At 37.3% G+C, this 72089-nt stretch overlaps 1 pseudogene; it reads left to right on the top strand.

The window, feature by feature from the left end:
- Nucleotides 1-18215: 18215 nt before the first annotated feature.
- Nucleotides 18216-64279, top strand: LOC149235788 (GDSL esterase/lipase At5g33370-like; annotated as a pseudogene).
- Nucleotides 64280-72089: the final 7810 nt, after the last annotated feature.

Below are 72089 nucleotides of genomic sequence, written 5' to 3'. Positions count from 1 at the left end.
GGTCTAACAACTTGAACCTTTTTATCTATTATGTTGCATGGGGACCTGTTCCAGCCTTTAAAACACACATTCTGGCTTGATCCATGTTCAGGGGACTTTGATACTCCAGAAACGTACCAAAACACTTGGGGATGCCATCAAGCACTTGGGGACCTTTAGGGGGACTGTTCCCACATTGTGGGCAAATTTTAGGGAACTGTCCCCACACTCTGGGCAAATTTTAGGGGACTTTTGGGGTACCATCCCCACTTCCCTCCTTGTTTTGGGGACTGCTAGACATGCCTTTGAGACTTTGGGTTAAAATTGGCAAAAAAATCGAAAAAATGCTGCTTACAATGTGGGCAACATTAACCTAAGTTGTAAACCTTAAATAATAAACCCTAACCTGAATTGTCTCTCTTGTTTCAATACTTCATTTGACTATCACTGAGCATATCACATCTATGCCTGTGTGTCAATTCCTTTGAAGCTGCCATTCCTTCTCAAGGTCTCACAGAGCTGTCTCACATTCGAGATCTGCTTGTGACTTGTGTGTATTGATTTGAATTGCCCTTCATGGAGCATGCTAATGTCATTCTAGGGCTCAACCATTTAGTTGCAGCTACTAGCAGACAGCATTTTGGTGTATTAAACACTGAAGTGCATATTCCAGTTTCCATACCTTGACTGTCTAACCTCCAGGTTATTCTTCTTTATGAATTCAAAATTTTAAATCCTAGTTTTCTCCTTACACCTGAATGCACCTTAGAAGAGTTAGTTTGACAGCTTACTGTTTATATCAGTAATTTTCTAGCATGATCGAAATCCTTGAAATCATGTTAGTTTCTACTATTGACTGTCTTGATGAACTTTTCCCTTAGCGTATTTGGTTGATGGTGATGTTATCTCATTGTTGAGGGTGACGAGGCATGCAACTATTCAAGTGAACAGAAATCTGAAATCACCTAGGTCTATGAAGTTCTTGCCTTTAGAATTTAATCAGTAATTTTTATGAATTTAGAGTTGGGACTAGCAGCATAGTGCAAATCCTCACTTGTCACTCTAGGTCTTAGGGCAACAAAAAGATCAGCCATCCCTGTTGCCTTAGGGGCTTCTGCCTTGCTGTTATGTGGGCGGATATTATCCCCACAAGGGAGGCTCTCCCAGCAAGACTTAGAGGTTGTAATATCCCTTATGGAAAAATTACCCATAGGGTTGAAAAGAGCACATGACAAGATTTGTATTCTATCTAGTATCACAGTATTCTTTCAAAACAGAGATGATATTGAATTGCAATAAACAGTGGAACCAATATTTAATTCCACCAACAATGCATACACAGGAAGCCAATCCAACAGTATGCAATGGTTTACAAACCCACGGCCCTTCCAATTTCACACAATTGCTATCAAACTCTACGGTCCTAATACTCTTGGTCTGATCTTACAACCAGTCTGAGTGATCAGCCAGTTTTGCTGCCTCTTTCCTAGCACTGTCCAATCAGCCAGATTTCATTTGTGCAGATTATGCCACAGATTGCCTTAGAGAATGTTGTAAAGGTGAGCCGCTGCTCCAGCAAACCTTGAACCAGCCAATGCTGTCCCAAACAGGCCTTCGCTGCTACAATTGTTACCCAGACTGACCTGCTTCCCTCAACAGAACTCCGATTTGACCCTACGTGTGAGCCGCTTCCATCGAGACCCTTCAGAGATAGCCGCTGCCACAACAGAGTTTATTCAAGCCTTTGCTAACCTTAGGAAACTTAACTGCCAAGGGTTTAATCTTATAAACAATTGCACTGCCACAAGAAAAACTCCCTCAAGGTGGGCCGCTGCCTCAGGTAAGGTTTCAGGGCTATTTTGCTGCCTAGACTTCACTTGCTGTTCCTCGACATTGATTTGCTGCCTCATATCTAGCCCAGACTTTGCTACCTCAGGATTGAAGCTACCAATCTTAGCTTTGCCCTAGGAGGAGATCCACTGCCCCAGATTAGTCTCAGAAACTAATGCACTGCCGCAGATAGGCCCTTGAAGAGGGCCATTGCCTCAGATAATGGCTGCCCAGAATTGCCTTAGAAAGCCTTGCTGCCAAAGATTTAATCGCCTAAAGCCTTGCTTGTGACAGAACCCTTATTGCCACAGATAGATGGATGACACCTCAGAAATTATGCTGAGTAAAGCGAGAGAGGGATTGGCTAGGGTGGAATCTATCACCACCGAAACCAACCAGAGAAAAGGGGTCTTAAACCCTCAAGAGCCTTAGCTCAAAAAGGGGTCTTAAAATCCTCAAGAGCCTTAGCTCACAAATCAGAAATATCAACAATCCACGATGATAAAAACGAATCTCCTTTGTCCTTTTTATATATTTCCTTTGGGATTTTTCCCTCCTAATTTAAATTTTGAGTGGCTCACAAATTTCCCTCCATTTGCCCCAAAGTTGACTTCTATTGCAAATTTCTCTCCATTTACCCCAAATTATCTAATGTTACCCAAATAACATTAAATAATGGGTTCCCCCCTTTACAAATGACTATAGCCTACAGGGTTGAATAGGTAACTATGCCCCCCACCTTGGGTAATTTAATTTGAAGAAGACGTTACAGTCCCCCTTTTCCGACATTTCTTGCCCTCAAGCAATTGCAGAGTCTGCACATCAATGTCATGATCTCTGCTCCTTGCACTATTGAGCAAATCATTATCACTTATAGAACCATGATCATGTTCACCATTCCAGGCATTGAAGGGTTTGCCATCCTAACTGGATTCTTCAACTTCTGTTCTAAATACTTGGATTGCTGAAAATCACTCATAGCATCTGTCCGATAATCCTTCCAAGCTTGCTTGGCATTCTGCATATGGTTATCCTTTGGATGCTTATAATCACACTTCTGGCATGTTATATTTCTCTTACAATTTATGAAATTGCACACTGGACGATCCCACTCTCCGGGATTTAGTGGCCTTTTTGGACGCTTCTCGGAACATTGTATGCACGTTGTATTCCTGGCAAAGATTATTATATTGCACCTTGGACAAAGCCAATCCCCTTTTTCCATTTCAATATCAGTAATACCCGGTCTCTTCATCGGCAAAAGTGGCGACTGCTTCATTCTTCGAAGAGACTGCTTGGGCGTAGGATTTGGAAGGTTTGGATCGAGTGGAGTTGCACTGAACTCAACTATCTTTTTGAACAACTTATGAACATATACCTTAACTGTTTTTCTCTTATGTGACTTGTTCTCAGCAGAACCCATCAGATGATCAAGCCCACAAGTAAGAAGAAATCATATTACATCAACAATGCGGGCACCTTCCTCTTGGCAGGCCTTTACATATGCCCTATCACAGGAGCCTTTTAGATTGCATGCGCTACATACGTCCCCTTCATCCAGGTTCACATATGCCCTGAAATGCTTCCCTGAATTAACCACTTTTCCATACTCCATGATAGCTTTATTCTTTGGTTGAAAGATCTGTTTTAGGTGAAAGCTGACATCTGTTTGACCAAACAAGCTAATTCCTGTAGCATATTCATAGGCTGTTTTTGTATCAGGGCTGTGTTCAAACACAACTTGAACAGAGCCTGAATTAAGTTAATTTCTTGCTCCCGAAACATCCAATGGTCCAAAGCATGCAAGCTTTACTTTCAACTGCACTACAGAAAGTAATGCAAATCCCTCAGGATCTTTCATGCAAAGGGTCATTGGTCCTTCAATTGCTATAGATGAATCAGATGACCTTTCAAAGGAGGATTCCCTAGGCTTCATCTGCTCTTGCACTGAATCTTTTAAATCTGTTCTTGAAAGGACTGATAAGTTGTGGCCATTAGGCTTTAAACTATACCTCTTTGGTATGGATTTTAAATCTTTTAGCTTCCTTAACTATTTCAAACAACCAGAACCATCAGATTGCACATCCAACTTCCGTTTCCTATTCCCCTTTTTCTCGAGACCTTGACTTCTGACATGGGGCACAGAATTTCGCATCTTGGAATTTATTAGGGGAGCAGCTTCATTTAGTTCTGAATTGCCATTTTCATCAGCTAAGGCATCCTTGACATTAGGATCCTTCAACTCTAACAAGGATAACACGAGCTCAGACTCCCTTCTAGCACTTCTGTGCTTACTTTCTTGATCATCTCTGACCTCATGTAATGATTGAACATTTTAAATGCCTCCGAAGATGACAATGAAGTCAGACTTTCCTGATAAACCAGAAATCTGGACTTTAGGAAGAAATGAGATACATAGTGGAGAAGTAGTTTTTGGAAAGAACTGTGTGAAAAGATTTTTTTTAAAATGAAACGTCTGACAGATTTTTTTTTAAAATGAAACGTCTGACGTTTCAGGGTAACACTTCACCCATCATGATTTTTGCTACTTGTCCCTGATGATGGGTGAAGTGTTCAACCGAAGCATTGGACGTTTCAAATTATTTTCACACAGTTCTCTCCAGAAACTACTTCTTCACTATGACTAAAAACTGTGGAAATCTGCACTCAAAGAAATGAGATATTTTTAATGGGCAGCCCCTTTCAATCCCATAAGAGGGATCCAATGCAAGGGATAGAAAATCATTCATAAGTAGACAAAGAAGAGATCCAGGATTTTCAGAATGCACTTCTCTACATAGGAATTCATTACCTCTAGATTGATCAGACAACATGGGGGCATATCCTTTATCGTCTTCTGTTATTGCTGCCCTCCTGTAATTATGAGAAGCAGAATTGACCACAGCTGTACCTGTTATTTCATCCTTAGTTTCTTTAGCAATCCTTTCCACAACCTCAGAAACTTTACATCGTTTCTTAGTTGGCATAGGGGAATATGCAGGAAATGTAAGGAGTACTGACACCAAAGAACTACATTGATGACCATTCAAACTTGAAATTACTATGTTATTTTCTGTATTTGTTGATTGATTTGGCAAAGCCTCAGTTGCTCCTGACGATGATGTCATGGATATATTTCCTAATTCTAATTCAAACAGCCTGTTCATGTTAGGAATTGTTGAAACCTGATATCCCATACTACCCAATGAATAATTGATTGGATTATTATGATGCTGCTCTAGAGCAACAGCCCTGGAAACTCCTTTCTCTGTGCCTGGGAACTCTGTTTCAACACTGCCATTGAATATAATGTGTTTTTTTAGAAGAATCTATATTGACAGAATCATGATTAGGAGAGTTACTATGCTCAGCTTCTTGCCTTTTTTGAGAGAATCTTTCTTGATGAGAATTCTAACTTCTTTCTTGAAAGTCAAACTTCCTGCTGAAACTGCTTCTTGTTTTGTGTAGCTTAATGATTTTCGTTTCTTACCTGATATTGAATAATCATTGCAATCTAGGTATAGGTTGCCTTCATTGCTCACAAGCTGACGTCCTTCACCTTTTGGCATAAATGGGGTTTGAAGAATAGGTATACTGTTAAGGCTCTCCTTTGGTATGTTAAAAGTTGTAGGCCGCTGGCTTGTTCTGCAGGCTGGAGTTGACATTGCCAATTCAGGAACATTATTCTGTAATGTAAAAGTACTTTCCTGCAATCTACTTCCAGAAAGCAAAGCACGGAATGTACTGTTGATTTTTGTAACTATGGTCGGTCTCCATAATGTATGTTACAGTCATTATGAATTTGTAAAGCACATTTAAATGCTGAGAGTCAAGAAAATGATTTTGAGTCAAAGTCCCATTGTGACTTTCAAAAAGAAAGAAATTCAAATTTTTGTTCTGGCTCCAAAATTTAAGATCAGCCTCTTCCTAGTCAAATCAGCCCTTCAAAATGTCAAGTCGGTCCTCTAAAATTGTTCATGTCGGCTTCATCCAAAAGACATGTCTGTTTGGCATTCAAGAAAACTATATAAAGGCCCATTCGCTCCTCCTTCAAGCACAAGACAGGCTCATATGGTTTGAGGTAGTTCGAATGGTCTGAAGCAAATTCTTGAAGGTCTGTGACAAGCAATTCAGGTATCTTCTCTTTGTGGTTCGGCCTATTCTAAGGGCTAATTTCTGAGGCATGTGAGGGCTAATCTCTGAGACAAGACAAAGGCATTCCTGAGGCACGCAAAGGCTGTTCTTGTGGCATGCGAAGGCTATTTCTGAGGCAGAGAAGCTCGCAGTTCTGAGGCAATGAAGAGACATGGCAGAGTATGTTTGTTGGCCTGATTGACTTGACCATGAGGATGGACCATGGACCCAAGTTTTACCTAGTTAGACATAGATGTGCCTCTGTTGAGTTGAAGAATTCTCTATTGAAAAAGGTTGCTGGGTTTTTCCCCATGAGGGTTTTCCTAAGGTAAATTTATTCTTGTATGGCTGTCTTTTCATGATCTTACTGTCCTAATATGTTATATGGTTGATATCTTTCTATGCAATTATTGAATGATGGAATGTTAATAAGAATTGAAAAGATAAAAAATAATTATTAGTATGAAAGACCATGTAAAATCAACATGGTATCAGAGATAAGGTGAGAAAGGAAGCCCTAAAGGAGAATGTCTTTTGTGTTCCGTCTCAAGCCCTAAAAAGAAGAATGAAACCCTGTGGTTCAAGATCGTACCTCTGTGGCTTTACTTTGAGGAATGGCAGCTAACCTCTAAGCATTCTCCTGCGTTTTTCTCTGTGGTACTGATCCAAATGGCATGATCCCGTATCTTGGTCTGTAAACCAAGACTTTTGTGTAAGATTTCTTGTAAGGAGAAGCCTCCTTTATATATGTCTATCCAGGAGGGACTGAAACACTCAATTCAAGATCAAAGTTTCATTTCTTACTTCAGTTAAGGGTCCAAAACATATCAGTTAAGTCACTTGTATCAGAAGGGCAAGTGATCCCTCATGAAAATATGTTGTCTTGATTTCAAGGGAGTGCATTATTCTAGGTCGCACATCTAGTTCTTGGGTCAGCTTAATAAGTATACACCAAAAGACAAGTTGATCTGAAATCCTCAGACTTTTCTACAGTAAGATGATCTAGGGACTCTGGGCCGAATCTATGAAGACCAAAGAAGTCTCATACCTCGGAAAATCCGTCTACTTCAGATAAAGAGCAAGAATGCCTACCCCTTTGATTCGTCTATATGATACATACTGATCTCATCCTCAAGGTGGCATAATGTTTTGCATCGACTCACTAAGCCGACACGGTCACTGTTCTCATAAGGTTTGCAAAACATGTTACAGTTGCTCAAACGACATTAAGGCAGGAAAATGAAGTCTCATATTCAGATCAGCAAGGGTACAAAGCCAAAGTTTGTCGCTTGAAATATAAGGTCTGTTGTAAGTTTTGCATCAGATAAAGGAGTCACATAATGATGAAATTGAAGTCTTATCTGTGTAATAATTCCTCAGTGCTGAATTGCTTGAAAGGAAGAAATCTATCCTTCATACTCGTCTCAGATGAAGGCATGAAAGAAATCCCTTTGAAGAATGTATGGACTGATGACTGAGTATGACCTCAAGGATGATATCCCAGTATCCGAGTTTTGTTGTCACACTGATAAAATACCAAATTAAAGAGGAGCTCGAATTATCGCAAGGATTAAAATATTGATCTCAGAGTTTGTGATTGAAGAACAAGTCTTCTAAAGGAGTCAAATTGATTCTCTATACATAAAAGAAGGACAAGATGCTTTGTCAGAAGCTGACCTGATAATGAGGACCAAAAGGGCACTGGTCTATGTCAAATTTGAAGTTTGTCATATAATCACACAAGTTTGATATGGAACTTGTTATAAAGTATGTACAAAAGAATCATATGAAATTACTTAGGGCCAAGTCCTCTTTCAAGTTTTTGAAGGCAAATGACATTCTCAAAATGATGAGCTTGTTAAGGCTTGAAGAAAACTTGTATGCAAGAAGATCTACAATGATGAGATCTTGACGGAATGCGTTGCAAGGAACCAATCTGATATCTCCTTGAAGAAGCCTCCTTTCTGAAGAAAGGTTTGATTGGGCCAGAATACAACTCAAAGTTTGAGGCATGTATTTTTGAAGCCATGTCTTGACATAATTCATATAAGGACTCAAACTCATTTTTATCAGTAAGAAATTTCTAAGGTTAGACAAGAAGGGGTCCGAATTGTATTTCTTGTGACTATAACTTTTCTGACGTTTGTTTCTTGCTCGAGTGTGAAGGTTAATGTCTCCTAGAACCTCTGAGATGCATTGATGACTGATATAATATGATCTGTAAAGTTCTGAAAAATGCAAAGTATGGATGTTGAAGATTGAAAGGCATTAACATATGTTACCATGGTCTTTGTTACACATCAAGAAAAGAGGATACCTTTGTCGAATGTATGTCTATAGTGAGAGGCCGAGCTCCTCTTTGGAATTAAAGTCTGAAGTCATCTCGAGGGAGATGCATGTACTTAGACCTCCTAGGTTGAAAGGTTCGAGTTATGAATTGGCAATGCTGAAGAACTAATGGGACAATGAGCATTAGATTATTGAATATGAGATTAAGCTCTAAATGATGAATCCTACTCCTTGCACATTGATGAAGCCTAACTACTTGGCTTGGAATGATCATTGAGTGATCAAATGACAACTATGCTAAATATAGGGTTTGGAAGACAAAAAGTCTTGGCCAGATTTTGTTGGAAAAGTAACTAGGTTCAATCTTCATAAATGTCTTTGTATTCATGTCATTATGTATATATGATGTAAAGAAGAAAATTATTTACTTGTTTATGAAGCATGGGTTTCATGCTTAGGTTATTAGTCAAAAAGTCAAGGCATCTATTGCATGCCTCTAGGATGTTGTTATGAGTAAAAAGAAATCATAGTCAATCTCTAGCTACAAGTCAATCAAAGGAAGGCCTATAGATGCACAACAAATCAACCTTTGAGATCACCACAAGTCGGCCTATGAGAAGTCGACCTCAAGATCTTGCTCAAGTTGGCTTGATTGGTAGTCCATTCATTGGAAGAGAAGCATATATATACAATGGGACTCATATCCCTTTTGGACAAGAAGATACCATTGCAGTTTCGAGAACAAGCATTGATTCATATAACAAGTTTGCTCCTAAATCGAAGTACAAAAAGTCTGATTTAGAAATTTGAAGTTGGGATTGTTGCAATTTGAAGTTACATGCATATTATAGTGACTTGAAGTTGTAGAGGTGCCATCCGAAGTTCTTAAGTTATAGGTGTACCATCCTAAGGCCTGTCATCTGAAAGCTAGTCATCACAATAATCCGAAGTTGCAATAGTATGTCAGAAATTCGAAAACTATAGTAAGAGACAAAGGCTCGGAAAGTTGCAAGTACAACAAAAGGTCTGAAATTTGTAGAGATAATCATTGCAGTGATCCAAAATTGTATTAGTCTATTCTATACAGTAAGGAGGTGGCATTCCTTTGTGGACTAAGAGGACTTCCTTTGAAGAGTTGACTTGTAGCTAGCAGGTTTGGTTATTGGGTCTTGAAGTTGTCTCGCTTTTGATCTAAATTCTATAAGGAGATTGTTTGGGTTTTCCCCAAGAAGTGGGGTTTTCCCCTGGCGTGGAGCCTACATTGGTTTCTTTTGTCTCTTGTATTTTCATGTTGGTAATTGCTTGATGAAAGATAACTAAAATAATTAATAAGAAGACACAAACTTCACAAGTAATTATCAAGCTAAGGAAAATCAATCATGACCTACAATGACTTTGATTTTCCAACAGATTCTAGGGGTTTTGACATTGGAACATGTAGGATTTGTATAGCCTAGCAAGGGCTTGGAAAAGAAAGCCTAGAATTCACGGGAAAAAACTCAAATGTTTCCGCTGAAAGAAGAAACCCTAGAAAGGGATGAAATTATAACGATGATGTGAATAAACCCGATTAATTTGTAGGTGGATGCGAGGTCAAGAGGGAGTTGACATGTTCAAAAAAATATAAGTACTTTATATATTTCTTATCTGATTATTACCATTGTTATTGTTGTTGGTTTTTTTGATCTCTTGTCCTTGAACTCGTTGATGTGACTATTCTTCCTTGGCCTCTTAGTGAGGATTGCGGTTGCATGATAAAGACTGCGAAGACAATGGCAACAAATGAAGAAGGATGGAAGAACAAAGCTTATGTTGAGAGAACTTGTATTAAGAGATATTGTCCTAGTTGGGATTTGGACTCAAAGGGAGCATAATGCCTTATGATTGGATGGCATTACCTCAACAAGATGGAAGAAGGCTATGGAGGGACATCTTGTCAAGTACACTTACGAAGATATCATATTTCTCGATGAAAGAAGGGAACTACCTCAAGCTGGTGAGGTGCATGAAGAAATCCTACACTAGTAGAAAGAAGGCATTGTACAGGCTCCTCAGAGTTGATACACTTGGACTGATGGATCAAGCTTGATCTTATATGAATTATTCTCTGACAAAAACAAAAGGGCTCATGTGTCAAAAGAAGTTGCATTGACCAAAACATTTGCTCTAGAGGGAGAAGTTGAGGAATCCTTACTTAGCTTTAGAGGGAGTTGACCTAAGAAGAAGGATCTTGACGAAATGTTTGATAGCACCAATAACAAAGGGAGCAAATTAGGATTGCTATGATAGGCCCTGTTTCAGGAAGAATATCTAGTTAGGCTGATGAAACAAGTATAGGAAGCAGATCAACTGATGGTTGAGCCAAAGAATATGGCTCAACATGTGTTGTACTGACATGGTACACCTTGTCATGGCATATACAGAGCAATACAGTGGCAGAAAATCAAATTGGGTAAGTAGTGTTGAAAACAGAGAGAGTTCATATATCACTTTTGATTTGGATTCGATCATGTGGATGAGTAGGAAGTAGACATCTGTTGCAATCAAAGGCCAATTATGTTGCAGCATGAAAGGCAAGCAATATGACTGTATCTTGCAGGATTAGTTGATCAAGTGTAGATGACAGTAGGATGGCAAGTTAGGGCACCTTGAGATCAAGTACCACTACATCCGTGACATGGTGCAGAGGAGAGTGATAAGGCTCAAGTACATCTCCAACGATGAGCAACCAGTGGATGATTTAACGAAGTTGTTGCACAGGGACAAGTTCGTATACTTCAGAGACAAGCTGGGGCTTGTGGAGATTACCCCTATCGTTGAGAGGGAGTGCTAATATGTCTGCAACACGGATGGACATCCTGTCAGTAGGGAGAATGAGTCTGAGAGGCCCAGAGTGCTCAACATGCAGGTTTGAGTGAGTGCCTCTCAGAGAAGTCTCTGTCACACACCAGGAAAGGGTGTAGTGAGGTTTGTTAGTATTTGGACCTTAATCACACACCAAGAAGGGTGGAGTGAGGTCTTGGACCTTAATCACACACCAAGAAGGGTGGAGTGAGGTCCTTCAACATTTGGATCCCATCACACACCAAGGAAGGGTGTAGTGGGATCTTGGACCCTGATCACACACTAGGTAGGGTGAAGTTAGGTCCTTTTAGCATCTAGACCCAATCACTAACCGTGGAGGGGTTGAGTGAGGTCTTGGCCCAAAGTGCTCACCAAGAAGGGTGAATGAGTGCTTGTTATTTGAGGGTCTCAGCGTTTTTCCCTAGGGAGAGGCCTTGGGATTTGAGGACCAATAACTTTGGTAGAGTGAGTCTTAGGATCGATCACTCTTGAGGAGCGAGTCTTGATATGCTGATGACATTGCCATGGGTTTGTTACCACCCTAGATATGGCCAGTAGCAAACGCTGATGGCGATGATGATGCTGATGATGTCAGAGATGTTGACGAGGCTAATGATGATTTGATATAACCTATTCATAGAGAAATTTTGTCAACATGAGAACATTTGGATAGTCGTTATGAATACCTCCCTAGTTAAGGAGTGTTGATTTTTGTAACGATGGTCGGTGTTCATAATGTATGTTAGAGTCATTATGAATTTGTAAAGTACATTTAAATGCTTAGAGTCCCAAAAGGAAATTGTTTTGAGTCATAGGCCCATTGTGACTTTCAAAAAGAATGAAATTTGAATATTTGTTTTGGCCCAAAAGTCTAAGGCCGAACTCAAGTCAGCTCTCCAAAATGTCAAGTTGGCCCTCTAAAATTGTTCATGTCATCGACATCCAAAAGACATGCCCATTCGACATTCAAGAAAACCATATAAAGGCCCATCCACTCCTTCAAAGGACAAGACACGCTCGTATGGTGTGAGGTAGCTCGCATGGTTTGACATAAATACTTGGAGGTCTGTGACACATTAGGGGAATTTTGAAGTCTAAAATGGGCCTCTTAAGGAAATTATAAAATAATAGTGGAAATAATAAAATAAGATTAGATGACATCATCAAATTTTAGAGGGAAAAAAGAAAGAAACTATTTTTTCAACTTATATCCCTATGGGTTTATGCAAATTTTGCGCGGCAACACTCGTTGAATGCAGAATTTGATTCTTCATCCAAGGAGTACCCATGTTGCATATTTTTGATGGACCCTACTACACGAAAAATGAAAAATACATGAAAAACATGCAATCACGTTTTTCATTATTTCTCATTTTTCATGTAGTAGGGTCCGTCGAAAGTATGTAACATGGGTACTCTTTGAATGATAAATTAAATTTTGCATCCAATGAGTACTACCACTCGAAATTTGAGTAAAACTTTAGGGAGATAAGTTGAAAATACGATTTGAGAAAGTAGTTTTAATATTTTAATATTTTTTAATCTTTTTACCTTTTTACTAAAAAATTGGTGAATCATCCCCCATGGTTGCCATCATCATCTTGAATCCTATTGGTTTGTGAGGGCTAATCTATGAGACAAGACAACGTTATCCTTGAGGCATGCAAAGACTATTTTTGAGGTAGAGAAGCTTGTAGTTTTGAGGCAGAAAATGACGCACTTCTGAGGCAGTGAAGAGACATGGCAGAGTATATTTGTTGGCTTGATTAACTTGACTAGGAGGATGGACCATGGACTAGATTTGACCTAGTTAGACTTAGATGTGTCTTTGTTGAGTTGAAGAATTCTTTATTGAATAAGGTTGTTGGGTTTTCCTAGAGTAAATTTCTTGTGTTATTGTGTGTTTGTCTATTCATGATTTTACTGTACTAATATGTTATATGGTTGATGTCTTTCTGTGTAATTATTGAATGATGGAATGTTAATAAGAATTGAAAAGATAAAAAATAATTATCAGTATGAAAGACCATGTAAAATCAACATGTGCATGTCAAAGAATGTCTTGGGACACATGTTTTGAGATGATTGCAGATCATCTGCCTTATGTGTGGAGCTATAATCTATAGAATTGATAGTCTGAGAATACATCTGTTCATGAAAATTTTGATGTTGCATATCAATCCCTTCTGAGATTGTGGTCTTTGTTGAGCCTCATGATTGCTTCATTTTGACATCCTCCCTTACCTATTTTTCTTTTCCTTAACTATCACCATCAACTCAATATGCATCAAACTACAAGGTTTTTGACATGGTAAGGTATTTAATTGTCTTATCTCTCATATTTAATAATGTTATTTATTATTGAGTTAATATTTGTATTAGCTACCGAATTTGCACGATTCTGCAGCTAATCTATGTTTCTATCGCCGATTCCAAGGTTTACCAGGATTGGAGGTGCCAACTAAGAGGAGAAAGATATGAATAGGTGGAGATTGATTCCTTTAACGATTTCCTCCTATTCATCCGAACCAGATCATTAAAGGATTGTTCGATTGCGTGGTCAAAGGGTAAAGTCAACTTGCTACTGAACAAACAAGCAAGAGTCTGAAATTCCTGTGTTTCATGATTTGCTTTGCTAAATAGCAAATTGTGAGCAAAAATATATTGATATTTGTTAGAAGCTTAATTTAGAACTCTGTTAGCTAAGGTAGGCGTAAAAGCCTCGAACAGTTATTGACACGGGCTTTTATTAATACCATGCAATAAACATGAACAAGAGGTTAATTTTTATATGCAATAGTGTTGTTTCAAACTCTGCTTTATCTGTTAATGAAGAATGAAGCTTTGATGTGTAGCTGACTGTTCGATTAAAGTTCTGTGACTGTCTGTTTGTGGAGGGCCCTTGAAAACAGTGAAGGTTTTGCATTTTCATATATTTTCTTTATCGTTTTGCTAGTTTCTCATATGTTTTAGAATCGTTCTGCAGTCTTGATTTCAATCAGATAGCGATAACAAGATTTCACTAATCATTCCCTTTTCAATTTGATTTATAATAATGCTTATGGTAGTGTAATAGCTTTCCATAGATTTCTTTATAATTTCCGAGTATTTCATTTCAAAGCTTGAGTGATTTCTTTTTAGTTTCATTTTACAATATTTCATTTCAAAGCGTGTGTGATTTCTTTATGGTTTTCATTTCAAAGCATGTGTGATTTCTTTATGGTTTTCATTTAAAAAACACGAGTGATTGATAATGAGTAAACATGTGGTTTTCGTTTTGAATAAAAGTAAATTTCTTTTTGGTTTTTATGTCAAGGATTGCTAGAATGTTAGAAGAATAATTATGATTTTAGAGATTAAATTTGTGTTGCAATAGTTCAGTTAAGATTTTTTAATGAGATAATGTGAGTTTGCTTTAAGTTTCATTTTGCAAGTGTGAAGAGCATTTTGTATTTCATTAGAAAGGAGTGAGGAAATTTTAGGAATATTTAATGTGTTAAATCCATTTTCTTTGAAGAGTAAGATATAAATGAAAAAAATCCTTAGAAGTAATTTTCAATAACTCAATCATACACGTTAATAATTTGATTTAATAAAAAGGACTTCTAGAATATATGATGCACTTTCACTTCATAAGTTTACTAACCCTGACGATAATTTATGTAACAATTTAAGACAATTAAATTGACAAACATTTTGGTGCTGTTGCCGGAGAAGTGTAAATAGAAGTCTGTTTTTTTCGTTTTGATAAATTAAAAAAAGAAGAAGAAAAAAACAAAAACATAATATGCATAGGGAAAGAGACTTTAGGGGTAGATTTGTAGGTAGAGGTAAGAGTTTAATTCCAACAACATCACTCACCCCACCACGACCTCCCAGTGTCACACCACTCACACAAACTTGAATTGCATCCATGGTAGGCAAACACAAACTCCCTGATGTATTAAGATCCGAAATCCAACCTAGAGATTCACCAACTTCATTAATAGAAGCCATAATAGAAGAAGAAGATCCCACATCTCCAACAATAGGTGTAATTTTCTATCTTCCACTGGGGAACAACTTCTAGCTCGAGAACTGAAAGTGCTTGTTGAAGAATAGGAAGAAGAATCCTATTTTAACAAACCATTGATAAAAGAATTAGAGGAACTAGATGAAGTTGAAAACCCAATATTGGAATCAAAACCCTATATTGGTTCTGAAGAATCTACAATTGCTGGAGAAGGGGAAGGAGAGGAACATAATGTGAATGGTGAACAACCTAGGATTGGAGGAGGAAGAGGAAGAAATAGGGGAGGTGGAAGAGGTGGAGGAAGAGGGAGAGGAGAAAATATAAATCCAGATCCTTTTGGATTTCCTATCCTTGATGAAGATACCATTGCGACAATGAAAAATATCTCACCCTCTATCCTTCCAAACTTTCATGGACTGAGGAGTGAAGTTCCTAAAACATTTTTCTTTAAATTTAGAGTCTTGTGTAGATCATATGATTATTTGCATGATGCTCAAAAGTTGAAATTATTCCATGCAACCCTTAAAGATGCAGCGTTAAAATGGTTTATGGGTTTAGGAATAAATTCCATAAGAACATGGGAACAAATGAAAACTACGTTCTTAGAGAAATATAAGGACTACTGTATGCCCCATAATATTAAGGATGAAGTTTTTAAAATGGTACAGAAAGAAGATAAAAATCTTGAAGATTTTGTTGAAAGATTTGCTTATAAAGTTAAAAGGACAAAAATGAATAATCTAGATGAAGAAACTTTGAAAGCTCTCTTATTGAAATCCATTAGAGATGAGTGGATTGATCTTCTCAATCTAATGGGTAAGGGAGACATTTCTCAGTTGTCACTTGGAGAAATTTGTGAGTTATGCATACACATTTCAAGAGGCAAAGCAAGAACTGGGAAAAATCCAAGAGATCCTCTTTTATCAAGGATTAATAAATTTGTCGCTGGGACAGTGACTAGAGTAGAATTAAGTAATTTGCTTGATAGTTTTAAAACATATATTTAGGGAGTCTTAGTGAACAAATTAACACCCTTAAAATACAAAACAAACAAAAAGCTGAAAATGCAACATTGTCTATTTTTTGCCTTAAGTGCAGAAAGAAACATGCCTTGAGAGAATGTCCTCTTGATTTAAAGAGTGTAGAAACTTGTGCTATATGTGCGGAAAATCATGACACAAAAGAATGTCCCTCAATACCAGGTCTTAAAGCTGTCTATAAAAAAGGAGTACCAAATTAGGTAGACCCTCTTTGTTTTATTGCTAAAAGATCTTGGTTGAATCTACAACCAAATACAGCTCAAGGTTTTAACACTAAACCATTTGCACAATCATCACAAAGTAATTGGACCACCTCAATGTCTTGGCAATCTTGGCCACAAATTTGATCACAAGGATGGCAAAATCCTTATGGAAAGTACCCTCAATATCCTCAATTTCCACAATCTCAATAATCATATCCTAATTTTCCTCCACAATATTTCCCTCAACCAGTTCAACAAACTCAACGCCACAATTTGAATCCACAACTTTCATTACCATTTCTTCAAAGACCAAACCAATTGCCTACCCAACCACTTCCAAATTCAAATAATAATAAAAATTCACAATCTGTTTACAATATGGAAGGACAAAATTTCAAAACTTACATGATAGCTCCATTGGATCTAAACAATGTTCAACTTAGATATGGTAGAATATTAGATAAAAATTCCCCATCAGTTGTTATTTAGGAAAGTGAAAAAAAGAAAACATCTATGAAGAAGAGAAGTCTCTTAATGAAAAAGAAAAAACTCAAAAAAAAGTTACTCCAACACATTCAAATAACTCAACTCCTATTATGGAACAACCTTCAGTGTCTGTTTCAAAACCACCTTTTCCTAAGAGATTAAAAATTGATGAAGGGGTAGAAAAACAGATTTTATTGCCTGATTATGACATGTTAGATGAACTGAAGAATGTTTGCATAAAAATCCCTTTGCTACAAGCCATTAAGGAAATACCAATTTTTGCAAAGACAATTAGGGAATTGAGCATAAAAAGACCAAGAAGAAAAAGAAAAGAAGTCAAAAGAATCCAACTAGTTGGAAAAATTGCAAATATCATGATGGGTAAGACAACAATTCAGACCCCGGATGCGGGTGTTTAAACATCTAACACTCTGGATGGGACAGAGGTGGTGCCAGGAGGCACGACACCTGCCCACACAGTACAACATAATCAACCGGCTAATAAATGAAGGGTCTGGGAATTTGGTATATGCAGAGTTCACTTGCTCGCTGTTCATCGGCTCTGATCCTCCATCCCTGTCCGGCACCATGGTTCATGTGCTCGCACGCGCTGGCTCGATTCAAACCTTGGCTCCATTTACTGTGGCAGTTATGTTGGATGATTCTCGAGACCTGAAGGAGATTGATGTTTTAAAGCTCAATTATGAGCCGGCGGGGGAGCAAATCCTGGTGACTCAGTCGCAGAATTCTCCAAAATCTGGTTGGAGCTCTGAGTTTGGCATTATTTATGCGAGTCTCATCCTCACTGATGAATATGGTGGCATAAACGGAGAGGCGACTCTGTATCCAAGCTCTGGTCTCACGGCAGAGCTGCCTCCGTCCTCCTTTTGGTTTCTATCTCGGGCACCAGGCCTGCGAATTGTAGTGTTCCTGTTATCCGCTAGCCTGGTCTTTGTGGTCACGCGCTCCGCTAGCTTTGTCTTCGTCGCTACACCGCCTCGCTCTCTTACCACTGCATTGGTCGTCCCGATGCCTCGCCGTCGCCATCGAATGAGGTCTCGTCGAGGTCAGCTTAGGCGGGTGCCTTCCAGCCCGTCCACTGAGTCGACCTCCCCTTCTAGCGACTTCTCTGTTGGGCACTACCCTCGCACTCGAAGTGGAAGAGGGCATCCCTCATATGGCTCTGCGCTCTTCACCTTCTGCAGCACGCTGAATCGACCAAGAATCATGGCGCATATTTCAGTGGTTTTCCAGGAGGAAGCCCAAGAGGGCGAACCGAGTGCTCATCAGGAGGGCCCGGGACCTGTTTCTGTTCCGACATCGAGTATCTAGTTGGAGATTGGCAGAGAGCCTTTGCAGGTTCCTGAGGCACCAGCCAGCAGCGCTCCGAACGTGGATATGGCGCCGGATGACCTTGGTCCATCCAACACAGCAGCAACTCCTGAAGGGAACATGTATGATACAGGTTGGTGCCGAATTATTGAAGAACCTCCTGATGTTTAGCTTGTTTTTTCATGTCATGATAGCTCGACAGGCGGCCCATACTATTGGGCATGTTTTTGTTCAGATGGTGAAATGGAATTTCAACTCTTTTTTGTATTTTGTAAACTTAGAAAAAGGTTCAAGACTGAGCTCCCTGTACTGGAGCAGTCTCATTCCATGTCTATCTTGATACCTTTGCCTCTCTTCAGGGCATTGTATCTGACTTCGGTCTAGCTGTAATTTTATCTCCTTTTTGTTAATAGACTAATCTTACTTCGAAGAAAAATGACAACAATTCAGAAATATCTTGATCTAGGAAGTCTCGTTGTGAAAACACACATCAATGGTGAAGAGATCCCAAATACATTGATTGATCTAAGAGCAACTATAAACATCATGAGTAAACAAAATATGGATCAATTAAAACTTTCTAATCTTCAATATACACCTACACTGTTACAATTGGCAGATAGATCTGTAATCAAACTTGATGGTGTATTAGAAAATATATATGTATCCTTAGATTCTTGAGAATACCCTGTCGATTTTATGATTTTAACGCCCAAGAATAACTTAGGAGGACATCCATTGATTCTAGAAAGACCATCGCTAACTACAACTGATGCTTTTATAAGTTGTAGATCTGGTGATATGTTTATTTTTTATGAGAGCTCAACAAATAAATTCACACTGTATCCACCTGCAAAAACAACAATAGAATTTGAAAATGAAGAATGGATAGATGATGATATTGATATAAGATGAATCTTTATTACATCACAAATAGATGAAGAAGATCAAAATTTGAATTTAATGGAAAATAATGTATCTTCATTATATTTTGAATTTAGTCAGAGTTTTCAAGAACAATGCAATATTGAATATTTATCATCTCGTCAACTATCCTTGCATTCTATGGAAAAATTTGGCAATTCTACTATTGAAATTTTTTAAGAAAAAACTTTGAATAACAATAATAATTTGGAAGAATTTCAAAAGAAAGAATTAATAAAGATGTTACAAGGGCATTCCTTTGCCTATGCATGGGAATATAATAACATGAAGGGAATTGATCTTGATCCTTGTATACATTATATATACATTCAAGAAGATGCCAAATCAATTCGACAACATCAAAGAAGAATGAATACAAATCTAAGGGAAATTGTTAAGGAGGAACTACAAAAACTGTTGAATGTAAATTTCATCTATTTAATATGAGACAGTGAGTGGGTTTCACCCTTAGTAATTGTTCTTAAAAAGAAATGAAAATGGAGAGTATGTATTGACTATAGGGAATTAAATAAAGCCACTTTAAAAAATCACTTTCCACTTCTTTTCATAGATAATGTTTTAGATACATTGGCAGGAAAAAAATAATTTTCATTCTTAGATGGTTTTAGCAGGTATAATCAAATTCAAGTAGCCCCAGAAGACCAAGATAAAACTACTTTTACTTTCCCATGGAGAACTTATGCTTACCGAGTATTTCCTTTTGGATTAAGTAGTGCACTTACAACATTTCAAAGAGTAGTATTAGGCATTTTTTTTGATCTAATTTATGATTGTTTGGAAGTGTATATGGACGATTTTATAGTTTATGGAAATTCTTTTGAAGAAACTCTTAAAAATTTGGAAAAATTTCTCATTGGATGTAAAGAAGCAAATCTCTCATTAAGCCATGAAAAATGTTTTATGATGTTTACTAAGGGAATTGTTTTAGGACACCATATTTCAAGAAATGAAATTAGAGTGGACACATCTAAAATAAAAGTTATTTTTCAATTATCAATTCCAACTTATCAACGAGATGTTAGAAGTTTTATTGGTTTCACTGGTTACTATAGAAAATTTATAGAAAACTTTACAAAAAATGCGTCCCCACTTTTCAAATTGCTTACAAAAGACTGTGAATTCAATTGGATTTATGATTGTCAAAAGGCATTTGAAACATTAAAGGAGAAAATATCTGAAGCACCCATTCTTAGACTAAACTGGAAACTACTTTTTCACATTTCAACTGATGCTTCAGACACAACTTTAGCAGCTGTACTAGGACAAAATGATTTAACTTTTTATGCCATTTATTACACTAGTGAAAATTTGACTCCTGCAACATTATATTACACTGTAACATAAAATGAGTTTTTAGCTGTTGTCCATGCCATCAATAAATTTAGACATTACATTACTGGCTACAAAACATTTGTACATACAGATCATTTTGCAATTAGGTACTTAATGAATAAACCTGTCACTAATGACAAAATTACAAGATGGTCGCTGATGTTGCAAGAGTTTAACATCACTATTTTGGATCGACCCGGGAAACAAAATACAGTCGCTGAATTTTTGTCTAGGATTCAAAATGATAATAATGATGTACCTGTAGAAGACAATTTCTCGGATGAATATTTATTTGCAGTGTTTATTAAATCACCTTGGTTTGCAAATATTGCTAATTATTTCACTTCAAGGAAGTTACCATCATATTTATCTCCTCGAGAAAAAAGGAAGGTAATTCAAATTAGTGCATCTTATTCATGGATAAATGAATAATTGTATAAAACAGAGCCATATCTGATCATTCGAAGGTGTGTTAGAGAAAATGAAGTACTAGAGATATTGAAAGCTTGTCATGATGAGCCACGTGGAGGACACTTCGCTGACAAAAGAACTTCCTACAAAGTCCTTCTCTTAGGATACTATTGGCCTTCCCTTTTTAAGAATTCCAAAGAGTATTTCAATAGATGTGATAGTTGTCAAAGGATGGGGAAACCCATTCCCTTTGATGAAATGCCTCTACAACCTCAGCTACTTATTGAGCCTTTTGAAAAATGGGCTGTGGATTTTGTTGGTGCAATAAATCCACCATTGAGATAGAAAATGTACATTCTTGTCTGCAGTGATTATGTTACAAAATGGGTGTAAGCTAAAACACTTCCTTTTGCTATTGAAAATGTTGGAGTTTCATTTATTTTCGAGGATATCTTTACTTGTTTTGGTGTCCCAAGGGAAATTGTAACAAATCAAGGTATTCAATTCACATCTAAGTTGGTATAGAAGATAATGGAGGAGTACAAAATCAAACATCGGAAGTCCACTCCATATCATCCATAAGCAAATGGACAAGTGGAGTCCACCAATAAAGTAATTGAAGCAATTATTACAAAAAATGTGCATCTGCACAGAGGAGACTAGGCATAAAAGTTTCCAGAAACTTTATGGGCATACCGTACCACATGGAGAAACACAACAGGGCATACTTCCTATGAACTTGTTTATTGGAAGAAAGTCCTTTTTCTTATTGAGTTTCAAGTAAAAATTTTCAAGACAACAATTAAATTGGGTCTTGATCTTTCGGATGCACAAAAACAAAGAATAGAGAAACTAAATGAACTTGATGGGATAAGACAAGATGCAATCCAAAGAACCAATTTAGTTCAACAATAGAGATCCAGATGGCATGACAAATATATCAAAGAAAGAAAGTTCCAGCCACGAGTTTGGACATTATTTTTTGATTCAAAGTTCAAATATTTCCAAAGGAAATTTCAAACTCATTGGCTTGGGCCCTATGAGATTGAAACAATCTTTGATAATGGTGTAGTTAGGATCAGAACTATTGATGAAGAAAGGATCAGCTTTTTTGTGAATGGTTATCAATTAAGAATCTATCATAAGTCATTGACAAAGGAGGAGTTCATCAAACATTTGCAATACAACACTCATTTCCAGTTGGTTAAGAAGGATTTTCTTTCTCCTCCAACTTGACTCGTAAGCCTTTTTATTTTCTAAAAATAAAATAATAATAATAATAATAAAATTTGTATAAACATGAAAACCAACACTATTGGCATGTTTATACAAAAAATTTAGGGTGAAAACCAAGTAATTTTGGCATCCTAAATTTCTTTCCCATTCCCGTTTTCTTTTTATCCATCTTTTTCTTTCTAGAATAAAATAGCTACATAATTGCTAAGAATGTGCATTTTTTACAAATTTTCGCAGCTGATGTTTGATAGGGACTACTAATTGGAACGATTGAAGAAATGATCAAATCCATCCTCGGAAGCACCTGAAGGCAATACAAAAAGGAGCAATCAAACGTTAGAATCATCAAATCAAAAGGTATGCAAATTTAATTTAATAATAAGGGTCAAAACATTAAGTGTATGAATTATATGGACATTATACCACTAGTTCAAAAACCATCATTGCTGAAAATGAGGTGAGTATATCTTGTCATATCAAAATAAAAGTTGTAAACCACCCAATCATTCCTCATCGTTACACAACACTCATCTCAAAATCCGAATTCATTGTTGAAAGCACCCAACTCACATCCATTCATACCCTCATGATCACTTCACTTGTTTTTCCCCTCGCTCTCGTTTATACTATCACCAAAGGAATTATCCCAAAACCTCGACTCATACCATGTCAAGAAGTGAATTTTGAGGTAAAAATTCTCAACCATGGGCATCATAGTAAGAACAAAACCAAATGGAAGAAAATTGATGGAAGGATATCTGCAGGTGAAGGAAATGTTGCAAAAAGCATAGTGGCTAGAATTCATGGAAAAATTTGATGGTTTTAACAAGGAAGTAACCAAATCATTTGCCAGAGCTTTTGATGGCGTAGAGGTTGAAATTGGAGATGTCAAGTTTGCAATGACGTAATCTCTTATTGCCGAAGCTACCAAACTGTCACGAGTCAAAGAGAAATGGTTTAAGAACAAGGGCATTGAAGGAGAAGAATGGAAGACTTTCTTGAAAACACAAGTATGGATATCATTATTTTTAAGAAAGGAATTCCTAGTAAAACACTTAAGGGTAAATGGAGACATTTGTTGTTATTAATTAAAAAATTTGTCACCTGTGAAGGAAGATTTGGTTGTATGTTATTTTATCACATTCGTTTGATGATGCATTTTCTCGAAGAGAATGAAATCAATCTTCTTTATTTTTTGTTAAATAGCTTAAGGAAAATGTCTGGGAATGTTCAGAAAATGATCCAATTCATAGAAAACGCCATGTATCACCACGGTCTTATAATAATACTCTTTGAATTTCATCTTGAAAGACTAGGAGGTAATTGGGATAGCTTTCTAGTTAGAAATCATTTTAAGGAGGAAGATCAAGAGCCACTTAGCATCAACAGTGCAAAAAGAGGAAGGAAGAGAATATATGAGAATCCTATTAAAAATTTACCTCAACAACTACAAGAACAGTTAGAAGATGAGACTCTTGTTGTAGAAATTTTATGAAGCATTAAAAGACAATCTGTTAGAAGAAAGGAATTCAGCAAAAAGGAAGAAAACACATCCAAGAAAACAGAGGAAGCTAAAACATAGAAGAAAAGAGTTAAAACTAAAAAACCTCTTCCATCAAATGTAAGAAGAAGCATCAGGCTTAATCAAAAACCATTTCAACAATCTACAAATGTTGTTAATTTGGAGGAAGAATAGAAAATGAAAGTTGCATCACCTATTGTCATCTCACCTATTCATAGCCCATGTCGAAAAACACTAGAAATAGATCCAATACAACAAGAAATCTATAACTACATTGAATCTCTGGAGAGGAGAGTTGCAAAAAAAGCATCTTGTTCTACAGTGCATGAAAAAGAAATCTAGTCTAACAGTCCACAAGAACCTCCACTCATGAAAACTCTGAAACAAGAAGTCTTTGAGTTGGAGACACTTGATAGACATCTGAAGAAGGAACATGAAACATTAAAAATGCAGAATGAGATACAAATGACTGAGAATGATTACATCCTTTTACATATGGGTTTATGGTATGAAAAGAACAAGAAGTTAAAGAAAAAGAATGAATCTCTAAAAAGGAAGGCCATGAGTCTAAAATGCAGGATTTTGATGAAGAAGCCCAAAATGACAATTGCAAGAAAGAAGATAAGAACGACAAACTTCGATGTTCTAGCCCAAGTTTTTGAGAGGGAGCAGTGATAGAAAAGACTTCTAGTTTTGTATTTTTTCATGAGGACATGCAATGGCCTCAGTGTTGGGAAATGTTGAGCCTCATGATTGCTTCATTTTGACACTCTCCCTTACCTATTATTTCCTTTCCTTGATCTTCATCATCAACTCAATTGGCATCAAACTACAAGGTTTTTGAAATAGTAAGGTATTTGATTGTCTTTTATTTCATATTTAATAATGTTCCTTATTATTGAGTTACTATTTGTATTAGCTATCGAATTCGCATGATTCTGCAGCTAATCTATGTTTCTGTAGCCGATTCCAAGGTTTACCAGGATCAGAGGTGCCAGCTAAGAGGAGAAAGGTATGGATAGGTGGAGATTGACCCCTTTAACGATTTTATCATATTCATCCAAACCAGATCATCAAAGGATTGTTCGATTGCGTGGTCAAAGGGTAAAGTCAACTTATCGCTGAACAAGCGAGCGAGAGTCTGAAATTCCTGCGCTTCACGATTTCCTTTGCCAAATAGAAAATCGTGAGCAACGATACCTTGATATTTGTTATAATTTTAATTTAGAACTCTGTTATCTAAGATAGGCGTAAAAGCCTTGAACAATTATTGACACGGGATTTTATAAATACCGTGCAACAAACATGAACATGAGGTTAATTTTTATATACAACAATATTGTTTCAAACTCTGTTTTATCTGTTAATGAAGAATGAAGCTTTGATGCATAGCTGGCTGTTCGATTAAAGTTCCGTGACTGCCTGTTTGTGGAGGGCCCCTGCAAATAGTGAAGGTTTTGCATTTTCATATCTTTTCTTTATCATTTTGCTAGTTGCTCATATGTTTTAGAATCGTTCTGCAGTCTTGATTTCAATCAAATAGCAATAACAATATTTCACTAATCATTCCTTTTTCAAGTTGATTTATAATGATGCTAATGGTCGTGTAATCACTTTCCATAGATTTCTTTATAATTTCTATGCTTCAATGTTCTTCATAGGTGTAGCTCAAAGCCTTTGATGTGCTTATCTGGTGACTCCATTGAAAGAAAAAAGGTCCTAGTTCTTCATTGATATTCAAATACTTTGTGCTTGTAGGGTGAAGCAAAAAGGGAATTTAAGATACACCTTGGCAACTCCACAATTTTGTGTTATGGAAATTGCATGGGATATAAAATAGAGGATTTGCATGAATTGTACCTTGTTTTTGATGTTAAGGATATTATAGGATACCCTAATTGTTATGGTACATATTGCATGAAAGATGTTCCAAAATTCGATGATGATTATTCTTTAGCTATCGATCATGTTGTAGGAGTGCTAAAATACACTTTAGAAATTAATATGGTCCATGAAAATGCATTTATGAGTCTTGACTCTTTTGAAGAAAAACAAAGGGAATGGATTAAGTGTTCTATGGATCCAAAAAACATTTCTATTGTAATATTTATTGAGAAATTTCTCAAGTGTGGGGGTCCAGGATTTCCAAGCCATGAAGATACCCTCTAAGAAGAAGATCTTATAGATCTTTCTCAAGACACAAAAGAAGAAGATGACTTAGAAAATTGTAAAGGAAAACAAGAAGAAGTATTTCTTGATCGAATTAAAGAGTAAGAAGAATATATTATGAATATCACGATCTTGGTGAATATTTTAATGAAGCATCTCATATTGAAGATTATGTCTATGAGGAATACCCCATTAAAGATGATACATTTTCCAGTGAAGATGAGAATGGGGTAACCTCTATTCCTCTCAATGCTTTCAAGTTCTATGATACATATTTTGAAAGGATGAAAAAGGAATATGAATCCTAATGAACCTTTCAATATTGAGAATAACATCAATTCTTTTCTACGTGTGGGGAGAGACAAATGGAAGTTGAGCTAGTATCACTTTGATGGAGGTCCAATTAATGATATTGATGGTGACACTGTAGTTGAGGGTATGGAATCATTACCTTTGGGGAAGCCATCCTTTATAACAACATGTTAGTAAGATTCTTATAATTATTTTCAAGCCTATATGGATATAGATAATCTTTGGAAACATGAAGAGAACATGTTCACATATTTTTTTGAGCCATCTTTACCTCCTTTTAATGTGATTTCAGTTGTCCCCATATTCAAGTTCAGATGATTGTTCATGTGAAATGTTAACTTTGGTGTACCCTTTAGAATTTGTTGTTTGTAAGGGGAAACAATTATTTCAAGATGAGGCCCTCCAACCATCTCTCCCTTCATGCCATCATAAACCTATCCCTAAGGAATTACTATGGGAAAAGAGTGTTTAAAATTCATAATTTGCTACACAAATTCCAAGCTAAAGAAAAAGGTACAACAAACTCTAAAATTTGAGAAAAAGTATCCTTTGAACTCTGTGTCCATCCTTGTTTTGGTTCAGAAATTTTGAAAATCCTCCCAAGATATTGATGACTCCCTCTCAAGCTATTAGGGATTATATTGTGGGAAGTCTAAGAGGTTATATTGATTACCTTTATGAGATTCTAGGTCCACATCCTGAGAACCTTTCTTATAGGAAAAGTGAGCCATTATTATTTTATTTTAACCCTAACGTAGATCATATTTATGGATTAGATCCTATCCTTGAGCATTGTGAGATGATGGTCTTAGAATGTGATCACCTTATCTTAGATTTTTCCTTTGCTTTATCTTATAACCAAGCATAAGAGTAGTTGTTTGATTTTGATATGATGTTATGATGGCTTCATTAGTTCTATGAATATGCTTAGCCCTGTAGGAATTTACAAGGTATGTTCCTTAGATAGAACACCAAAGGACATCGCTCACAGACATATCACAGATTGGTACACCAGTATTCTTGACATGGTTAAAACCATCAAAGAGGGAAATAGTCCACGGCTTGAGTCAACACGACCACTTCAGACAATTTATTAATGTAAAAGAAAGAAAATTTACATAAGTTGCTCTCATAAACGGTCACCCAACAAATGACCCTCCATGCTTTTTAAATAGAGATCATGGACCAATCGGGTGTTAAGCCACGGATCAAGTGTCGGTAATACCGAGGAGAGAATGAACATATCTAGAACATATCGTGACCGTTAGATTGTAAGTTACAAATGTACATAGTAAAGAAACACACTTTACGTAACTCTACACTAGACCAAGTTATACTTAACTATTTCCTATGTGTCAGAATATCCTAACAAGCCCTTGCTTGTAACATGCTAGAGTAGGTAGGTGTCATTGATTTTGTAGCCTAGGAAGGCATTTTATATTGGCGTGGTGTCTTATCATGTAGAATATATTTGATTGCCTATTTAGGTGCTTATTGGTGGAATAAGTGATTTTATTATTTATTTCCAAAGATTAACTTAGGAAAAGTACAATAATTAATTTAATTAATTATTTTGAACTATTAGGCCAAAGTATGGATAAATAATAAAATTATTTAAGCGACCTAGCTATAATCTCAATTTTCGATTTCAAGTTAGGCTTGGGATTTAATCGTAGCCATTGATCACTTAGGAGATTAGGGTTTGGGATTTTGGCTTAATGAAATTATAAAATAAGGCTAAGGGAGAGGTGAAGATGCACAATTATTGAGGAAATAATTTTCTCAAGAGCGAGAGGCTCAATTAGACTGAAGAGAAGAGAGAAGAATTGCAGTAAGGAATTTCTGGAGAAATTTTAGGGAACTGAGCTAGGAGAGAGATATGTTGAGTTACCTGAATAGAAGGGTCGAGATATCTAGAGGTGGAATTTATCAAGTGCATAAGGGCCATACAAGGGAAAAGAGGGGCCAATTTTATTTATTTATTTAAAAATTTCCAGAGAAAAAAACCCATAATTTGTATTATATTAATAAAAAATACATTATGTAAACACACAAAAGTGTGTATGCATATTGTTCAGAAACAAAACCATTATAATAATGCTGAAAATATATCATGTCCGAGGTTCATAAAGACAATGATCCCCAAATACAAAAGGCTACGATGTTCTCCCTCATAGTGTGCAATTTATAACATATTATGTACAAAAAATATCATGAACATTTTCCAAATAAAATTGTCGATATTAATACAAAAAACAAAAAATATGAGTCTGGGACCCACAACCTGTCAATGCGAACTAGGCGTAAAGATCTTCTTGAGATGAATATTAGAGTATTGGGTATATGTAAAAGAAGTACTAGTGCCCTCATGATACTTAGTGATCCTGCAACAATCCATGTCCAATTCTAAAACCTCTCTGGAGAGGCCATCTGTTGCTTGGTTACGTTCCCTGTATATATGATGGCAAGAGAAACATGAGAAAATTTTAACCACAAACAATCATCCAAAATAAGAGATAATAGAAAATTATTGCAAGACTGTGATCCATTCACCCAATTTACCACTAGTTTGGAATCACCATAAATCTCTAAGTGGCGAAAACCCAACTCAAATGAAAAAACTAGAAGGTTCCAACAGGAAAGAAGCTCGACATAATTAATTGATCCAGGACCTAGAACCATGGAAACATTGAAAGAAATTTCATTTGAAAGATGCAGAATGAAACCACCCCTACAATTTTTCACTCGAATCAGCTGATGCACCATCGAAGTAAGCCCATAGATTAGATTTATCAGGTTGTTCAAAAATTATTTCTCGAACCTTGTGCACTTCTTTCTCTTGTCGGAAATGAAAAATAATCACCATTAGCTCTGCATATGGTGAGGGTCCTCTCCTCTCCTCTCCCTAATGGTCGAGCCCCCTAAAGGGACGGAGTCACTCACTATTCATATGGTGAGGGTCCTTATCAGTCGAGCCCCCTCTCCTCTCCCTTGGGGTCGAGTACCTAAAGGTCCTCTCCTTGACAGTCGAGCCTGCTTACGCATCCTCTCCCTTGGGGTCGAGTACCTAAAGGTCCTCTCCTTAACAGTCAAGCCTGCTTAACAATGATCTAGAGAGGAGACAACATGCCCGAAGATAACTCGATTATGAGTGATCCAAATCCCCCAGTAGATGATTAACAAAAATATTTGAATGTGCAGGAGGTAGGGAGAGAGAGCCATGATTTCCAAGCGACTTCAACTGTTGAGCCATACCGAGGCCCAATATGAGTTTTGGCATATCTACAATATTCTCAGATTTGCTGACCAAAGGAGAAAGACATGAAAATATGAGTGACAATTTTATCTTCAGCTTAGCAAAGAGAAAACCAGCCATGACCAGTGGAGAAGCACCTTTGTGGAACATACCAAGTTGGGACTTTTCTATTTAATATGAATCACATGAGAATCGTGGCCTTTGGAAGGCATATGGATTTCCAAACAATCTTCCACCACCATTGTGAAACAACCGGTAGATGCTCATAAAAGATGAAGGAGTATCCATATTTTAGGGAGTAAAGCCCACAATTTGACCCGATCCAAACAAGTTCATCATCCTTATTAGATATACAGACATGACTTGACTATAAAGAACCAATATATATATATATTCCAAGACTTCATGAATTGTTCCAATATCTCCAGCTCAAACGTAAACTTCCAACATTGATGCCAAATAATTGTGGAAGTTAGATTGGCAATGAGGGCCAACTTCAAATAACCACAATCCCAAAGGAATTAAATTAATGGAGGAGGAAGAAAATTATCTTGAAGACAACCAGGCCAGGGATTTTGACCAACATGGACCTGTGAACCTGCACCAAATTTTTAAGAAAGACTACTACAAATGGTTTCAAAGGTATTTAAGATAGCCCTCCATATAACTGAGATGTTGTACCAAGATTTATCCAACCTACCAGGGAATATTTTAAGGATGGAAGTTTATCTTAAAGTTTAGAAACCTTGGTGAATCTTACTAGTCCCTAATATGCAATTTGTAATATTTTTGTAGAAATATTTAGATTTCCAATGATTTTGTATTAGTTCATATAATATTTTGGCAAATTTTAAGGTCAAATAATGATGTACTATAAAATTTGGGTGAATAATTTAAAAAAAATGGAAAGTGGTAGACATTTTTTTTGGAAAATCATGGAAAATTAGCCAACCTGCAAATATTAGCCACTAAAATTTTCCCTGTGACCTATGCACCCAATCTTCCACTGAAAGATGCGATATGTATTTATCATTTACAACCAATTTCCAAAGACTCTGAGTGGTAAGAAGTCACCATCCACATTTAGTAGCTAAAGCATGAGAGAATAAAAAGGTATTCTTGAGACCCCATCCTCCCAAAGCCTCTGGTATTGCAATTTTATCCCACCCAACCCAAGGAGGGTCACCTTTGAATTTGAACCAGACCATAAAAAACTTGTAACATAAACACCTAATGCACTCTAAGACACCTTTTGGATCCATGCTAGAGAGGACCAATACACGAGAATAGATTCAAGAACAAATTTTATTAAGACAAGACGTCCCGCCCAAGAAAGCCACCCATGACACCAAACTTTATTGTGTTTCTCAAACTTAGAGATCAATTAGTGGTAGTCCATCAATCTTCATGTATTAGCCTTCAGATGAAATCCCAAGTATTTGAGGCCTTCGTCTAGGTGAGAGATATCCATTGGAAGTATAACATTGATTTGATGAATCTCTTCACCCTACAAGTTTGAGATAAGGAGGGATGATTTCTGGAAATTTATAGTCATACCAGTGGTATTTCTGAATAACAATAGAATTGTATTCAGTACTTCTGCCTCATGACGATCTCCATTACAGAAAATGAGGATATCATCCACAAATTAAAGGTGTGAAATGTCCAAAGATTGAGCTACCAAATATCTATGGAAATCCCCATTTTGTTTGGCTTGCTCTAAGAGCCTATTGATTCCATCCGTAACCAACAAAAATAATAAATGAGAAAGAGGGAATATTTGTCGAAGGACCCTTCGAGTATGGAAGAAAGGAGAAGCAACAACATTGATTAATACAAAAAATGAGACCATTTGAATATAGATAATAACCCATGTGATAAAATCGATAATTAAACCCACATGAGTTAATAATAGTCAAAGATAGATCTAGCTAACCCAATCATATGCCCTTTGGTAAGTTGAGTTTGAAAATGGCCCCTTTGAGATTCATCGTCTTAACGCTATGCAAACCTTCCTAAGCTAACCCAATAACTTCATTTATCTTCCTACCTTCAAGGAAACCAAATTTCTCTTTAGAAATAGAGGTAAATAGAACCAGTTTAAGATGAAGAGTAATCACCTTTGTAATAACCTTGTAAATGGCATTGCATAAAGAAATGGGTCTGAATTCATTAAATGAAATAGGGGATTCCATTTAGGAATCAAGGCTATAAATGTAGACTTTAATGTAGGAAGCATTCTGGAGTTCCTCCAAGACTTCTCTACCACAACTAGGAGATCATTCCCCAGAATAACATATAGACCCATGAAGAATTCAATACCCCAATCGTCAGGCCCTGGACTCTTGACTTTTTGGAAGCTGTGGAGAACCGTTTTTAATTCATTCTCCGAAATTTTGACCATAGGCTCACTATTATCCTCCTCATTGATAAAATAAGGGAAATGGAGAGCAACACAAATGATTTCAACAATTGTGACCACCTCTTGAGCTTTAAAGATGCCTTTGAAGTGACATACGCCCATTTTGGCTAGATCTGAAAATGAAGAAACCTCCCTATCATATTGATATTTTAAGGAGCAGATCATGTTCCCCATATTACAACCTTTTTAAAATGTCTGGAAGAATTTCGTATTGTTATCCCCACACTCCAAAAAAATCACTCTACTCTTTAAATTCCATTCGACCTCTCGATTCTCAAAACTAGTTTTCTTCCCTTTTCTACCCAAAATAGGAGATGTCTAGAATCGATTGACTCAAATCCTTTAGCCTCTTGGGAGGCAATTTCCTAGAGTTTGTTATCCATCTCCCTGAGGTCCATGGTTTCTTCTTGTTTCCTATCCAAAACCCACTCTTTTGTTTTTTATTTTATATTCTTCAGGTTTTGAACAAAGTGCTTTCCAATTGATATCTCAGAGTGTGGTGAAAATGGAGACCACCTCTTTTTAACCATCTCCACAAAGGAGACATCCTTCAACCAATTGGAGTTCATCTTGAAGGGGCATGTAGGCTTACGAGTGGCTCCTTTGATTTCAAGAAATTGGGAAGTGATCAAATGCCCGTTTGATCCCGACCCATTGCTTAATGAAGATAAATTGTTCCATGATAGCTTCAGAAACAAGGAACCAATCCAACTTTTTGTCTATATGATCCAGACTCGACCACTTATTCCTCCAAGTGGGGTAGATTTTCACGGGATCCACATTAATAAGAGACCGATTGATAGGATAGTCATGTAAAAAATAAGCCAGAGGATCATTGTTTTCTTTGCCCCCCCAAGGAATTGGAAGAACCGATGGAGACGTTTAGATATCCTCTAATAATTAGTGAGAATCGATTTAAAAAAGAATTATTGAAAAGAGATTCTCAAATTGGTTTTATGTTTTTTGTAGGACCATATACATTAAGCAAGGAAAAATAACTAGTGAGTTCCTTAGAAAAAAAATTCTATACATAGCTTCGAAACAATGCTCCATGAATTAAGGAATTTAAAATAATGATTATTCCATCCCACCGCAAAAACCCCCAAATGACCAACATCACCAATTTCTAGAAAAATCCAACCACTCAAGAGTCTTTTAAGGCTATGCACAAAAAAGGCACCCCCACCTAGGTCTCTTGTAGGAAAATAACCACAAGGAATTCAGATTCAATAATGTGTTTTAGAGTGAGACATTTGGGGTTACTCATCAGGCCTGAAAATTAAATGATAATTTTTTTATAATGACACATTCAAGGGGGCTGAAATTGCTCTAAGATTTCCTTGAATAGAAGATTGTATTCCAACAACCGTATTAACCTTAGCATGCTCTTTGGTTTTGGTGATATTGGATTTCCTTCCTTGACCCTTGATATCTAGGAAAGAGATCTGAATTTTCCCTAACCTTAGAGGGTTTATGAAAATGAAAATTTTAATGGGGGAAAAGGCTATAGGAAGAATAATATTCACCCAAGAAACAAGAGAAGGAATTTGAGGGTGAGGTAAAAGGGGAAGATAAGTTACATTGGGTCAAAGAAGAGGAATAGTGTGCATGAGAGGGGGAGAGAAAAAAGGTAGGAAATGGTAGTAGAGGGATCAATAAAGAAGGGGGAGAAGAGAATTCAAGAATATCAGTAAAAGAAACACCCATACAATGATCGTTATCATGAGAAAGAAAAAAAGGAAGAGATCAGAAGAGTACCTGGAACAAGATGCTCCAGGGGATCCAAAGAACTTCCATCCACATGCATTAGGTCTAGTTGAGGAGAAACATCTATGGAAACTAGCTCCTTTGAACACCTAGGAGGTGCTCCCATTTTCTTACTATAAGATGACAACCCCTTCTAAATGCCTATATCCTCCCAAAATAAATCCTCCTCACCATCCATTACTGACTCAACCATTGGGAAATGTTTTACAATGTGTCCATACTGATGACATATGTGAAAATGAAAAGGAACACCTTCATAATCTAGATCCTGGATGAATCCCTTCTGTTCACCCAGGTCAATTTCAGTAGGAAGACTATCCCTGAGGTCCACTTTAACAAAAATTTTAGCCATTACTAGGATCCCCGATGATAGATAAGACGAGTCATGAGTTAGGTAAGCTCAAATTATGTTTCTAATAACTTAAAATATTTTATATACCCAATAGGATAATGACAAGCTAGGAAGGAAAACTCGAAGAGGAACTAGGTCCGACCGCTCCCTGCGAGCATCAAAAAGAGGCATCCAAAACTTAAAAATTACAGGAGAAGAGTCAATATGGAAAAAACTTTGTTCAATGATTTTTATGTCCTTTGGTTCAATGAATGGTGTATCCATCCCTTTGCCAAAAGCTCCAGCCCTGGCTGTGCACAACCAAAGGAACAATATCATGAGTCCCCCACTCTCTTAGGGTTAAAATAAAAAATGACACCCTTGAACCCTCCCAATGAGCAACAATTCTATCATAGCCGAAGCCCTCTCCATCTTAATATCACCCCCAACACGAGAGCCACCTTAGGACAATTTTTCTTATGAATGTAGTGGGGTTTCTTGTGACCAAACATGATATAGTTAGAGTTATTAATGAGTCGGATCAACGAAATGGGTTTTGAAAGGAAACCCCTCTTTAGTGTGTAGACCCAACTTGTGTAACTATACTCTAAGAGCACTCATGTTGATTGAGACCAACATAGATAGAGTTTGTGAACTAGAAATAGTTTAAGTCCAACAATGGAACATTGATATGATTAAATGCTTCTGCCATGTAACCCCTTGAAACATCCAAAACAAAACCAAAATTGACTCCCTGTTGAGATCTTGAGCCAACTTGTAGAGGGTTATTTAATAGGAAATCCGATAATGAGAATGTCCTAGATAGAGCCAGACCATAAACCAGACCAAGTGAACCTAAACTTCAACTTGCCGAAAGATTATGAGTGTCCTCTTTAAAGAAAGGAATATGTTGAACTAATGACACATTTACCCCCACAACATCGGGTATATTTTTACAAGCTGTTATATACGTAGGGGGGATAATATGGGGTACCAAGGGTGGTACCCAAGGTAATAATGTAATAATGAGATGGACCATAGTAATAAATAAGGTGGTTAACCCATGTCATGTAAGGGACCACAAGTAGTTAATAATAATGTAATGGGCCCATGGTATTAGTTGATGGTATGAGGGAACCATGGTAATGATGCATGGTATTGTATGTATGAGACCTATATAAAGGCTAGAGACTCCACATGGAGAGATATGAAGAGAAATATTATTGTATGAACAAGCATATGGCTTGTGGAGTGTTCTCCTTCCTTAAGGAGTGAATGTATGGTGTTGCCCTACCGTAAGGGTTTTGATAATAAAGAAGCATTTCTATCTATTTTGATCTTGTTATTTATCGGGTATATTTGTATTCTCTTATATTTTGGATCAGATCTACAACAAGTGGTATCAGAGCACTTTCTTGGGCACCAAAGTGGAGAATTTTTTATTTTATTTTTTGCAGGGATTTTTGGGCGGCGAATTTGCAGATTAGATATGTACGTTTTGGTGCTAGATCTGCAGAATCTAATTGCAGATCTGTATTTCTTGTCAAAAAATACCCAAATTAAAAAATAAATCAGTTGAATCGGAGTTCGGATGAAGGAGATATCGCTGATTTAAAAATCAGTGGGGTTGCAGACAATTTTCAGGACAGCGAGTTTGCGGCGCAGATCTAGAAGTCCTGGTGCCAGATCTGCAAGATCTAATGGTAGATCTGGAATCTTTGTGAAAAAACACATGATTTCAAAAAAACAATCAGTCGAATCGGAGTCCGGATGAGGGAGATATCGCTGATTTAAAATCAACTCTTTTTGCAGAAATTTTCGGTGACGGCGGGAGAGTAGCAGCGCAGATCTGAAATTCCAGTGTCTAAATCAGGATTTCTATCACATGGGCAGATGCAGAATGATTGTTCCATTTCCAAAAACAGGTTATAATAGAGATTCTGAGCAATATTGACGGATCTGTAACCATTTCAATTTTTCACCAATATTTTTGTGATGGCGGGCCTAGATCGGAGTTTGAGGGACTTGTATAAATTTGATGGCTCTCATCCAGTTAAATGGCTAGAACAAATGGAGAAATATTTCAAATCGGAATACATCTATGATTATCATACTCAGTTGAGCAGGGGAGAAATGTATTTGGACCTTGAAAGATGCAAATGGTGGCAAGAGCATCAACGTTCCAATGGAAGGTTTTTGACTTGGGATGCCTTCAAAAAAGCTCTTATAGAGCGCTTTGACCGTAAATCTAATCTTGTGGATAAGCTCACACAGACAGACACACAGCCTAGCAAAGCTTTTATTTTTACAGGAAAGAAGGAAACCAAGGAACCAAAAGGGTTATTTTTGGCGGGTATCTCTGTATTGCAGGTTCATGGATTGATTCAAAAGGAGAAAATCATTGTGTCTATCAATCCGAGTTGCAAACAAAATCTTATAAATGTCAACTTGGCAAAAAATTTGCAAGTCCCAGCAAAACAAATTGAACATACACAGGTTGATGATAAGGATGTTCAAATCTATAAGGATTTGAAGCTTTCTATGGACAAGTATGTGTTTCATGGTGATTTTTATGCTTCAGATATGGATAACATGGATGTTGTTTTGGGATATCCTTGGATGGAATCCTTGGGTACTATCAATATTAATGTGCAGAAGAAATTCCTGAAGCTATGGTATAAAAAGAAGAAAATTACATTACAGGATATTTCCATCCATAAACAGGTAGAGCACATGGAGGCTGAAGCAGAAGAGGTTCAAGGGACTGACATATCAGATGATGAGCCTTTGATGATCGAAAATCAAACACAAACAGAGGCTACAGAAGAAAATGTTACAGGTGATGATACATCAGAGGAGGGCTCAGTGGTTGAAGTCATATTGAAAAAGAAGACACCACAACAGGCACCACAGCAGGGTGAAGTCAAGCAAAAGCCATCGTGGGTTAAAACTTCACTATATCATCACCCACATCACCCTGCAAGACAACCATCATGGAAACCAAGTAGTCAAATGATGGATAGAAAGGAGAGACGATCCACCTACTACACATCAACACAGAAGAGCTGCCACGGTCAACTTCCATCTCAAGCGAGCGAGGCACCAGCGAGATCGAGGGTTCACCTTTCTCTTGGATGGCTAGATGCACGTGCATGGTATCAGTGGACTACTCTTTTGAGTAGATCTTATTGTTTGTGTTCTTCCCATGTTTCGGGGATGAAACATGCTTAGGGGGGTGGAATGTTATATACCTAGGGGGGATAATATGGGGTACCAAGGGTGGTACCCAACGTAATAATGTAATAATGGGATGGGCCATAGTAATAAATAAGGTGGTTAACCCATGTCATGTAAGGGACCACAAGTAGTTAATAATAATGTAATGGGCCCATGATATTAGTTGATGGTATGAGGGAACCATGGTAATGATGCATGGTATTGTATGTATGAGACCTATATAAAGGCTAGAGATTCCACATGGAGAGATATGAAGAGAAGTATTATTGTATGAACAAGCATATGGCTTGTGGAGTGTTCTCCTTCCTTAAGGAGTGAATGTATGGTGTTGCCCTACCGTAAGGGTTTTGATAATAAAGAAGCATTTCTATCTATTTTGATCTTGTTATTTATCGGGTATATTTGTATTCTCTTATATTTTGGATCAGATCTACAACACAAGCCATAGCCAAAACTGTGAAATGAAGAATGTGACCACCTGATGTAAACAACAACTAGGACCCTCAAGGGATAGAGGATGTTCCCAGATGGCCCAGAAAATTCATGAATATTCCAGAATAGGGGGAATCCTTGGGTTCATAATCCACGAGTTCCTTTTCTTCCATACAAATAAAAAAATACCACACAGAGATATGAGATAATACCATTTGTGTCCTAAGCCCTCAAAACATGGAAAAACTAGACAACTATCCACCAAATCCAACAATGGTTGTCGAACCAGAAAGTGACAACTAAGAGCTTGAAAACCCCCGAGATAGAAGCTGATGAAACTTTGAGAATACCTTAACAAACTCTCAATCAACATGTTAACATTTCGAATCCCTTCCAAACAATTCTGCCATACCTGGGGTTCCAAAACAATTTTTCTTTTCATTAACATTCCTTAGATGTCAAGATTTGTTGAATTGTTGGAGACAAAGGCTAAATTTTCTAGAGATCGAGTTGCTTCAATATTGTTGATTTCCATGAGATGATTATCTTGAGGCTAATTTTCCCATTGGAGCTGAGTTCTAGGCTCCTAATACTTGTATTTTTCAGTTTTATTGTTGGGTCCAACGATGCAATAATCAAGAATCCTCCATGCTGGGACAAATAATATTAGCTTCTTGGATTCTAGGGTACTATGGGATGTGCATCAACAGCTCAAGTAATCATATTTCCCAATGCTATGATGTAATTAGGAATCACACCATTTTCTAAGTCATCCAACTTTCTAAAATGCCTATGTACTTGTGGAGTGGGTGCCCTCAAGGTCTGGGCTAATGTGGACCACCTAACAAAACCAACTTAAAATCTAGTGAAATCAACCATTCATTGGAGATGAAGATCATATAAGCATATAGTTGGACCAAAATTTCAAGTTAAGAGCATATTAATACTTCAAACTTGGATCACCTTCCAATATATAACTAGACCAAGTCCCATAAAAGTGTTTCCTACCTTGATAGAGGTGGCTAATTCTCAACCCTATTACGTGCTTCCAACCCCTAAGGGGAAGTGGAAATTTAGGGTCAACCCCTCAATCAATAGGTGTTAGTGTAAATGAGATGAAATGGAGTGGAAAAGGCTTCATGGCCAAGTGCCATGGTTAAGGGGACCAACTAATGGGATTTTACATCTTGAGTGTATAGATGTAATGGAGGGGGAAATCGTGGAGGTATCAGTTACACTGCTTGACCTTCTTTTAACACCCCCTGTAGAAATTCTCACTATAGATTAAACTGATTATGTAATGTACTAAAGAAAAATAATCTTCTTCTACTATCAAACTTGCGGAAGCTTAGTCAATTTGAGAAAGATCAAGCATAACACATATAACATAGACGAAGAATCAATCACACATGAAACACAGAAGAATAATCTGGGGAAAGCCTTAGCTAAAAACCCCGCTATCTGTATTATCATACAAGGTGGAAATACATTAGAATTATACAAAGCCTTAGCTCTCACAGCTAGCTAGCTCTCAGTACAATCCTCCTGGATGCTCACAGGTGATCAAGGCTTCTTATAAACCTTCTCCTCTTCCCTCCAAACCTCATATTTCCTTGCGCAATTTCTCCTGGGTGATCCAGCTGTAACCTGTGTGATTCTCACCTCACACACTACTCTGACCTCTGTAGAAACAACACAATCCTCAAGGAACCTTGTTCCTTCTGCATGGATGAGTTTCCTTTATAGGAAAATTCCTCCAAATGATAGTACAATGTCCCTATCTTTAATCTCAATTGGGTCTTTGTTTGAACTGATATGCATGAGTTATTTATGAGAATATTCTATTATCTGGAGAACACTAGTTGCATGCATGCATGCATGCATTAACTGAATGAACTCACAATTAGTTCCTCCAACTGTTTGGAACTAATTTAACTGGACTTAACTCAGTTAACTGAGCTAACTAATTACAACTCACCCTTATCTCCTTAATTAAGGGATAACTTCCTCAATCAAAGGGATTATTGTTGCATGTCTTCACAAAGACTTCATGTTTGAATTTCACCAACTAATTAACTCAAGATGAATGAATTAATTATTTTTCAACAACTGGTGAGCCTAAATTCGAATTTTAATTCAAGGACAAATTAAAATTGGAATATATCCTGAAATGCTATCTATAGTAATGCTATTTTTAGAATTTCTATTTTTATCATTTCTTGTTGCTATTTTCAACACCCCCTCTCAACAAGAAAGGAATTCAACTCGATCTTGATCCTGAACCTTTGGAATGTTCTGCATGCAACACTTCTTTTAAGTGTTGTTGCTCCAGCAACTCCAAAAAACCATACAACCTGAATCAGAATGATGCCTCTATCATCAAAGTCTCTGACTGCTATTGCCTCTATCGGCTGAAAACTCTGCACCTTTGTGCTCTTCAATATCTGACTGCTCTAGCCTCTGTCACTTTGATATCTGACTGCATAAATCACATTGATTCCTCCTGCTACATCCGTGCTGCTACTGGTCTTATCTCCTAGCACTGCATCCGCACTGCACCTCCTCTCATCATGTTGCATCGTGTTGCCCAATGCTGCACTGCAACTTAGTTACTGAGAAGTAAGTAACTAATCTCCCAACTGACCTCCATGTTGGGCTAGAAACACCCTCTGATGCTAAATATCCCTTTGCCGCTCCATCTTCATCTGTCTCTACCCACTCAGCCAATCCTACTACTGCTCATCGGGGCTCCCGTAGCAAGGTCTAATCAAAGAGGCTGGGTACCTCAAGGATCCTACCCCTATTTCAGCCTTTATGGGACTATCACTTCACATCGCCCCACCTCACACTTGGAGGTATGGCTGCATGTGATCCCTCTGCTAAATTGGCTCAAAATTTTCCCCTACTGGAGGTCTCTGCATGAGTGGATGCCTCCATTCTGTCTCCTCTCAACATCTCCAACTGTGGCTCCTCTACAATTGTCTGAGACTTCTTTTGGGGCTGCATGTTGATAGGTAATGTACTCTCCCTCTCTGATCCAAAATGGATTTTGGATAGAATCCTAAGTCTAAGTGTTCCTCATAGTGGAAAATGAAAGTCCAAGGAAGTTCCTGGAAATAGCCCCATTGCAGAGACCTTTTCACTCTGAATCTATTGCAACTTGAATTGGAAAAAACAGACTTTAGATGCAAAAGTTATCATAAAAAGAAGTTTCCCTTTATCCTTTGGAAAAAGAGGCAAAATCTTCAAAAAAATAGCAAAAGCACCTTATAGAGGCAAATTGCATTGGAAGGGTGAGCAGAGGACTTAAAAGGAGGCGGAAGAGACCCCCCCGATCATCGATCTCCAATATATTGGGTTGGAGATAGGCCTGTGTTCAATGGCGGGACCTCGGGCCGAGCGATATTGCGATCGCTGATATCGGCGGATCGGCGTCGGCGATGCCACGAGGCAAAGGACGGACCCCCGGGCCAATGTGACTTGCGATTGCGATATATCGCATCACAATGTCGCCTAGCAGTGATGTAAAAAGGGGGATAACGCTGGAACCGATGGATTTTATACGCGCGGCAATATAAATTTTGAGATCTGATATATGTCGGGTTTCTGTGTATTGGCGCATTTCGGCATGAAAACTGAAATACAAAGGAAAATGCCCTGAAGCGATGCGATGCGATCTGGACCGTCAGATCGTAGGATTAGAGCGATGGCTAGGATTAAATCGGCAATCAGTGATCGGCGGTCCCCGATAACATGGCCAATATGATTTGCGATAGCGATCGACGATCCCTGATGCCGATAAGGGCCGAACCCGATAAGTTTATAGGGCCGATTTCATAATTTTTGAAGTCCGATATGGAGCAATTTTATGGGTTTTCCTGTGTATTTGGGATTTTTCATTATAAACCCAAATACGAAGGAAACCACGACTAGCGACTTGCGATAGCAACTTAAAGGCAGACCTGATGGAATTTAGGGTGGAATTAATAATATTTCAAGTCCGGAAAAAGGCGTTTTGGTGGATTTTTATAGTGTTGTTGTGTATTTCTCTGTGTAAACAAAGAACAACTATTTTGGGAATTCTAATGTGCCGAGGGTCCCTTCCGTTACAAAATAGGTGGCCGTGATACCCAGAGATGTTTAACAATGATTGTTTAACACTCATAGGGGATTTGAGCGGACAGAGGCCGGAAGCTTGAGAGCCTAAAAGGGAAAACGAACAGGCAAGCATTGATTGGCTTAAAAGCCATGAATGTCAGAGACAAAAGGGGGTTATTGCTGAAACCGAGTATAAGCAGGCAACACAGAGAGCTGAAAGAGCGAAAAAGACTGAGAGCACGATTGACAGGCAGCAACGCTGCAAAAAGGTTGCTGGAAGGTTGCCGAGGATCGCTTGGAGCTCAAGCGAATCATAGAGGCACGTAGAGGCCAAGAGAGAGCTCAAAGAAGCTAGAGCCATGAGCCAGAGCCAAGAGCCAGAGCGAGAGCGCAGAGCCAGAAAGCCTGAGAGCTTCAGGGCCAGGGATAAGATGGTGTCTGAGCCCATTGTTTCTGTGTAAAATAGTGGAGTTAAGTGTAGAGCTTGTAAAAGGACTTATACCATAATCCTAGAGAGCCTAGTCGAGTTGACTAGAGCTCTAGGAGACGTAGCCCAAGAGTTTTGGGTGAACTCCAAATTAAGATTGTTGTCCATGTGTTTGTTATTTACTGCATTGTTTCACTATCATATGTTTTATATATCATTTTAAGAAATCGATTTACAACACATAAACAATTTTAAAATAGACATCAACATACACCTATATTTTCAAGAATATTATGAATTCCGCATTGGTTAATTAATAAGACTTGGGAATATTTAAAGCTTTGGAATTGGGAGAGGTTCTTGTAAGTTAGACAAGAAGCCTAAGTGACCCATTTTCAGATTAGGTGGTATCAGAGATTGAGATTGATTAAACCCACCTTTAAAGAAGGTTATAACAGAATGCTTGATTAACAGGGCAAAGATTGCTTGTCTGAAAGGTGTTTGGGCAGTCAAGGATTGATTGTATGATTGACTGTATGCTGCAGACTGGCTATTTTATGAGTTTGAAGAGGTGAAGGGAAATCTATTGATAGCTCAGTCCAGGAAGGACAAGAAGGAAGAAGGGCTGAGGACATTCTTCTATCCCAAAGGACCTCAAGGAAATCCTTGAAGCACAAGAGGTTTGCTACAAAAGGTTGCTGAATAAGCTCTTTATTAACCTTGTTTGAAGTTATTTTGTTTATTTGCATAATGACAACTTCTACAAGTGTATCCTCAAATTCCTCCTTCATCACAAGATTCTTTGATGGAGACATGAAGCAAGACTTGTTCATCATGATGGACAAGGTGAGAGAAATGTATGAGGATGGATGGAAGAGCAGCATACTTAGAGAGCAGTTGAATTCTGTGGAGGAAGAGAAGCAGATGCTTTCTGACAAATTGCAAGAAATGGAGAGGCAACTTCATATTGCAAATATGAACCTGAAGTGGATGCATGAGTTGGAGTCCCAATTCTTTGTTTCCAAAGAAGCCTTGGTCAAGTATCAGCTTGAAGAAGAGGTAAATAGTCTCTGTTTGTCTTCAAATTCTTCTTAGAATGCTTATATTGGTTCTTTTGAAAAACATACTAGAGGCATAGGTTCCAAGCTAATGTCCAAGATGGGCTATGAAGGAAAAGGCTTGGGAAAGCATGCACAAGGTATTGTTGAGCCAATAATGGTTGAGGAAAGGCCTAAGTATTTGGGTCTTGGCTATGGACAAAGCTGTCATGAAGGCCATTGAAACAGTCCCAATAAGGAGCTTCATTTCATGTCCCCTACCTCAGAAGTGTGGAGATTATATTAAGGAGGAATGCAATAGCTTGAAACATCATTTGCATGATGTAGGTGTTCAGAAGCACACACTTGAACTAGAGAGTTGTGGAAACTCTGACAACCTTGAAGAGATTGATGGTGTTCCAAAAGGAGCCACTTCTTCTTTCAATTCACCTCCTCATGAAGGCAATAAAGGTGAAAGAGAAAGGTATAAATCTGGTTCTAATCATATTCCTTTTGATTTTGCAAAGCATGATATATTTCCACTTAGATATGGGAAAAGAATTGCATGTTCCTTTTGTGGTTTGGATAACCATCATGTTTCTAGATGTTGGAAGAGAATGACCACATATAGGAAATTTTTGAAGGAAAAGAAGCAAGAAACCAAAGGTCCATTGGACATGGAAAATCATGCTGTTAAGAAGAGCACATGTGTTGCACTTACTGCCATAAGCAAGGACATGTTGCTGCAAAATGTTGGACTCTGAATCCAACAATGCTTCCACAAAAGCTGAAGAAGGTGGAAAGAGAAAATGGAAGAAATGGAAAGGAAGATTCCATGAACGATGTGTCTCAGGATGATTCACATGTTGATGCTGATGTGCAGACAAAGGAGGGACCTTTGAAATGGATTGGTAAGAAATGGCTAGAGTTCTTATCCAATTAAGATTGCATGCCTATTGATGCATCTATTTGCATTTCTTTGTTGATGAGATGCAAGTTGCAGGATTTTACCAAGAAGGCAAGTGGAAAAGTTGAGTAGGAGGCTCACTTTGTTGCTGCAACATTATATTTCATTTCAGCTTCGAAAGTACAGTGTGCTTAAGTGAAAGTTGAAGGATGAAATGCATGCATGAGCATGAGATACATGAACACAGGGATGTTGATGTTTTCCTTGTATTTAAACATGTATATGTAATTGACTTGAAGGGTTGATTGATTTGTTTTTAAACATGCATGTAATACAATATTGACTTGGGAAAATTTGATTTGGTCTCCAAGATGGAGATAATGATGAAGTGTTTCATCTTTTGAAAAAGGGTTCTAATGGTCTTCTTTTTCTACATGCTTGACTTGAAGGGTCATTTGTTTTAAAGGCATGTTTTGTGGGCTTGTTGTCTAGTCCATCATTTGTATGCAGATGTAAGACATGGAGGTGTTCACAAGAAATGAAACATGTTTCTTTTGTTAGACCATCCAGTTGTTGTTTGTATTTCTGTTGTTGTTAACATTGGTTGCTGATAGCTTTCAAACAGGTACAAACGAGAATTTTGTGGAGCATATGTACTTAACATTTGTTTGAGCCACCTTGGATCAATGATCAAGGCAGAGAAGTTCAAACTACCTTCTATGACCATCTCAACAGGAGTTTTGTAGGAAGGCAAGGAGGAAGGCAATTCTTCCCATGAGGACCAAAATATCTAGGAAGGAAAGTGGTCAAAGACCTTGGTTCAGAGGCACTATTGTTATAGACATTTTTGGGCACTACAACCCCAAGCATGAAATATCCATAAACCAAGGGCTCCTAAGTCCCTAAAAGTGTTGTTCTAACCCCTAAAGGAACAAGGTCAGTTGATTACAGCTTCTCCCAGAAGTTCTCCATCAAAAACTGCTCAAAACTGGTCAGAACAGGATCATTTCAGCTGCTCCATAGGAAAAGTGCGTTGCATCTCACCTAAGTACACTGTGTGGGTGCGTTGAATTTCAAAAAGCCCTTCTATGGGGTGCGATGGGCGAGAAGTGATAAATGGCAGTGTCATTCCGCGAGGTCAAGAGGCATGGAACCTTCCAGAAACTTCTCTTGTGACAATTGCCTCTCTGGATTCGACCAAGGATGAGTAAGAGATCATAAATCTCCAAGTGGAAGCAAGAACTATCAGAGGGAAGACACTAATCAAATCACAAGCTGACTCATCTCTCTTACAGATATCTATATATGGATCCCTCATCCCAGAGATCCAGAGGCTAGAATTTTGCATATTGTAAGGAATTGCTGTTGGTTTCTTGAGACAACATCATAGTGTCGGGTGATCTAAGATTTGTATGAGGTTAAGAAGGGCTTACTTGCTGAGAGGATGATGCTGGGTCAGAACAACTGGTTGTAACTCCCTTGGCTCTTTCTTGTTTATCAATAAAAGTTATTCAAGTTTTCCTCCATACTCTTGTGTCATTTATGTTTTATGCATTTGTATGGTCAATTTACATCTGATCCTAGAATGTTTATGATTATAGATCCATGTTCTTGTATAGTGCTATGCTACTGTGATCTTACAGGTACTCTGTAAGCTGGGCGTACAAGGGAGCAAGTAGCGAAGACTATCAAGAGAGAGAGGAATTGAATTAGGAGATTAGCGCAAGACAGAGGTTGGTATTCTTTGTTTTTCTCTCATCTATATTGCATAAAGGAAAAACGAAAGTAGCTTTACTTTGTTTGTTTCTAAGGTAGCTACCACACCTTAGTGGGATAAGCAGTTCTGTGTAGACACTTTTCCCTGCAACAAAATGGCGACTCCGCTGGGGACGAATTAGTTTGTTTGTTTATCTTCCTTGTTGCTTATTTTATAAACTTACAGACGGAGCCTGAAGTTGAGCCAGGTAGCTTTCGAACTGCATTTGCTATGCAAATGCAAAGTAGATAAATGCCGCTTCAGTCAATCTCCGGGATTTGTTTATAAATTAAACAACTGATTTACAAACTCTCTGATTGCCCCTTGTGGTAGCTCTAGTAACCTCCTTAGATCTACCCCTGATTGTTGCTTTACTGATTACCATTTGCTCGGCCAAAACCCATGAACTGAACTGCAAACTGTGACCCGGAACCCAAGCAAAGTCTCGTCTCTGGCCCAACGCAGGTACTGTTTTGTGAATCTGAAATTCAGCGCACTTCCCGAGTGTAGTAGGTGTGCTGCATTTCAAATTCCCTGTGTTACAGGTGCGCTGATCAGACTAGGCATTGTTTAGTTTTGGTTTCTGTGATTCATTCTTTTCAGTTCTATTCATGAATTTTGCTGCCTGTAATCAGTATATCTCTGTTTGAAACCCCTTTTCCTTGCTGTTATTCCGCCTCCATTGTGCAAAAGAACTGTAAATGTTTTTGTGTATTTGTTGGGTCATTTTCAGTTCTCCTTTGCAAAAAGTAACGTAATTGTACTGTCGTCCTTTGATTTGAAAGTGTCGCAGGTGTTGTTTTTAGTCATAGGAAAGAGTTTGATTGCTATTGATAGTCGATTACCTTGTTACTATTGTATTTGGTCTGAATTTGTAGTTTTTCTAGTGTCAAAAGCAAGTATCCATTTCTGATTTCGAAAAGAAACTTGTTAGTAATTGTCGCTTGAAAAGTAATTCAGATTTGTGCATTAGCTTTCTTTTTACCATTCACATACTAAGAAAGCCGAAAAAAAATACATGCATGTGCATTTGCATTTAGACTGTTTGATTGGTTTGATTTAAGACAATGCATTTAGTGTGTGCTCTTTGCTCTTTGTGAAAGAATACTGTCTCTCTTTCCTTAGTAGCTAGGATTTTCATTGCACAAAGAAGATAAAAGACTGTTTATCATCTTAGATTGTATTTTAGGAATTATACATCTACATCTCGCGGTGAACCTGAAAGGAAAATTTCTTAAGCAAGATCAACTATAAAATAAATTTAATGAATCTAACAACGCTTTGGAACCTAATGCACAACATCTAGAAGTCTAGGCTAGAGACGTATTCCGGCGTCGTAAAGCTTGATAACTGTTGTTCTCACTAATGGTTGGGTGATTCCTCCACTTTGAGACGATAAGTGCCAGTACGGACTTGTGCTCCCACGTACCGTCGAGTATATTTTGGGAGACCACAATAGGCTTAATCCTTTATCCATAGGAAGCCGTGTCTGCCGCCCTATCGATCGCAATGCACTGAACACAACATTCGGGAAGATTGACTGCCGTACCGTAAAAAGTATTCTGCAGTTTTGCGATTGGTTTGGTAATCCCTCTACCTAGATTTCCAGAGCAGTCCCTTTCATTCCTTTTCAGACTCCTTAACGGAAAAGGTCCATCTGAGCACTTGTCACTTCAGGCTCATTAAAAATCGAAGGCGACTAGAGTCATCTTTTGTTTTTTCTCGACTCTTAAAAATTGAAAAAACAAGTTGTGTCAAAGCGTCTAAAATTTATTTTAAACGGAATAATCATCACCCTTTCCTACGTTGATCTTAGGTTGAGAAAATGGAACCCACCAACCAAGGAATTCCCCTTGGAGGAAATCCTAGTCCCTTCTCCTCTTGGGGATATGTTGGTGCACCCCATATGGCCACATTGTCGCTTCCAGGATTGACAATCGGCTTGCCCGTATGGATCTTCTCAACCTCTGTCGTTCAGAACACCGCAATTCCTGAACAATCGAGTTAGCAACTAAATGAATCCAGAGTTACCCACCAACCTTCTACTTCCTCCAATTCTTCCTCTCCTCCTTCTTCTTCGCTTGATGGGGTTGGTAAAGCCAAAAATCAAGTACCTGAGAAGAAGAAGGAAAAGAAGAAGAAAGAGAAGAAGAAGAAGGAGCCAAAAGCGAAAGGGGGCAACCAAGCGTCGTCTAGCGAAAATCCACACACTGCACCGACCAGGCCTAAATCGCCATGTGTCATTTGCAAAGGAGACCACTATCATAGAGATTGTCCTTGCATCCCTCGGATCTTAAGGGACTGGTCTCCTCGTTTACACAACCCGGTGTCGTCAACCTCTAATGATCATGTTGAAAACACACCATCGACTAGTGAAAGTGAAGCCCCAGGACAAAAAGGAAAATATAGATTTCCTTGTAAACTGTGCGAAGGCGATCATGCCGTCCACTGTTGTCCCTTCTTAGATGAGGCTAAAAGAGTTTTGAACGATCGTCCGGTTTCACCATTACGACTTCCTCCTGGATATAAAAAACTCTTGCCGAGTCTGTCACTAGTTGAAAATCTGGCTGACTCGTCCAGGTGGTCGGCTGAAGCATCTATCATTGAAGACAAACCATCTAAACCCATACCAGACGAAAGTCAAAAGGTCGAGGCGGCAGTTGACACGGTCTTGCCTTCAGAGGTTCCATCTTTAGATGATACAGTCACAGAAGAGAATAAGGATGACACTGTCCAAATTCTTTTCGTAAGCACAGACTCCGATGAACATGGGGGAAATTTACCCATTCCTTTACTGCAGGAAGGAAGTTCGTCAGAGTCGTACCCGGCCGTCTATTCGGTCCCACCTCCAAGCAACCTAGTTGTCTTCTTCGACTGGAATCAACTAGGCAGACCTCGTTTACCGGCTAGTGTACCATTCCGAGTTATTGCTCAAATATATAGAATGGTTATGGCTGGTACCATCATAGATGAAGGGGCTTCTGTGAGTATCCTTTCCTCGACTGCTTGGAAAGCGCTTGGTTCGCCATCGCTTGTGCCTGAGATGAGAAATCTAACAGGCTTTGACAAAGGAACTAGTCAACCGTTAGGGATCCTTCCTAATGTGCCCATAACATTGAGAGGGAAAACCGTTCACATGAACATAATGGTAGTTCAAGGACCCCTGGATTATAATCTACTCCTTGGACGAGACTATATTTATTGCATGGGAGCAATTGTCTCATCACTCTTTAGAGTAATGTGTTTTCTGCACGCAGGAAGAGTGGTCAAGCTCGTAGACCAACTTTCATTTCCCAGATCACGCATAGAAAATAGTCATATACCATCCCTAAATGGTCTTTTCACACAAGGAATGTCTCATCAATCCCCAGTCCGTCCACCTGATGAGCGCGAGTGATTCAGGGGGCATGACTGAAACCCAGGGGGCATGCACCCTGGTCTGCTTCGGCAGGAAAACTTCGGGTATAAGGTAGGTTTCCGCGAAAGATATATGACTGGACTGTACTCCCATTCGTGATTGGAAGAGGGGGTTAGACTGGAATAAGATTCCCTCGTCAAAGTTATGTGAGTGGATTGTCTCACCTTTGTCTATTTTGGTAGACATCGCCGAAGAAGTGTTTTGTTTGCGGTGTGAATAGAACAATATTTGGTAACCTAAAAGGGGTAGACCTTTCCTGATAAAACAAATGTTTTGTCGGTAGAATGAAAGGTGACCTTGAAACTTTATTTTATACCTGGGGGCATGCAAACCTTTTGGCATGCAAGCAAAGAGTGACTATTTATTTTTTTAAATTTGTAGGTCCTCTAACCCTTTAAACTCGTAGGATTGGTCGTTTCCTAACTTGCATAAAGAAAGGATGTGGGGCAAAACTCTAAAAATTGCCGTTTTAAAATGGGACATTCTTATCATACGATTGGATTAATCGAGCAGTTTTAGCACATAGTTCAAGCTCGTTAAAATATAAACATAAGTCATGAGCAAATGTTTCCCCCAGTGTTTAAGCTCAATAAAAAAAAATGAACCGATTCCCGGTAAATAACCATCGTGAATGTAGTATTTCAGCCTTTAAAGCCCTGGTCGTGTTCTCATCATCACCTCCACTCTATATTGGCCGATCATTCACCTCCATTTGATTGTTTACCCCTTTTGAGGAACAACTGTGAAGAGTGATCTCACTATCCATCCTTGTAACATTGCCGTGATTGGAAAATTCCAAACCTTACCTGGAATAAGCTGCTACCCAATTTTATCACTCGTTCCTCAAAAGACAAGTCTCCTTTAAGCTCTTTTCGACTGACTCGTAAAATATGAAACGATTGCCGAGCCATTAGCATCTCCAGCTCGTTAAAGGGACCAGAAGTTCTATCCCTCCTCTAGATTTTAATCTTTTTCGACCTGAGGGATTATTACACAAAAAGATCGAGCGCTTGTTTTGTTCGGCTCGTTAAAAGTATCGAAAATTCATCCCTTCTGTATTATTTTATACTTTTTCGGACTTAAGGGATTAGATGACGAAAAAGGAATTTTGGAGTTTCCTTTATGTTCCTTTTCAGACTCTCTAAAATTGAAAAGGACCGAGTTATCTTTGTCGTTAAACTCGTTAAAACTTAATAGCGACAAACTTGTCCATAGCAGACAAGAACGAGGATTCACTATCGCTAGGCTCGTTAAAACATAGCGATGGGTTTGCCCGAAGGGAAAATTATAGAACAAGCATATGTTATCCTCCTCAAGCTTGACAAAAATAAAGAGGTACTGGTCAGCAATGACTGGGGAAAAATTGGGAAGAAAACTTGAAGAAACTTTATTGGTAGCAAGTCGCTCTTGAACATGACACTTTCACTCCGCATCTGTCGGGTTGGGTTGCTTCATTCACCGGTCACATCACCATGGTCCCATCACACCATCCACATTTGGGGTTAATGCTACCAATCCATCACGTCAGTGTCGCCGATATGTTCAAGAGAAGTCATTCAGAGAATTCACCTGTGTCTCACCCACTACAATACATTTACACTCCATTCTTTCATGATCGCCACCCTGAACCTTATGTCATCAGATCGTTTTAACCTCCATTAAAATCATTTGCTCTGTTCCATGTCATTGATGTGGGATTCATTAAGGCCCTCCTGTGACGGATCGCTTCTTGTCGACATCATCTCATTATCCAAGAAGTCGATCTAGGAACACCCCGTTCAACACTTTGAAGCTTGCATGCCTCAATGGCAAGTTTCTCACTTCCGGTGACAAGTTTACATCAATGACCTTCGACCGAAAGATTTTTCATGGTGTTTGACGCCAAGTCCTTTATTCACACCACGTGAATTGTACTGCAGTACCTTGAGGGTCATTATCATTATTGGTGATTCCTCTCGTGCCTGTTAACAACTTACATCATTGCCTAGTAATCAGGTGATGTCTTTCCATGTTCAACTCCAGAACATCTCTCACATGGATAGACTTGTACTTCTAGTGAAGATCGAACGAGATTGAAGACCCCAGATCTAGTTTCATCCATCCGGGCTGCGATATATATTCAGGGAAATAAAGACATCAAATGTACATTATTGTTGCACAGATAATCATCCAATCAAAGGGATGATGACTACCAGAATCATCAGTCTACACTCAGACGATTTTTTGTCCTATGTACATGAAAATGAATTTATAAAGCTGAGCATGGGAATGCCCGCCTCAGCTAGATCATGAAAATATTATGAAGATAATGTATTGTATTGTATCTTATTACAGGTCTCCTCCCAGCTTGAAATAACTTTGGATCCTCATAATAAAGCATTTCACCAAACATCAAAAGATTAACGACCTCATGCTTTAGGGGGAAACTGTTGTAGACATTTTTGGACACTACAAACCCAAGCATGAAATGTCCATAAACCAAGGGCTCCTAAGTCCCTAAAAGTGTTGTTCTAACCCCTAAAGGAACAAGGTCAGTTGATTACAGCTTCTCCTAGAAGTTCTCCATGAAAAACTGCTCAAAACTGGTCAAAACAGGATCATTTCAGCTGCTCCATAGGCAAATTGCGTTGCATCTCACCTAAGTACACTGTGTGGGTGTGTTGCATTTCAAAAATCCCTTCTATGGGGTGCGATGGGCGAAAGTGACAAATGGCAGTGTCATTCCGCGAGGTGAAGAGGCATGGAACCTTTCAGAAACTTCTCCTGTGACACTTGCCTCTCTGGATTCGACCAAGGATGAGTAAGAGATCATCAATCTCCAAGTGGAAGCAAGAACTATCAGAGGGAAGACACTAATCAAATCACAAGCTGACTCATCTCCCTTACAGATATCTATATTTGGATCCCTCATCCCAGAGATCCAGAGGCTGGAATTTTGCATATTGTAAGGAATTGCTGTTCGTTTCTTGAGACAACATCATAGTGTCGGGTGATCTAAGCTTTGTATGAGGTGAATAAGGGCTTAATTGCTGAGAGGATGATGCTGGGTCAGAACAACTGGTTGTAACTCCCTTGGCTCTTTCTTGTTTATCAATAAAAGCTATTCAAGTTTTCCTCCATACTCTTGTGTCATTTATGTTTTATGCATTTGTATGGTCAATTTACATCTGATCCTAGATTGTTTATGATTATAGATCCATGTTCTTGTATAGTGCTATGCTACTGTGATCTTACAGGTACTCTGTGAAGCTGGGCGTACAAGGGAGCAAGTAGCGAAAGACTATCAAGAGAGAGAGGAATCGAACTAGGAGATTAGTGCAAGACAGAGGTTGGTCTTCTTTGTTCTTCTCTCATCTATATTTCATAAAGGAAAAACGAAATTAGCTTTACTTTGTTTGTTTCTAAGGTAGCTACCACACCTTAGTGGGATAAGCGGTTCTGTGTAGACACTTTTCCCTGTAACAACTATGCAAGGCAAGTGTATGGAGGCTGAAAGAAGATGGTGCCGTTACTCTCATTTACTATTCAGATCAGTATATCAATCTTTTGGAGACCAAAAGTTCTTTTAGTGGGAAGGCGTGATCCAAAATGGATTTTGGATAGACTCCTAAGTCTAAGTGTTCCTCACAGAGGAAAATGAAAGTCCAAGGAAGTTCCTGGAAATAGCCCCATTGCAGAGATCTTTTCACTCTGAATCTACTGCAACTTGAATGGGAAAAAACGGACTTCAGATGCAGAAGTTATCACAAAAAGAATTTTCCCTTTATCCTTTGGAAAAAGAGGCAAAATCTTCAAAAAAATAGCAAAAGCACTTTATAGAGGCAAATCACATTGGAAGGGTGAGTGGAGGACTTAAATGGAGGTGGAAGAGACCCCCCCAATCACTGATATCTGATATATCGGGTCAGAGATAGGCTTGTGTTCAATGGTCAGACCCCAGGCTGAGTGATATTGCGATCACTGATATCGGTGGATTAGCGTCGGCGATGCCACGAGGGAAAGGACGGACCCCCGGGCCAACACGACTTGCGATTGTGATATATCGCATCATAATGTCGCCTAGTAGCGATGTTAAAAGCGGGATAATGCTAGACTCGATGGATTTTATACGTGCGACAATATAAATTTTGAGATCCGATATATGTCGGGTTTCTATGTATTGGCACATTTCCGCATGAAAACCGAAATATAAAGGAAAATGCCCCGAAGTGATGTGATGCAATCTGGACTTTCAGATCACAAGATCAGATCGATGGCCAGGATTAAATCGACGATCGACGATCGGCGGTCCCCGATAACAGGACCAATATGATTTGTGATAGCGATCGGCGATCCCCAATGCAGATAAGGGCCAGACCCGATAAGTTTATAGGGCCGATTTCATAATTTTTGAACTCTGATATGGAGCAATTTTACGGGTTTTCTTATGTATTTGGGGTTTTTCATTATAAATCCAAATACAAAGGAAACCACGACTAGCAATTTGCAATAGCGATTAAAAGGCGGACCCGATGGAATTTAGGGAGGAATTAATAATATTTCAAGTCTGGAAAAAGGCATTTTGGCGGATTTTTATAGTGTTGCTGTGTATTTCTCTGTGTAAACAGAGAACGACTGTTTTGGGAATTCTAATGCGCCGAGGATCCCTTCTGTTACAAAACAGGTGGCCACCATACCTAGAGACATTTAACAATGATTGTTTAATGCTCAGAGGGGATTTGAGCGGATAGAGGCTAGAAGCCAGAGAGCCTGAAAGGGAAAATGAACAGACAAGCGCCGATTGGCTTAAAATCCATGAATGTCAGAGACAGAAGGGGGTTGTTGCTGAAACCGAGCATAAGTAGGCAGCATAGAGAGCTAAAAGAGTGAAAAAGCTTGAGAGCACAACAAAGATGCAAAAAGGTCGCTAGAAGGTTGCCGAGGATTTATTGGAGGTCAAGTGAATCACAGAGGCACGCATAGGCCAAGAGAGAGCTCAGATAAGCCAGATCCACGAGCAAGAGCCACGAGCCAGAGCCACGAGCAAGAGCCACGAGCCAGAGCCAAGAGCCAGAGCTAAGAGTCAAAAATAGAGCACAAAAACAGAAAGCCTGAGAGCTTCAGGGCCAGGGATAAGATGGTGTCTGAGCCCATTGTTTCTATGTAAAACAATGGAGTTAAGTGTAGATACTGTAAAAGGACTTATACCATAATCCCAAAGAGCCTAGTTAAGTTGACTAGAGCTCTAGGAGACGTAGCCCAAGAGTTTTGGGCGAACTCCAAATTAAGATTGTTGTCCATGTGTTTGTTATTTGCTGCATTGTTTCACTATCATATGTTTTATATATCATTTTAAGAAATCGATTTACAACACATAAAAAATTTTAAAATAAACATTAGCATACACCTATATTTTCAAGCCTATTATCAATCTCTCATTGGTTAATCAATCAGACTTGGGAATATTTAAAGCTTTAGAAGTGGGAGAGGTTCTTGTAAGTTAGACAAGAAGCCTAAGTGCCCCATTTTCATATCACTCTCAACCACCAAGTCTCTAATATTGGCCTTGCTCCTGAAGGCTTTACATGCATGTTGAACCTCAAGAGCATACAGGTTCTGTACTTGTGAACCGATCTATTTCACCTGTCCAGTGGTGAGGTGTCTAAGGAAAACCTTTCCCTTACAGAGGAAAACATCGTAGCCTTTGTCCTCCCACATCACGATCGATACCAAGTTCTTCTTAAATCCAGGCACATACTTCACATCTGTCAAGGTGATAGAAGCTCCATGCTCCCTTTGAAAAGCAACTGTGCCCACTCCTGAAACATTATACCTTTCATCATCACCCATCTCTATGAGTATCTTGAGGTCTTTCTCCTCCAAGGTACTGAATAAAATTTTATCGCCGGTCATGTGGAATGAGGCTCCACTATCAAGAAACCAACCACAACCCATCATCGAAGACACCATGCATGCGATGAGAGTGAAGTCCATCTCGAACTGAGAGGCCAATGCCTCACCTTCAGATCCTTCCAAGGATCCCTTCTTGGACTTCTTCGATGGGAAATTAGTCGCATAATGACCCATCTCATGACAATTAAAGCATCTCACTTTAGATTTGTCACCCTTCTTCCTTCCATGAGAAGAACTCGATTTGGGATGAGAATCCTTCTCCTTCCCTTTCCTTTCGTTACTCGCTAAGGCTAGTTTTTCTTCATCCTCCTTGGATGAATAACCATCTCGTGTGCTCCTCCTGATCTCCTCCTGCATGAAATCTGACCACAATCATTCCCAATCTGACAGTTTCTCTCTTCCATTCACTGAGTCCTAGTAGCTATGCTAGCTCTTAGGAAGACTGAGGAGAGCAAGACTCACCATATCATCACCGACTGTCATTATTCCTACACTTCCAAGCTCATCTGTGCAGGTGGTGAGATTTTTCAGATATGTAGAAATCGTGTCGCCCTTTTCACACTTGATTTTCCGAAGCTTGTCCTTCAGCGCCAGTTTCCTCTAGTCGCTGCTGTTTTGATATAGGTCCTTCAATGTATTCCACATTGAAAACAGAGTCTCCTTCCCATGGAGACTCGAGATAGTATGTTATCGAACTCCCTCCAAAATAATCCTCCTCGCTCTCGCCACACACTTCTTCCATTCTGCCAATTCTTGGGCATTAGTTGCTGCTGGCTTGGGGACTTCTTGATCAATGAAATCCTTCAAACCATTATCTTCTAATATCTCTTCCATGTGATCCTTCCATGCTATGTAATTCGAGCTGCCATCCAGGGAATACTCGAGTCTCAAGGCATTGAATGCCATTCGTGAACTTTGAGATGCGATAAGAAATCGATTTAGTACCTGCAATCAAGAACTTCAAACTTCAAACTTTTCCCTTCTCAATATGCTGTTCACAGCTCTGATCACCTTTGCTCTGATACCATGTAGAAATTCTTACTGTAGATTAAACTGATTATGTAATGTACTAAAGAAAAAGACTTAATCTACTTCTACTACCAAACTTGTGGAAGCTTAATTGATTTGAGAAATATCAAACAGAACACATATAACAGAGAAGAAGAATCAATCACACATGAAACACAAAAGAATACTATGGGGAAAGCCTCAGCTCAAAACCCCTCTATTTGTATTATCATACAAGGTGGAAATACATCAGAATTATACAAAGCCTTAGCTCTCACAACTATCCATCTCTTAGTACAATCCTCCTGGATGCTCACAGATAGTCAAGGATTCTCACAAACCTTCTCCTCTACCCTCCAAGCCTCCTATTTCCTTGCGCTGTTTCTCTTGGGTGATCCAACTGTAACCTATGTGATTCTCACCTCACACACTGCTCTGACCTCTATAGAAACTGCACAATCCTCAAGGAACCTTGTTCCTTCTGCATGGATGAGTTTCCTTTATAGGAAAATTCCTCCAAGTGATAGTACAATGTCCCTGTCTTTAATCTCAATTGGGTCTTTGTCTGAACTGACATGCATGAGTTATTTATGAGAGAATATTCAATTATCTGGAGAACACTAGTTGCATGCATGCATGCATTAACTGACTTAACTCACAATTAGTTCCTCCAATTGTTTGGAACTAATTTAACTGGACTTAACTTAGTTAATTGAGCTAACTAATTACAACTCGAATACAACTCATCCTTATCTCCTTAATTAAGGGATAACTTCCTCAATCAAAGGGATAATTGTTGCATGTCTTCACAAAGACTTCATGTTTGAATTTCACCAACTAATTAACTCAAGATGAATTAATTAATTATTTTTCAACAATTGGTGAGACTAAATTCGAATTTTAATTCAAGAACAAATTAAAATTGGAATATATCCTGAAATGCTATCTATAGCAATGCTATTTTTAGCATTTCTTGTTGCTATTTTCAACACCCCCTAGTGATCCTTTTACTTCTTTTTAATAATGATTTTTAATTTGGGTGAATAGATCAAGGGTTAGATATTTCTCTTCATGATATAGCATTTAATTTTATCCCTTTAGACGAGAGAATTTATTTCACATCAAGGTTGAGACATGCAGGGGTTCCTTTTGATGAAGGGGAACATCAAATGATCAAGAAATAAGTGATGGCCAATGAGAAGGGTAGAAATCATGCTAGGATTTTTCCCAGGTACTAATTTATGTCCTAGCCATATTTTGAATTGTTTTATCTAGATCAATCTCGAGGGCGATATTTCCTAGCCCTACTCAAGGATGTGGATAAGAGGGTGCCAAATATCAATGAACTAATTACTGGTTATACCTGAAGAATTAAAATGGTATATAAGCAAGATGGAAAATGTCAAATATGGTGTAAGGGAGAATGAACACATTATTTCAATCTAGGTTTTCTAAGTAGTGCCCCTGTTATAACCATAATGCCTTAAGAGAGGTCCCAATGGAATAGGGTTAAATATAAACCCCCCTGGAAAGGTAAGAGAATAGATTTATAGTCAAGATTAGTCAATCTTCTAGATCACCCCTTTATCCATAATAAATTCCAAAATAAACAAGTATAAATACCTGATTTCAAAATGATCAAAGTACCTTTTGAATAGAAACCTACCTTCATCCAAGAGGAAATGTTGGATGGTAAGAGGCATGTGGCCAATGAAAATGGAAAAAGAACATGGCATATCATGATTGAGAAGTGAATATGAGGGGTTGTTGTCTAGGGATTTCAAATGTAGGAGAACATTTTTCTTGTATGGGGTTACTCATTTTGGTGGGTAACATCTGGCTCCATCTCAGGGATATGAGCTCACTGTAGAGCACATGATCCACATGCTAGAGTGGGGAGTTCATGAGGACTCCAACAATATCTAGGCTTGTATACCTATTACCTACACATTCAAATCCATTTGTTTGGAAGTAGGTGCATTGGGTGTTGTTTATCACCCTTGTTTAATACGACATAATATAATCAGTACATAAAATAAAATCTATCTAATCTATAATGCACATGACAATATGAAGAATGCAATAGTTACGATGCTCACACAATATGCAATGCAACTATACTAACCTATGCTATCATATGATACATGACCTAAGTATAGTCATATAAGAAATTCAATGATCACTTCATTAGATCAATATCACACCTATTTTCCATATGGCTAATCATGAAATAAAACAAAGAAGTGTCACAATCATCATAATACTCACATGCCAGATTATAAGGGTGGGAGGTGGGAAAATAAATAAGTCATGGATCAATTTTAATACCATGAGAAGGGACATAAGATGACAAATGAGAATCCAATTTTTTCCTACACTTGCCTATTCTTTCTTGCAACCATAATATGGAGCAATGAGTGATCAATTTCAAGAATTATTACCTAATAGCTATCTCTAACATACAACTCTCATTGATTTCCATAGGGACATGCTGCAAGTGGCATGAGGAGAAAGATGGTTGGAGGACAATATATTGACTATTTGGTTGCTTGTGATAAAAATCAAATTCAAAATGGTCAACCAACATTGGCTCATCATGTTTATAATTTCTGCTACCTGAATATGATTGGGGGACAACAATAGGAATATCTAAGGATGGCTCAAATATATCAACAATCATATCTCCTCGATGATAGGAAGTGATAGGTATGATAAAAACTATGTAAACTTTGAAACGGGAACTATAAACTCAAAACGAGAACTCTAGCCAAAAAACCCCAAAAAAACATCAAAAACAATGTTAAAAATGAAAAGTGTGTATACTGGAAGGATGATTTTATTTTTTAGGGGTCAATTTTGAACATTTTTTAAAAATGGCAATGACTACGAAATTTACTACGAAATTTTCGTGCAAAATATAGCTTCAAAATGAAAAAGTGATGATACTGGAATGGTGATTTTTTTTTAGGGTCAATTTTCAAACTTTTAAAAAAATGCTAGTAAAACCAAATTTTTATGTGCCAAACAAAGTTGTTTATGAGGAAAAAACACATTAATGTTTTTGGTAGAATATCATTTTTCTTTCCTAAGTATAAATTCAACATGTTCTCAACCATAACATCAACATCAACGGTGCTATGTTTTTTTTTCAATCCCACCATCTACTTCATGAAGAACATATTTCAATCTCTTCATGCCAAACACCATCCATTGAATTAATGGTCGGATCAATAATCCAAATCTATTGCACGTGACAAGCTCCTACAATCTCTTATATAGAATCTACTTTATATGTCAATTTTGTGTCATGAGCTTTCAATTTGGCTATTCATTTCATGTTTACTGGTCTCTAAGTGAATTTACCAATTATTAACAAGTGATATAGAGGTAATTACATACTATAATTGGCTCAATTAAACTAGTCAACAGTTAATACTAATATGTACAATAGTTTAAAATCAATTTAACAATTAAAAATTCTTACAATGATAAAACTAGTTTTTTATGTCTGCAAAAATTCAATTCAACAAATATACTATTTGTAGAAAATAAATCTATTACTAGGGCTACAATGTTGCTATATAAATTTACTACAACTACTTTTTATGAAATAATTGCAAGGGCTATTGAAAGAAACAAGGTATAACCACTGGGAAGAAAATAAGGTACATCTAATAAATTATAGTATGAATATGTTTTATAAAATACAATATAGTGGATAAAATAGAGTATAGCTATTTTACAAAAAAACTTAATAATTTACAAATATAAAAAAATGAAATATTTCCGAAGTTAGAAAATAACAATTTGGATTTATTGAAATATATATGGATAGAAAGAAAACATATTTATATATTTACACAGAAAAATAACTTAAAATACCACTTCTTTAGAGTCGCCCTTGCTATAGAGTAGAATTGGTAATCACAAGCATACACACACTAACCAACAAGATTGGAAGTAACTACTCTTTGAATTTCAAGAAAAAATGATTAAACACCAAAACAATAAAATCCCTTAAACTTAGTTCTTTTAATTTTTATACAAAAACTACTTAACTATAATAACTTCCTACTAAATTCTAGTGTTTTCCCTTAGTGTCCAGGAATACAACCATTTTTAAGTGTTTATACTTAGTACCAAGTAAAAAAAACTAATTAAAACTCATTTCCTAGTATGAAGGAAGGCAGCCACTTCTTAGTGAAAAAACATATAAGTATTTATACTTAGTATGCAGTACAACAAACTAGTTAACTAACTATTGCATCATGTGCTTATTTTAGCCTATAATTAAGCCAAATGGCATGAGTGGAATGACATTAAATTAACTAACTATTGCATCATGTGCTTATTTTAGCCTATAATGAAGTCAAATGGCATTAGTGGTCTAAAATAGTGGAATGAAAAATCTTACGCTAATTTACGATTACAAAATTTTGAAATTACTATCAAACAAATTCACATCTAAAAATATATAGTAATGGTTTAATCTTTTATAAATTCTTCAACGACAGAAAAACTATGTTTTATACGGATGTTAAAGTTTTAAATGGCTTATGGCTTATGCTACAAAACAATTCTTCAATGTAAACCTTCTCTAGCTCATGATTCCTCACTGAAAATTTTGCACTTATTCTTCTATAAAAAACGTAATAATCCAATCACGGATAATGAGGATAAAATGGAAACAAAATGGAGAAAAATTGATAAGTAGCTTTAGGCTGTAAGTGGAGCTTAAAAATCTAGAAAATTGCTGACATTTCGAAAACTAATTGGGGGTTTTTGAATGTGTAATAGGTGGTGTAACATCCATGGACGATTTCCTCAAGAAGTTTTTTGCACATGTCTATCGATGAAAGCAGCATCACCTGTGAAACAGACCACTGCAAAATTGCAAATACGACAACCAGCTGCTCTATGTTATATAAAAAGTTGGACTGATCTTGATTTTAATTTCCAGCGTGATCTTGATTTTAATTTCCAGCATAATCTCATATGAGTACATGTATCTATGGAATGATTTGAATGAAAATTTAACCCATGGTCTGTTCATGATAAACTTTGAAAATAAGAAAGATTTTAGTTGAAGAGAAACATATATTTCCATAATAAGAAGAAACAATGATTTACATATTACAAAAGTGCAACTCATACACAAACTGGATCCAACTCACAAAAGTGCAACTCATACACAAACTGGATCCAACTCGTTAAACGTGCAGTTTGCACAAAATAATTACACAGTGAAGTCACAGCTGTGCTTCCTTTCTGAGGCTCGGTTGTAGTTGTAGTTGTGGTGATGTAGGTGTCCTCGTAACAATAATAATTCCCTCAATAATTCCCTCCGAAGAATCCACCATGAATGAGTAAGATGTACCAGAGCTTTGTTCCACACAAAATAATAAAGAATGATTCCAACTTTCTCTGCACACACATGCAAAGTTACCCAATGTTAACAACAACCGCAAAAGCTAAAACATAATTAAAGGAATGAGGAGATTAGTGACCATATGAATGTAATAGCATATGAGTATTACATACCAGCTTTGTGTTTCGGCCGCCTATCTTGATCTCTTTGCATGCCAACTTGCAGTTTTTTCAAAGAAAATTAATTAGCTCGTCCCCATTTCATGGATGAATCGGCTACAATAATTCTTATTGACTCATATCTATATATAAATTTTACCTCACGAAGAGGACCTCCTATTCTGAAATCCACTTAATATCGTATTGGATGCCCAATAAGCATTGTTTGGGGTGTGCACTTCGAAAAGTCTCGAGAACTAGTCTAGCAACTACCGAAGTCTGGCATACTGTCCTGTAAATCTTTGTTACAAGCCACGCAACTTTTTGGTAGGAAATCAAATCTTTTTAACGAGAACTCGTGCCAAATAATTTTGGAGACTAAGCTTAGATATTTTGAATGTTGGTGATTTTTCTTTTAGCCTTTCAAAATGACGAGTTCAATATATTATTCAACAGATATCGACCCAGTGGATCTACAACAATAATTTCAACTATTAATCATTTCACAAACCCCTTGTCAACTATTTGTCCAATCATTGACAATCTACCATGATAAAACATTACTCCCAATTAACATAAATATCCTTTCCTAGTTACGCAGAATTGTTGTAGTACTATACTCTCACTGAGTACATTCCTCTTTTAGAAATAAATATATCAGCTTGTTTAAAATTATCTACACTACGATTCCATGAAAAATCACATGCAATCAAGGGCTTACCCTTGAAACTCTTCCCCAAAACATATTCAAACTTCGCACGATGTAGGCAGCTCTCGGCCGAAATGACTTTAACCATATAAATTGTGAAAGGTACTAATAAAATCAAGAATGGAGATAAATCCCTCACAAGCGATAACATTGCAAGATGTGAAATATTAGCATTGCTATAATCAAGATTTGGATTCTAGTCTGGGCAAAAGGAGAGTTGTAAGGAAAATTATCGCGTCACAACTCTGACTGCCAAGGATCACAGTATAGACAATCAATAGAATAGAAAATTGAGTTATGCAAGTGTGCAATTCTGAATTCACATTACTTTTATTAATATTCAAGGAATGGTAAATGCATTAGAAAAATAACCAAATGCAGTACAACTTTATGACAGAGGCTGTAACAGAATAAAATAAATAAAATAATATTTCACATAAAAATACACATATATATATAATTGACCACATATAAGAAGTCATCCTATACATTTGGAAAATAAAATAATATAAAATATTTTTTTTTTCATGTGAAGTGTTCTTAGCTTTTTTAAGTTACGTTCTCATTAGAATTTTAAAACAAGTGATCATCTATTTATGTGTAAATAATTTGTATCCGGTAATACCGTATATTATTAACAGTGTATATTAAACTTGGCAATTATATAATTTGGCAATTCACAAGAATGAATTAAATATATAACGACATATATATAATATTTAGTACACTATTATTACGCTACTGAAAAGTAATACATAACAGTAGAGTCGTACATATTGATTTCCTTATTTATGAACCACTTTATTCAGATTTGAACAGTAGAGTCGTACATATTGATTTCCTTATTTATGAACCACTTTATTCAGATTTGAAGCTTTGAAATGTGTCCCATTGAATTTTCTTCGTGTAGTAAAAATAGTAAAAATAATTGGATTAGGTCGCAACATGAAGTCGTAGTGGTAGCAAAACGGCAACCAATAAATTCCATGCTATTGGGCCATTAATGCATAAGATTTATTGGTTGCCAGTACCTTATGGCTACCATGAGCCATGAAAGCCATACATATCCATGGACATTCCGGCAACTCCATCACTCTACCTCCGGCAAGCTCCAGTATTCAATGTAATTAATGCAGATATAGTACAGCCCGACCCGACATCCATCGTAGCACTCCTTCCTAGGATATTTCAAACTCAGCCAGCGAGAAATTTCAAAATTTGAAATTTCAATAACTACTACCTTCTCCCTGTAACATCGAGATCACTGCAGTTCTCTCTACCTGCGTATACTGATTTTATCATCTCCGAGTTTGAGAAGATTCTGGCGGTAATTATTTTTCTGTATTCTATGAGATCGACATTCAGGTTTCGGTAATTCATTTCTATCACATGCCTTGTAAATTGACTCATGAATTTGCAGCAATTTTACGATCTGGGAGCACGCAGGGTTCTGGTTCTGTCGTCGGGTCCTTTGGGGTGTATTCCTATGGAGAGGGCATTAAGGTCGACAAATGGTGAATGCGTGCCGGTGCTATAGAAAGCCACGAAGCTTTTTAATGATGGACTAACACACGCAATCGATTGACTCAACAGACGATTTCCTACTCCGATATATACAATAAGTGGAATGTTTCCGATTTACATGAACTTGTACACCAATCCTCAAGCATTTGGTAATGTTTCTTCCTGAATTGTCGATTTTTGTTCTAAATTTAACAGCTAGTGCTCATTACAAATACCTTACCTTTCTTTTCAGGGCTTGGGGATGCCAAAAATGCATGCTGCGGACAAGGACCCTACAACGGTATTGGTCTCTGCACTGCCCTGTCAAATTTGTGCCCAGATAGGGGCAACAATGTGTGGTGGGACCAGTTTCATCCAACTGAGCACGCTGCTAAAATCATAGTTGACCAATTCTTTTCCAATCCATCCTCTGTGAGTCCTATCATCTTAAAAGATCTGATGAAACTCGATGTCTGATGGCCAAGTCGTATCTCTGTGATGTCTGAAGAAATCACATCTCGAAGATTCATTAATCATGGGTTCTATTTTCATAAAAACAAATATGATGGCCCTGTCATCATATTTGTGTCCGATCTCCTTCATTATCAAACCCTCAAGCGATCTGCAGTAAAATTGTATTAGATTTCTACTTTCTGTAATGTGGAGCAGCCAGTAATGTTTGTCTGAGACTTACATGTTTACATCCATGGGTCATTGGTATAAAATATTGGATTTTCTCGTTCAATATGTTTGATCTTTTTTAAAGTAATATAAAACATATACATTTATGATATTACTTGTTAAAGGTTATTTTATGTTCAAGTTAGAATATCAAAATTTACTAAGCAAAACTTATATTAAAGAAAACATGTTCTGATATTCACAACAAAAACACATAGTACATGATATATAAAATATGAGTAAAAAAATCAAAATTCATGCATTGAAGGAAAATTTAAAAAAAACCATTAAATTCATACCTTGAATCCATTATAAGTATCAAAACACTTACCTTATGATACATGTAATGTTGGTAAAATTAAAAAAATATATAAAAAACTTAATTTAATTATAACTTTATTATTCTAAAAAAAATTAATATATAAATTAAATATATTTACATTGAGAAAAACATGTGACAAAATTCTTAATCATGGAGATTCTTAATCTATAAATAGGATTCGTTACAATACCGTGGGCCAATAACATGGCTTATCAATATCACATGCCCAAAAAACCATAACTCATTTCATATGACATTTTTTTAATTAAAAAAATAAAAAAATGTCCTAACTAGTTTGGAGATAAATCTCAACCTTTAATTTGCAAATACTACTAAGAATATTCTAGAGTATTTCATGGAGGTTAAATCCCTACCGTCCAAATAATAATTATTGACAATCAAAATAAAATTTTGGAAGCCCTATTCCAAAATAGACACATAGACACGTCTATCTACATAATTGCATTGGAGATAAATCTCAACCTTTGATTTGTAAATGCTACAAAGAATACTCTAGAATATTTCATGGAGATTAAATCCCTTCCATCCACCTAATAATTTTTTTATAAGCTACCGATTTCTATGGATCAACAAAAAAGAGAGTACACCAACTCATATTAGTGTTCTTCATGTCGTGGTCTGCCGCCACTAAGGAAACTAGACCAACGATGGTAGAGGAGGCATTTAGTCCAGAATAATACATTGATAACATAAAAAATGAGTTTGTGACATGTCTTTGCATATCATGTGGTAAACATGGATAAAAATTGAAGATACAATGTTATAAAATTGTAGCCTTGTTTCCAAAACTTTGAATGTTGTAGACATTATGTTGGAGTGTTATTGATAGAAGCTTTGGGAACCATGGCGTTGAGTAAGTAGATGTGGACACATCTATGGGTGTTGAGGGAGTGCCCGGGGAGGCTGGACTTTTCCCCTTGGATAGTAGGGCCTTGATTCTCGCCAATCTCATTGTAATGTCACGACGCTCTAGCGAAATTTTTCAAATTTCAGGATGAAGGATGCTAAGTTGTAGCGATAGTTTGCTTTTGTCATCTTCCTTTTCTTTGAGAGATTTTCCTATGAGTGCTTTAATGTGCTAGTAGAGTTCTATTGTGCATGAATACTATTTCTAATGACCTTGAGTGTGTCTTAGGTTAGGAATCCAATCAATAGAGTGTGATAGGATATCTTCATCAAAATGGTTATTCTATGCACAGATGAATTCAACTGTTGCTTGATTTACCAAGTGCTAGATGTGTTCAAGGGTGGCTTCATGTTATTGTTGCACTACAGATTGGGCCCTCCTTCTATAAGGAGAGTTTCTAGCTCCCCTACCAATTGAGTCATTCCTACAACACATTACTTGATGTGGCATGGGTACACTATTGGGTATGTGTTATATTGTTTGCATGAATAGCTTGAGACATAGTTACATTGCGCTAGGTAAAATGGGGGGATTTTGCAAGGAGGGTGGTAGCCCCCATGCATAGGTTTTTTGGCAGTGGCTCGATTTTTTTTTTTTGCGTAGACCTAAGGATTATCGGGCAGACCCACCCATGGTTTTGCGGATAGTTTTACACATGATGGTTCTTCCCATAGTATTTTGTAGATATGGTCAAGGGAATTATGGTTATGTTCTAATAAAGGGTTAATGGATTGAGGGTTTATGAATGCTTCAACATGTATATAATGCATTGTAACATTGAAAGTAATATAATGAAAAATCAATCTAGTTTTCTCAGTTTTGGGTTGCAGGAGAAAAATATCTATGTATATTTTTGTTCTTGCCATTGTATATCTTTTGGTTTTTTAAGAATTCATTTATAGGTAATTTATGTATGGCTTTAAAAATTCATTTGGTATCAAAGCACTTTTGGCTTCAAGGGGACACCTTTGTGGCTGAGAGGTTTTTCTCAAGCTTGTTATAGACCCTATTACAATGGGAGATCTACAAGATCAATTCTTATGGGGAAAGGGAATGGTGAACAATGGAAAGATAGAAATGTAGAAATTCATCGAACATATTTTTGAGCCATGGAAGCTCAATATGGAGGATATATTGGTGGATAAATATCAATGGATCACCATGGATCCAAGTATTAAACCAATGAAAATGTCGACAGAACACTGGACCAAATTGGATTATAAGGAAAAGAGCACAATATGACTATGTGTCTCAGATTCAATATTAGTGAATTTTTCGGGAGAAGTTACAATGAATGCTTTGTGGGAAAACTTAGGGACTTTGTATCCGTTTAAGTCCCTGATAAATAAATTTTTCTTGCGGAAGAAGTTGTATAACCTCAGGATGAGAGATGGAGACTCGATAACAGAGCATTCGAATGCCTTCAATGTTGTGGTAAATTAGTCATTATCTGGTTATATTAAAAAATTAAATGAAGATAAGTGCATCAGTTTATTGTGTTCTCTACTAGACTCATCGGATAATTTGGTTGTTTCCATAGGTAATAACATAACTACCTTGAAATTTGGTGAAATAGTCTCATCCTTGTTGTTAGAAGGGATGAGAGGGAAAAGCATGGAGATCGAGAATGGAGATGCCTCGTCTGTAAGAGTATGGTTCAAAAACAGAAAAATAAATAAGTCCTTAATTAGGGGATCTAGATATAGAGGAAGATCTAATTCTCTAGGAAAATTTGTAAAGGTATGCTAGAAATGTGGAAAAGAAGGGAGTTGCAAGAAATATTGTAGATCTAAAACTCTTGAGAATGGAAAGGGATCTAATGATGCTCCTCTTATTGAGGTGAAAACCACCTCAAATGAAGGTGGGGATGTGTACTTAATTCTTCCAATACACATGTAGACATTAGGTATGGTTGATTGAATCATGCACATCCTATCACATAACTTCCCATAGGGAGTGGTTCTGTAAGCACAAGAAAAGTGATAAAATTGTAGCCTTCCTTTTCTTTGAGAGATTTTCCTATGAGTGTTTTAATGTGCTAGTAGAGTTCTATTGTGCATGAATACTATTTCTAATGACCTTGAGTGTGTCTTAGGTTAGGAATCCAATCAACAGAGTGTGACAGGATATCTTCATCAAAATGGTTATTCTATGCATGCATGAATTCAATTGTTTCTTGATTTACCAAGTGCTAGATGTGTTCAAGGGTGGCTTCATGGTATTGTTGCACTACAGATTGGGCCCTCCTTCTATCAAGAGAGCTTCTAGCTCCCCTACCAATTGATTCATTCCTACAACACATTACTTGATGTGGCATGGCTACACTGTTGGGTATGTGTTATATTCTTTGCACGACTAGCTCGAGACATAGTGACATTGCGCTAGATGCAATGGGGAGGTCGTAGGGAGGGTGGTAGACCCCATGCGTAGGGTTTTTGGCAATGGCTCATTTTTTTTTTTTTTTGGGGGGGGGGTAGACCTAAGGATTATCGGGAAGACCCACCCATGGTTTTGCAGATAGTTTTACACATGATGGTTGTTCCCATAGTATTTTGTAGATATGAACTATGGTTATGTTCTAATATAGGGTTAATGGATTAAGGGTTTATGAATGATTCAACATGCATATAACGAATTGTAACATTGAAAGTAATATAATGAAAAATCAATCTAGTTTTCTTAGTTTTGGGTTTCAGGAGAAAAATATCTATGTATATTTTTGTTCTTGCCATTGTATATTTTTTGGTTTTTTAAGAATTCATTTATAGGTAATTTATGTATGGATTTAAAAATTCATTTGGTATCAAAGCACTTTTGGCTTCAAGGGGACGCCTTTGTGGATAAGGGGTTTTTCTCAAGCTTGTTGTCGGCCCTACTACATTGGGAGATCTACGTGATCAATTCTTGTGGTGAAAGGGAACAATGAACAATGTAAAGATAGAAATGGAGAAATTCATCGAACATATTTTTGAGCCATGGAAGCTCAATATGGAGGATATATTGGTGGATAAAGATCAATGGATCATAGTGGATCCAAGTATTAAACACACTCAAGGTCGTTAGAAATAGTATTCATGCACAATAGAACTCTACTAGCACATTAAAACACTCATAGGAAAATCTCTCAAAGAAAAGGAAGGCTACAATTTTATCACTTTTCTTGTGCTTACAGAACCACTCCCTATGGGAAGTTATGTGATAGGATGTGCATGAATCAATCAACCATACCTAATGTCTACATGTGTATTGGAAGAATTAAGTACACATTCCCACCTTCATTTGAGGTGGTTTTCACTTGAATAAGAGGAGCATCATTAGATCCCTTTCCATTCTCAAGAGTTTTAGATCTAAAATATTTCTTGCAACTCCCTTATTTTCCACATTTCTAGCATGCCTTTACAAATTTTCCTAGAGAATTAGATCTTCCTCTATATCTAGATCCCCTAATTAAGGACTTATTTATTTTTCTGTTTTTGAACCATACTCTTATAGACAAGGCATCTCCATTCTCGATCTCCATGCTTTTCCCTCTCATCCCTTCTAACAACAAGGATGAGACTATTTCACCAAATTTCAAGGTAGTTATGTTATTACCTATGGAAACAACCAAATTATCCCATGAGTCTAGTAGAGAACACAATAAACTGATGCACTTATCTTCATTTAATTTTTTAATATAACCAGATAATGACTAATTTACCACAACATTGAAGGCATTCGGATGCTCTGTTATCGAGTCTCCATCTCTCATCCTGAGGTTATACAACTTCTTCCGCAAGAACAATTTATTTATCAGGGACTTAAACTGATACAAAGTCCCTAAGTTTTCCCACAAAGCGTTCATTGTAACTTCTCCTGAAAAATTCAATAATATTGAATCTGAGACACATAGTCGTATTGTGCTCTTTTCCTTATAATCCAATTTGGTCCAGTGTTCTGTCGACATTTTCATTGGTTTAATACTTGGATCCATGGTGATCCATTGATATTTATCCACCAATATGTCCTCCATATTGAGCTTCCATGGCTAAAAAATATGGTCGATGAATTTCTACATTTCTATCTTTCCATTGTTCACCATTCCCTTTCCCCATAAGAATTGATCCTGTAGATCTCCCATTGTAATAGGGTCTATAACAAGCTTGAGAAAAACCTCTCAGCCACAAAGGTGTCCCCTTGAAGCCAAAAGTGCTTTGATACCAAATGAATTTTTAAAGCCATACATAAATTACCTATAAATGAATTCTTAAAAAACCAAAAGATATACAATGGAAAGAACAAAAATATACATAGATATTTTTCTCATGCAACCCAAAACTGAGAAAACTAGATTGATTTTTCATTATATTACTTTCAATGTTACAATGCATTATATACATGTTGAAGCATTCATAAACCCTCAATCCATTAACCCTGTATTAGAACATAACCATAGTTCCCTTGACCATATCTACAAAATACTATGGGAAGAACCATCATGTGTAAAACTATCCGCAAAACCATGGGTGGGTCTGCCCGATAATCCTTAGGTCTACGCAAAAAAAAAAAATCGAGCCACTGCCAAAAACCCTACGCATGGGGGCTACCACCCTCCTTGCAAAATCCCCCCATTTTACCTAGCGCAATGTAACTATGTCTCGAGCTATTCATGCAAACAATATAACACATACCCAATAGTGTACCCATGCCACATCAAGTAATGTGTTGTAGGAATGACTCAATTGGTAGGGGAGCTAGAAACTCTCCTTATAGAAGGAGGGCCCAATCTGTAGTGCAACAATAACATGAAGCCACCCTTGAACACATCTAGCACTTGGTAAATCAAGCAACAATTGAATTCATCTGTGCATAGAATAACCATTTTGATGAAGATATCCTATCACGCTCTATTGATTGGATTCCTAACCTAAGACACACTCAAGGTCATTAGAAATAGTATTCATGCACAATAGAACTCTACTAGCACATTAAAACACTCATAGGAAAATCTCTTAAAGAAAAGGAAGATAACAAAAGCAAACTATCGCTACAACTTAGCATCCTTCATCCTAAAATTTGAAAAATTTCGCTAGAGCATCGTGACATTACAATGAGATTGGCGAGAATCAAGGCCCTACTATCCAAGGGAAAAAGTCCAGCCTCCCCGGGCACTCCCTCAACACCCATAGATGTGTCCACATCTACTTACTCAACGCCATGGTTCCCAAAGCTTCTATCAATAACACTCCAACATAATGTCTACAACATTCAAAGTTTTGGAAACAAGGCTACAATTTTATAACATTGTATCTTCAATTTTTATCCATGTTTACCACATGATATGCAAAGACATGTCACAAACTCATTTTTTATGTTATCAATGTATTATTCTGGACTAAATGCCTCCTCTACCATCGTTGGTCTAGTTTCCTTAGTGGCAGACCACGACATGAAGAACACTAATATGAGTTGGTGTACTCTCTTTTTTGTTGATCCATAGAATTCGGTAGCTTATAAAAAAATTATTAGGTGGATGGAAGGGATTTAATCTCCATGAAATATTCTAGAGTATTCTTTGTAGCATTTACAAATCAAAGGTTGAGATTTATCTCCAATGCAATTATGTAGATAGACGTGTCTATGTGTCTATTTTGGAATAGGGCTTCCAAAATTTTATTTTGATTGCCAATAATTATTATTTGGACGGTAGGGATTTAACCTCCATGAAATACTCTAGAATATTCTTAGTAGTATTTGAAAATTAAAGGTTGAGATTTATCTCCAAACTAGTTAGGACATTTTTTTATTTTTTTAATTAAAAAAATGTCATATGAAATGAGTTATGGTTTTTTGGGCATGTGATATTGATAAGCCATGTTATTGGCCCACGGTATTGTAACGAATCCTATTTATAGATTAAGAATCTCCATGATTAAGAATTTTGTCACATGTTTTTCTCAATGTAAATATATTTAATTTATATATTAATTTTTTTTAGAATAATAAAGTTATAATTAAATTAAGTTTTTTATATATTTTTTTAATTTTACCAACATTACATGTATCATGAGGTAAGTGTTTTGATACTTATAATGGATTCAAGGTATGAATTTAATGGTTTTTTTTAAATTTTCCTTCAATGCATGAATTTTGATTTTTTTACTCATATTTTATATATCATGTACTATGTGTTTTTGTTGTGAATATCATAACATTTTTTCTTTAATATAAGTTTTGCTTAGTAAATTTTTATGTTCTAACTTGAATATAAAATAACCTTTAACAAGTAATATCATAAATGTATATGTTTTATATTACTTTAAAAAAGATCAAACATATTGAACGAGAAAATCCAATATTTTATACCAATGACCCAT

Source organism: Pinus tabuliformis, chromosome 8 (genome assembly GCF_031772625.1).
Source record: "Pinus tabuliformis cultivar Carrire ecotype Pingquan chromosome 8, CPIR1, whole genome shotgun sequence".
In the NCBI taxonomy this organism is placed as follows: domain Eukaryota; kingdom Viridiplantae; phylum Streptophyta; class Pinopsida; order Pinales; family Pinaceae; genus Pinus; species Pinus tabuliformis.
Note: the sequence above shows the minus strand (reverse complement) of the source record. Positions and strands in the feature narration are given on the sequence as shown.